General features: G+C 29.4%; 3 protein-coding genes and 3 long non-coding RNA genes across 12 annotated transcripts; 1 reads left to right on the top strand and 5 right to left on the bottom strand.

Moving 5' to 3' along the window:
- Window positions 1-3,966: 3,966 nt before the first annotated feature.
- LOC141527137 (uncharacterized) lies at window positions 3,967-6,158 on the bottom strand. The gene is made up of 2 exons (XR_012479147.1): window positions 4,391-6,158; window positions 3,967-4,235 (listed from the first exon to the last, which is right to left on the bottom strand). It is a non-coding gene; the product is annotated as an uncharacterized LOC141527137 (long non-coding RNA).
- A 1,427-nt stretch (window positions 6,159-7,585) lies between these two features.
- LOC141527143 (uncharacterized) lies at window positions 7,586-8,758 on the bottom strand. The gene is made up of 2 exons (XR_012479148.1): window positions 8,607-8,758; window positions 7,586-8,535 (listed from the first exon to the last, which is right to left on the bottom strand). It is a non-coding gene; the product is annotated as an uncharacterized LOC141527143 (long non-coding RNA).
- A 4,123-nt stretch (window positions 8,759-12,881) lies between these two features.
- LOC141527448 (uncharacterized) lies at window positions 12,882-14,418 on the bottom strand. The gene is made up of 5 exons (XR_012479201.1): window positions 13,950-14,418; window positions 13,561-13,862; window positions 13,282-13,468; window positions 13,128-13,188; window positions 12,882-12,898 (listed from the first exon to the last, which is right to left on the bottom strand). It is a non-coding gene; the product is annotated as an uncharacterized LOC141527448 (long non-coding RNA).
- A 7,055-nt stretch (window positions 14,419-21,473) lies between these two features.
- Window positions 21,474-22,082, bottom strand: LOC141527586 (uncharacterized). Its single transcript, XM_074243154.1, has one exon. The coding sequence runs from the start codon at window positions 22,080-22,082 to the stop codon at window positions 21,474-21,476; it is 609 nt and encodes a 202-aa protein (XP_074099255.1).
- Window positions 21,952-24,336, bottom strand: LOC141527777 (uncharacterized). Its single transcript, XM_074243439.1, has 3 exons — window positions 23,611-24,336; window positions 23,322-23,428; window positions 21,952-23,002 (listed from the first exon to the last, which is right to left on the bottom strand). The coding sequence occupies exons 1-3, from the start codon at window positions 23,828-23,830 to the stop codon at window positions 22,697-22,699; spliced, it is 633 nt and encodes a 210-aa protein (XP_074099540.1). The 5' UTR covers window positions 23,831-24,336; the 3' UTR covers window positions 21,952-22,696.
- Window positions 24,337-25,222: 886 nt separating this feature from the next.
- Casp (Fas associated factor casp) lies at window positions 25,223-43,671 on the top strand. Of its 7 annotated transcripts, XR_012479248.1 has the most exons (14): window positions 25,223-25,614; window positions 25,879-25,929; window positions 26,009-26,077; window positions 26,401-26,686; window positions 26,795-26,972; window positions 27,058-27,337; window positions 27,401-27,539; window positions 27,711-27,856; window positions 28,620-28,774; window positions 28,856-29,051; window positions 29,123-29,226; window positions 29,308-29,620; window positions 29,715-30,016; window positions 30,101-30,686. XR_012479248.1 is itself a non-coding variant. In XM_074243437.1 (13 exons), exons 1-13 carry the CDS (start codon window positions 25,609-25,611, stop codon window positions 29,718-29,720), a joined length of 1,929 nt encoding a protein of 642 aa, XP_074099538.1. In that variant the 5' UTR covers window positions 25,223-25,608; the 3' UTR covers window positions 29,721-30,686. The 7 variants fall into 7 exon arrangements, 6 of the variants coding, with proteins under 6 accessions (XP_074099538.1, XP_074099533.1, XP_074099534.1 ...); XM_074243437.1 differs by having other exon boundaries at window positions 29,715-30,686; XM_074243432.1 differs by lacking the exons at window positions 29,715-30,016; window positions 30,101-30,686 and adding an exon at window positions 43,532-43,671 and having other exon boundaries at window positions 25,243-25,614.
- The last annotated feature ends 7,685 nt before the right edge of the window (window positions 43,672-51,356 follow it).

Below are 51,356 nucleotides of genomic sequence, written 5' to 3'. Positions count from 1 at the left end.
AATGGTATTTTTATGATTAAAATACGAAAGTTTTTAACTATAAGAATATAGTTTTCTGATAGTCAAAAACTAGCCTTATAATAAAACGTGGTATTTTAACGTTAAGAAAACCAGTTTTTTTAAATCAAGAAAACTTGAGTAAAAATTTAGTATTCTAGGAGGGGAAAAACTTTTTTCAGTGTGGATAACTATTAAAAATGGATAAGAACAATTCTCAGAACATTTTTAAAACGGAGCACTGATGACATAGTTTTAATAAATAATTCCGGACCTTCTGGGCCGAGAAATTTTCTGTAAACTTTTAGCAATCATCAACTTTCATAATATTATTAACCTTGTATCGGTTTTACATTTTTTTTATGTTATTCTACATCATCCTTGATAAGGTGTAACCCTAAAGTTATTGACAATTTCAAATTATCCCTTTACAGGTTGACCTTGGATTGCAACCTTGACTTTATTTGGGATGTCTTTGTTTGAGAGTGAGAAAACTGTATTCAATTTTGTAAAGAGGGGAGCAAAAAAATTAGTAGAAGAGAGCACATGCATACACGACGAAAACTAAACTGTTTCTCTCACAATCGTATAACGGACTACGATTGCCGCTATCCCCACTTAGCTCATATTTCTCTATACTCCAAATTGCTAAATGAAAAATACTTGGCTGAGTATATAAAAATTTGTTTTAACATTAATATTGAGTCATCCGTCCCAAAGTGGGTCCTATGAAATGTTAAAAATCCTTTAACTTTTTAATATCAATTGGCCTGGTAATGATTATATATAATTTTTATCAATTATACCGGGCCATCCGTACTGAGGTGTATTTCGTGTATTATTTTTATGACATGCCTAGTCAAGTACTGATCATATTAGTTTGTTTATAATAATACTGGCCGATAAATGCGGAAATGGGTCTTATTAAAAATTTACAGCACCTTTATATTTTTATTCTAATTGGCCGGGCACTTTATTAATGAGAAACACGTGTTAATGATAAATTATAAATTTTGGAGTATTTTTATTAAAAAATGTAAATTTTGAACACGAGAGTCCTCAAAAATAAAAGAAAAATAAAATATATAAATATAAATTATGATGAATACATTGTACAAACGTTAGTAACAATATAAAATTGTATAAATTAACAAATTAATTTGTACTCACAAATGTAATTTTCAATCGTGCATTGTTTTCTATTAATCCAGTAATATTTATAAGAGTTTTAACATTAATATTAAAAAAACGATGAATTATCACCAATAATTTATAATTATTCCCATTTGACTACCGATTATAGTACTCTACAAATAATAAATAAAAATTGTAATGAAAAAGGAATCATTTTACCGAAATAATTTTTATGATATTGATTGCATAAATATTTTTAATTGGTATCACTGAATGATTATTACAACTTAATAAACAATAAATTGTATATTGGAGTACGCATTATCTACTTGTTTACGAGCGAAAAATATATTTATGCTTTCGCATGGAGCTCACAACTATTATAAAAATTATATTAAAGTTAAAAATGCACATGTATCCGCCATCTATTGGATTTTCGTTACATTTATTTGGGAAATCTGTTTTATTCACAATTTCTGCAATGAGTCTTGTCGCAACCAGGTGGCACGATACGACAATGTTTAGTACAACCACTTGGCCAACCTTAACATACGAAATCTCATATCCAGTTCTGCAAAATGTCGCACACTCCAACGCTATATATATATATATATATATATATATATATATATATATATATATATATATATATATATATATATATATATATATATATATATATATAGAATTACATATAAACAGATGACTGCATTAAATAGTAGCGGGAAAAACCCAGTAAGATTTAAAATATATGTATTCTCAATTGTAATAATATCGGTAAGAAAAATAAAAATCTTTAAATATTGTAAACTTTTCTATTTTAAATACTATTGTTTAGTATGGGAGTTTTTCTATCATAAATTTTAGGGTATAGACAAATTTATAATCACCGAAAATTCCCAAGGAAAAAACCTACAAAACTTTATTGCGGTTCTGTAATTTAGACATACAATAAAACTACTTTGTTGAAATAAGTTTACGTTAAATGTAATGGTCACTTAGAATAAAATACCGAACGTTTTGGAATATTCTTTACAGACTGGGAAAACCCAGTAATTTCCATTTATTTTATTGTCATAATCCTTAAGCGGCTTATTTTCCAAAACGTTCGCTAAAAAGGGAATACTCGAATACCTAAGACTAGGCAATAAAAACCAGACATTCATGCTGGCTGCAATCAACCTTGGGAACGTCATGGGCCATCGTGACGTCACTTCAACGTGGACCCATTTTGCCAACTCGAGGAGGGATGCTAACTGAAGACAGGAGTTGCAGAGGCGTGCGCAACTACCCTCACTACCCTTTAGGACTCTTCCACCCCCAAGGGCATGAACTCTCAACCGGGGGAGTCGAAAACCAAGGAACTGGAGGACACTTATCAAGAAGCAAGACTGTAGTCCGTCACGCGAAATTTTACTTTTCCTGAAATTATTGTCGGTACTGGTATTTTGTAAACCATTAAATAATAAACGATAGATTTGCGCGCAATGCAAATCTAAATTAAATTAAAATAATCTGAGTGTTTTAAATTCATTTTATATTATATATATATATATATATATATATATATATATATATATATATATATATATATATATATATATATATATATATATATATATATATATATTTATATTTAATTATTCAAATTTAAATCTATTCTCCCGCCTTAATCTATTTACTGCGAGTTGAACGCCCTACCGCGTTCCAACGGGCGAATTAAAAGAATTCCATAAATTTACTATAGCCAATTTGGGGGCTATACAACATGAAATAGTCGGTTCCAGTGCGGGGAAAAGGAATTCAAATTTAAATTAATTTACATAAAACATTAATTTTAGTTTGCAGATTAACTTAATTTGCTTTGACATTTATTTATCAATCACCATCGAATATAAAAAAAAGAAATATATAAATAAAAGGAACAGAAAATATAACACGATCGAGTTAACGTCGATTTGAGTTCTCGAGGAGAAGTGAAGTTACAATTTTTGAGACCAAGCCTCTAGCTTCACGTCTCCCCTCCATACTTTACAAATACACTCTTATACTCTGTTATAACTTACTACCCTTATGTCTAATACATAAAATATCTTACTCCTACAATTTATATAGGGATTGAGAGAGAACTGTAGAGGCAGCACTACTGCTGAAAGTGGAGCGCCCTGGTGTTATAAATATAAAGCTTAGTGATGTACACAATGTAATAATCAGTATTAGTTGACATTAAGAATGCAAAAAATAATTAAATTCGGGTTCTTGCCGGTCAAAAATACCCTTATTAGGGGTCAAAATGACATCAAGGGTAAAAAATTATTTGAGTCAGGACACGTTTTAAACGTTGTGGAAACAGAAGATTTAAATAAACACTCAACCATAACCTGCTCAGTTGTCGCTCAAACCAAAGTTTCCGAGGTGTACAATATAAAAATTCATGTTAGTTACTAATTATTCTAACAATTATTTTATACAATATTAAAAATATGACAAATCTGGCTACATCGAAGCTTATTTAAAATTATTTTTAATGTTCATAAATTTACAAAATTTATAATTAAATATAAACCTAGTAAAAAGTTTATGACATTAAAGTTAGCAGTCACTTAACCATTTTTTAATTTTTTTTAATAAATAAATTTGTTCCAAAAATTATTTCTAAAAATTTGATTTTTATTTTTTAATTTTCTAAACGTCAATTTTTTTCTCATGTTCTTTGATTTAATTTATTTATTCACAAAATTCTTAAAATTATAAGATATCTGCTAAATTAATTTTCATAAAAGTTTCGAAGTATAGAAGTAAATTTTATTCCAGTTTTTAATGAAATAAAAAAACTTGACAGATTATTTATATTATTACTTATAATATTATTACTAGTATTATTAATTTTATTATTAATGATATTCATTTCACTTCGTAAATTTCGTTGTCGCAATCGTTCGAAACGTTCAAATGCTTGAGTAGATTTTTTGATATTTACTTTACCAGGAAAAATTGTTGGTATGTATGAAGGATGCCGAGGATGTTCTGACTTTTGATTATTAACAAAATGAGCACTACAAATCCGAGTATTTTGAGTTGGTTCCCAATCATTTGGATATTTCCTGAAAAAAATTATTTTAAATTTCATTTTTCCTTAGTACATTTTTATTTACTTTACAAAATAATCATTGTATAATTTAATATTCTATTTCATATTACTTGGCCTTTTAAATTTGATCGTGATTAATTTAATTTTTCATTAAAATAATTTACTTACACATAGTTTTTCACTGCATTTATCCATTGTTGACGTTTAAGGGTTATCCACGCTGAGTTCAGAGTACTTGCAGGGAAACGATAAAATTTAACACTTGTATTTTGATTTTTGTTTTTATATGGCATATTGGAACAACCACGGATACAGCAAGAAACTTTTGACGAAGACATTATCAAAATTTATTTCAATTAGATTAAAAAAAAAATTTATTTAATAAATTTGTTATTGTTTTGTATAGCACTTGCCACCACTTTGCTTTACATTTTTCCCGGCAGGTGGCGTCAAGGTCATCTTTCTCAATCCCTATATAATGTAGTTTTACATACTCTCACCTAAGTTTTAACTATTAACTATTTATTACATTTATATTTACTATTTTGATTAAATAATTTGTTGGTTGATTAGCTTATAACAGTAATAATAATAATCTTTCTATAATATTAGAACGTATATATAATAATATTATTCTAGTTTGCGTCTGCGGCTGACTTAAATTACAATGTACCGGCATTCGCCCCTGCTTTATTTAAGCATTCGCAATCTTTATTTAGGGGGCTCTCTTAAGTTGGCGGGGGGTAATTGATTTTTTATTAATTTTTTTGGCTAATTCAATTGTTCTTTAACTGTTCTTCAATGTTTGATCAAAAATTTCTTTTGTTCGTTTTTAGTTTTTTTTTTTTTAATTTTCAAAAATTGACTCTCAAGTTAGCACTAAATATTGATTTTCTCACTTTTTTTTTTTTTTTTTAATAGTTTATAATTATTTATTCATTGTTCTATTAAAAAAAACATTTGTTCGTCCTTCGTTATCCTGTAATTTAATAATAAACTTTTTTTTTATTCTAAGCCAATTTATTTTCACCGCGCATGCGCAAAGGTCATTCGAACCGTAAGTAACCCGGCAATCTTTAAATGAGAATTATTTGTAAATTATCGTTATATCCAAGGGACATAAAAAGTTTTCTGTTAATATTTTTTAGGATTTAAGTTGATAATTATTATCTTAAATATACGTATTGCACGTCTTTAGTACACGTACCAAATAATTTTTTTTATTTCATCACTATTTAATGATACTCAAAGCAGCAGACCTTAATATTTTTAACTTCATTTAAAAAACTAGTTCTACGAAAATATTTTTTAAAAATTTCACTTGTAGCTTCTATAAAAATTATTGAGTGTCTATTAGATCCAATATCTAATATCGTAGATATTTACTGATACCGAAATCAGCAAACACCTGATAATTTTTTTCAGAATTTTATAACAAATCAATTATAATAAATATCACGTAGATGTTAAATCACGTAGATGTTATTCATTGGCATGCTTGCTCTTTAAATTATTTGAAACTGGTCAACCAAAATTTCTGCGTGATCTCTTCCATGAAGTTGATGCTGACGTAAGACAATCTGGTGGATTGTTAACGAAAAATAATAATGTCACTTTTAAAATGCCAAACTTTGCTACCACTTTATTTGAGCATTCATTCATCGTAACTGCTATTCGAACTTGGCAAGAACTACCAGCTGACATCATAAACTCGCAATCCATCGAAATTTTCAAAAATAAAGCCTTTACTTATTTTGTGAATCTTGAAACAATGAATTAATAATTTCTACTTAGTATTATATAGACTTATTAATTTAGTTTAATAATTTAAACTATAATTTATATTCTAATTGTAAATTAAAATCATAAATAAATCCTATTATTATAAATTGCTAAACTATCTCTAACCAATACTACTTATGTTGATTTTGTTGATATAAACTTTATTTATCATTGCTATTCGGCTGTTTAGCTTTGGCATATATATTTAATAAATAAAAATAAATAAATAAATAATAATTATATTATCAATTATTGATAAAGTATTTTCAGAAATTCACAGCAATAAAATTTTTAATTTCTACATAAGATAATTTCTTCATAAAACTTTAGGACATGTCTACTTAAGCGTAAAAAAATCCTAATAAATTCACGCTGCGTGACTAACTCAGAGTTTTTTACGTATGAATAGTTACTTCTAATACATTAATAGCATGATCAATTATCAGCTTTATAAGTTTAGGTTCGATTGAGCAATACAGTGTCTCTCCATCGTTATAAATAAAATTAATTTTTAAGAAAGATCAGAAAGCACTGTTATTGCAAGAGACCGGCGAAGCTGAACGTTAGACTCATGTACTTATCAAACCAGCTTTTCATTACGATATTTTGTGTTAATTTTAAAAAAATATTTCTGTGTATTAGATACCCATATCTAAGAAAAAGAATAGCATAACAACAAATAATTTTTTAATAAAAGCAATTATTATATTACGAATACAAATGTGTTTAGGAAGGATTACCAAATATATATTATCAGAATATTTTTTACGCATCACTTTTTCCCGAATATAAAATCTAAGCTTGGTTTTAATTAATTCGGTTGCGACAGATGCTTAGGTGAATGTAATAGTCTTAGTAGCTGTAATTGAAAAAAATATTTTTATTTATCATCAACTTATAGCCTATTATTATTATTATAGTTGATAATCATATTAAAATTGACAAACATCTAACAAGTTTTAGAATTTTCATACTCGATCAATTAGGATAAAAAAATATTGAAAAACTACGCATTTATAATTAAAAATGATTTTTTTATTGAAATAAAAAGTGGCATACTTCTGCTCTTTTAATTATAATTAACATTTAATACAAAATTTTTAGTCTTGGATTGAAGGATTTTGTATTATTAAATATAAAATACATAACATGAAGTTGGTTCTTATTAATAATTAATATCAAATGAAAATTTTCATATAACTATATAGTACATGTTAGCATATGGATGGTTTCTATTTTGTACGTAGAATTAGCAAACAAAAAATTATAGCTAATAAATAAATAAATTCTTCAACAAAGATGAATAAATTAAATAAAATATTCTTTTAAATTACCTATTATTTTGCACCATACTCATACACTAAAATTTCAACAATTTTCTGAATAAATTATTCAAAAACATCGATAAAAATTTAAAATCTTCAAGATTAATTTAACATGCTCTAAAAATATGTATTTAAATTTTCATCATAATAATCGTGTATTACGGTTGCTATTCAGTAGACATTACGATTAAGTACTCAATTAAACAAAAAAATAATTTGAATTAATGAATTAATTCATCAGCATTTACTGAGCAGATTTTTTTTTTTTTAAGAATTCAGTTTCTATTTATTGAAACTCTATTTTAAGATAGTAATTATTATGATGTGAATTTGTCTAAAAATAACATTACATTCCAACTATATTTTTTTATCACCATTAGGGTGGCGCAAAAAAACTGACTAATTTTTTTTTTTTTGAGTCTCGAGTGAAAAAATGTTAGTTTTCGATGTTTTAAGAGCTCGCTCCAAAGGACAGCTTAAAACAATTTTTTAAGAGGTCACTCCAAATTTTTTAAATTTCAAAAATCGTGAAAAATCGAATTTTTTTTTTTATTTTTTTCTCGTGACGTCATAATTTTATAAACCAAAAAAAAAAGGTTTTCCTGAAAGTTTCAGTTTAAAATGTGAATTTTAAAAGGTCGCTCATAATTTTGTTAATTTATTAAGACTATTTAATTGGATTAGCATTTTTTGACTCTGAAATTTAAAAAAAAATTACTAGCGACCTTTTAAAATTTTAATTTTGAATTGAAACTTTCAGGCACTTATTTTTTTGTTTATAAAATTTCGACGTAACGAGAAAAAAAATTAAAAAAAAAAAATTTCGATTTTTTACGATTTTTGAAATTTAAAAAAATTTGGAGCGACCTCTTAAAAATTTTTTTTTGAGCTGTTCTTTGGAGAGGGCTCTTAAAACAGCAAAAACTAACATTTTTTTACTCGACTCAGAAAAAAAAAAATAATGGGTTTTTTTTGTGCCACCCTTATCACCATGAAAATTTGTTCTTTATAATTATAAAAAAGTAATAAAATTACTTGACTTATCACTTTTCTAATATATAAAGAACTCCATGTGGTAAAATTTTTGTATGCTTCCTAATTGGCTTTGACTCCTTCATTAAATCATTATAAAATCGCCAATCTCCGCATAATCTGCGGCAATATGCAATATAATGATGTGCATTATATCCAATAAGTCCACACAAACTGAAAATTAAAAAGAAAATTAGAATATAATTTTTAGAATTTTAGAAATAATGTAATAAAATCATACCAACCGATACCGTATATTTTTGTTTCATTTTCTTTGATATTTAAAAACGTTGGAAAGTCTCGTAACCGGTATGACATGCTGCTATCTTGGTTACGCAGCTTAATGTCCAACTCAATATAAATGTAAGAGTTTAACTTTTGTTCACAGATTCGTGTTTTATTCTTACAAAAGTACAGATTGATTGGAACGTTCCATGATAGATGAGAGCATTTTGCAAATCTTGTATACCATTCTTAAGAAGAATTTCATAATTGACAGATAGCGTAGGCCTTTTTATTTTGAAAATCAACACATTCTGGTGTTGTACATGTTATATTTTCAATTAAACTAGGATCGTTTTGGAATAATTTATTCCATAACGCACTAACATTGTCTTCGCAATATATTACACGTGATATTGTGTTTACTTTATTTGTATCTTCATCATTCCATTTCATTGGTTGTTTTAATTCTTGTTGTTGATAAATTTTGTGTAAAATATTGAACCGATCATTATATAGTTGCCCATTTTTCTTCACACCATTTCTCATTAAATTTAATGCAACTTTAAAAGTCGAATTTTCAGAACAATTTAAAAATTCATGAAAGCTCTTACTCTCTAATGCTCCATTAAAAATTAACTGGACTATACTGTCAAACGGACAAGTATTATAAGCTAAAAAAGCTACCCCATTATGAATAACTGGTCCACTTAGATTCCCATTTATCAATAAATATGATTCTGTTTGTTTGCCTTTTTTTTTTATAGTAGGAACATTTTCTTTGTTCTTTTGAGATGCAAGTAAATTATCTATTAATTTAAGTTCAGGACAGTCTTTAAAGTATTTACCTTCGTTATTAATTTTCCTTCTCTTTTTTCAATAGCAGCATCTAATACGTTTCTTTCAGAGATTTGGGTAGTTTTCGAGTACTAGTTTTTAAGCTATAATCATGCTCGCTTTCAATAGATTTATTCAAATTCTCTATAACAGAATCGTTACTTACTTCCATAGTTGAATTCTCGGCTTTCATATCTTGTGTAGGGTGATTTAAATTATTTGCATAATTAATCCATTCAAAGTTTTGATGTTTCATATCGTTACCCAAGCCGCGCCAATTTTCAAAATTAATACTATCTTCAACCTCAACATCATCTGCTCTTTCCTTAATCTTAACATCATTTGAATTTTCAACCTTAACACCATCTGTTTTTTCCTCAGACTTAGCATCATTACAATTTGAATCGTTAGATATAGTAGATTTATCAATATTGTCATCGACAAATTTTGTGAGCTTGTTTTGAAATACAACCATACCACCTAAAAGATTTTTCAAATGAGCTTTCACTAAAATGTCGACTCGTGCAGGAAGACCGATTTGCCGATTGAGCATTTCTTTTGAATCTCTAAAATCTTGCTCAATATATGATGACGTAGCACGTAATTTATTTTTTGGAGTACATACTTGTGTCCACAGTGGAAAATCTTTTACAGTTTTTAGAAAGGACTCTTTGAATAATGGTACATAAAAACAGTTTAATACTTTACCAGTAGTTTGAACATTATTTGAAATAGTAACAAGATCTTTTATCCATGAACTAATGGTAGACGAGTCACTACTTGGATCTTCTTTTTCGTCATTCAAAATAGTACTTTTTTCAGCATCGAAGTCCATACTTTTCATATTTTCTTCAATTTCATGATACAAATCTTTACTGTTTTTATTACCAATTATATTTTCTAATTCTGTTCGAGCATTTAGAGGCGTAATATATTTTTGATTATAAAAAATTGTTGAATCATCAAATTCGGTAGAACAAACAATTAAAATCAATATTAACATTTTTTCAAAGTCTTTCAAAGTATTACACTGAATCAACAGTGCAATGCAATACAAATAAAAATTTTTCACATTCTTGTGATTTACCGACTTCCAACATTGCCAAGAGCTGGCAGCATGAATGAAGTGGGCTGTGTCCAACCGAATATACGTATTCGGTTTCCATGAAGTATTATTTTTAGCTTTATTAAAACACGACTCGATATAATTAGGTAATGATTGATTATTAAACGCTAAAGCTATTGAGTTTAGTAACGCACGTGAACCATCACACACAACCTCGCCAGGAATCCTCTGAACAGTCGAAGAATCACGTACAAGCCGTAACCATCTTCTTAACCAGAATGTAATTACATCTGTGTCATGACATTCCGACAACATTTGATATGTCGAAATAGTAGTATTATAGAAATTTATGACGATTTGGTATAAGAAGATAGCACTTGTACGTTCACCACAATCAATAAATTTTCGGGCTATCCCACCAGTTGCGTCGATGCTAATTGATGATAAGTCTTTGTGTAATCGCTGATACTCACGATAACAATGAATTTGGGAAGGTGTTCCATAGAAAACCCAGAAAGGTGAAGCACTTACAACTTTGATCGAATTACGGTAAATGGGGGTCTCATCTACACACATAAGAGCTTTTATCAAATCTCGCCTGTCTTCTGGCTTCACATCATACTCATTTTCTGTTGATTCTTTTTTTAATTGGTATAGAACATTCGCTTTACTTATCACTGGACATTGAGTGTCTCCAGGTTGAAGAAGCTTTCGGGATGCTTCTCTAATACTTGCTTTTACTCCTTTATCTTTAACTTCTTTTCTCATTTCTTCTCTTTTTTTTCCTCTAAGTGGACGGCTAAGATCGTCATGCTTCTCAAATCGTGTGTCTCGACAGTTCATTTTTATGATAACATCACCATCAATACCCGGATCGTTTTCGATATAACAAAATAAATTGTTTCTACATTTCTTACTTTTGCATCGTCCTATCATTGTTGCATAATAATGTCCATATTGTTGAATAGTACCTTTTTTAAACACGAATGCACATTTTAATCGATACTGCTTCCAAAATTCTAATATCAGAGTATCAGTCCATACTTTAGGTTGAAGACCGGGATAGTTGCTATCGTTCTTTACAATAGGAGTAACTTTTTGAATCGAGTTCCATAGATGTCTGGAAAGTACTACATCAAAACACTCAAAATCCTTCTGCTCATTAATATACACATTACTATAATAATCTGGATCTTTTTAACGTCGTCCCGGTCGCAATCGTCGGAGATGTCATCATCGAGGTCATTATCATCATTATTTATGTCATTATTTTTATAGGTACATAATAACCACATCGTTCCTTTGCTTTCATTAGAATATCGCGTCGATTTTCTTTGATGTTTGTTCTTATACAAGGAACATTCCACTTATCTTTAAATTCAGGTTCATTTGACATCTTATCCCATACGTCAGAAGACCATTCAGGTAATTGATCCGATGCAAAATAACTAATATATTTTATCAATACATTAATTGCATCGTCTATCGATACTCTACTCTAAGGTGGCATTCTTACTTGAAAAATTAGTAATACCTAAAAAAATCAATAACAACAGTTAGTCAATTAAGTAATTACAAAAAAATTTAATGAAAGCACCTTACTTAAATTTTTAATGTTTAATTCACACCTTGTCTGATTCACAAGAATATCTATTTACTAAATATTATTTTTATATTTACGCAATAATTCTGATTTATTTTAATTTTCAATTATAAAATAAATGTTTTATAACTTTTTTTTATTTGTTAAAGGTTCTTTCGATATAATATTCATCACACAAGTAGTCATTTGTTTGAACATAACAATGTTAATAATAATCATAATGATGATAATAATAATACAAATAGCTAAGTCAAAAATGTTTATAAGTTATATACACAAGTACATAAACTACAATTACGATATTTTATTTTTACAGAAAAATAAATTGTAAAAAAATTAAAAATCAGACGAAAAAATTTTTTTCTAACATAAATATTTTAATTAAAAATATAAAACTATCAGATTTTAATTAGCCATTGTTGCATATAAAAATAAAATTGAAAGATTATCTACTTTATCGGCGGCTAGTAAACTTTCTTGTCAATCATCAGATTATTACAAATTAATTTTATTGCAAATCTTATTTAGTTATAAATTTATCCACTTTTAATTATATGATATAACAGTATTACTTTATAGAACAAATTATTTTTCAATTTCAATGTCTCTAATCAAAAATGAAAAATGATTAATTATACTTACATTCAAGCAAAAAATATTGACTGAATATTTATTAAATGAATTTAAAGAAATATATAGATACATCCAAATACGAAATATCTTGTGCTCCATGTTTAAAGATATCAATATTTTCATTTACTTTAGTTTTCGAAATTAATTTTATTTGGAATTATTATTATTTTATAAATCTGAAAAAATAAATAAATTAATAAAATATTTGATTTAAAAACATCAGTTATTTGAGAATCGTTATAAATATTAAAATTAGAATATTTGTTCAATAAATCGACATTATACTTGAAATATAAAACATTGTCACAAACGAAAAGTGATTAAGCAGCTTATAAATTGTATCTTTATTTCACAGAAAAAAAAAATAAATTTTTATTTAATGATAATAAAACATTTCAAACTTACATATCAGTACTCATTTTAGATTCAATTCTACTGTTTACTAATATAGTTGACCAGAAACATCCTAAAATAAAGAATCGTTAATATAGGTCATATTAAAATTTTTTTATAGAAAAATGTATTTATATACAACCTGATATCGAAAATTTTTCCATACCTGCATGAAAATAAAAAGTACTGCTTCAAAAATCTCCAATTACATAATTGAAACAAAATTATTCGAAACGACCTTTCCAAACATACCAATAATCCGTAGTTACTACTGCACTAAGTTTCAAGTAAAACCTGAAATACTATTTCAATATTCCTAGGCATTGCAATCTATTGGTGTCTGTCCATTCCAACTAAAATAAAATTCATGGTGTCAATATGATCTATTAAATTCTTTTAAATTATAATTAATAAGTCAATATTTCAACAAAATAATATTTATTACCAATATTTATGCCGCGAAGCAGTTACTCTGTTTCGATCACCATACACTTAGTTAAGAGTTGGCAATGATAACTCCATTCCCATATTTTTATTCAATCTACATCTTTTCATGTTATTGAATTATCCGATGTTTTTTCAGAATTATACATGTTACCAATAAACTGCAAAAGCCATTTATTTTGTAATAATGTAAACAATTTTGTAAACTTTCGTAATCCAAAATGGAGTAACTTTGAACACTTATATCCTCTGACCAGTTTCATGATTTTTTAATTAATATCGGATATCAAACATCAACTAGATCTGAAAAAAGTATGAAGTCATAAAAATAATTACTGAGTTTTTAAGGTTTCCAAAAAATTACATAAATATAAACATACTCTAACTTACAAATTAATTTCGACAAACTACCTTCCATACATATGTACGTAGAGCTACTTGACTTGTCAATGTAACCCACTTCACTCCGTAATGTTCTAAGATCAAAAATCACTCATAATATTATTATAATAGACAGACAAAGCTTGATCAATTAATTAATAAACCATCGAAGAAGTTAAATTTCTAAATCAAATACGGAAGAAATTAATTGAAATAAATTGGAGCATGTGTGAAAAATATGTCGAATAACTGAATAACAACACTACCACTTGCGTATACACATTATGATGTATGTATTCATGTAATCGATTAGTTGACAATCCATTAGGTGGCACTGCAGCTATCATCTTTCATAAATGTAGCAGAAATTTGAATAAATTTTCAATAATGATGTCCTTCTATCGAAAAATTTTCTTTTTTTTAATTAAAATATAAAGAAATACGTAGCGAAAAAAAAACATATAAACAAATTTATCTTTGTTAGGAAATGAAACAAATTTAAATTCTAAAAAAAAAACTTATTATTTTTATTAAAAAAAAGGTTAATTAAGGGAACTAATTAAATTTTGAAAAACATTCAAATTAAAGAAAATAAATATTTTTCTGCAATATTACACTTTTTGAATATAATTCGCTGATCCAAAGAAATAACTCGTATTTCTCTTCTCATATATATATATATATATATATATATATATATATATATATATATATATATATATATATATATATATATATATATATATATATATATATATTATTATTATTATTATTATTATTATTATTATTATTATTATTATTATTATTATTATTATTATTATTATTATTATCATTTATGAACTTAAAAATGTAAATATGAAAAGCATGAGACAATTTTTTTAATAGACATGTCTACTCATCATAAGTAAAAAGTCCTGGTAAAGCCACGCTGCGTGAATATAAGGGCCTTCAATCCACGCTGCGTGAATATAACAGCTCTTATATTAACGCTACGTGGATTTATCAGGATTTTTATATGTGAATAAGTGGACACTTTTTTTTTAGTTATCAATAAAAGAAATGTGAAATTCGATATCATATTTTAACACCGCTTTGATATTTAGGAAAGCACGCTGAAAATTAATGAAAACATCGGTGTCAGTGTAATAATTCAACATCGAGACCGTTTGGACTTATACGCCAAACGTCACAAAAATAGTTGACCTTTTGGTAAATTCTGCTTACCAAGAAGTTAAACATTAATAATTATGTCAACTTAAATTGAATAAAATATTTTTGTGCCACTTGGGGCGAAGTTTTATATTTACTGTACATAAGTAGTTTCAACCACGGAGGTTACCTATTTTGGCATTTTTAGCTGGGAGTTTTATAATTTAATTTACCAAAAAAAAAAAAAAAAAAAAATAATAATAATAATAATAATAATAACAATAACAATACTAATAAAAGAAAACAGTGAAATCAAAAACGTGGACTAGAATATGCGTGTCTGAAAGTGAGAATGAAAAGTATTTCATAAGAGTCTTGTTTTTCTAGTTGAATTATTATCGACCGAGAATATATGCAGAACTTGTATTTTTCTTGCGTTACTATTATTATAATATCATTTTATTCTCATAGTTTTCAATTGATCTTATTCATGAGTTATTTTACTATTATTACTTAAAGTTATCAGTGCTTTGTCCTCAATTCATCTCAGCTATCAGTGTGCTAAGGCCATTAGTTTCTGGCTAACATCACGTGTTGATCAACGTTTTAGGGGCTTTCACCATTATTTGTTCTCTCCAGCTGACCGAATGGCACAAAAACGATTACAAATTCTATGTGGTTTTACTAACTTATTGAGAATAACTCTGTGGAAACAATGTAAAATAAAGTAAAACTTTTTCTTTTGTAATCCAATTCGCGCACGCCAGATATATAATATTCTCGTTTTAATTTATATCTTTCTCATCTTTTTTTCTTTACTTAGTATTTTTCACATGAACTGATAAATAATTTAATTAAATAATAATAATAAAAAAAAATAGATTTGATCTTGATTTAGTTTTTTACTAGCGCTCACGTCTATAATAAACTATTTAATTGATAACTTTATTTATTTATTTAACTTTTTTGATGTTGTAGGTCGAAAATTATTGTCGATATAAATTAGATATTGTAAGCAGATAGAATTATTTTAAATTACTAATAAATTACATTTAAAGAAAAATTTATTTAATAATATTATTTTATTTATTATCATTGGGCTTTGAGAGTGTAACAAAAATATAAGCCACTATTGATATAAACATATCTAACAAACCACTGTGAATCTAACACATTTATAATTTTTTGAAGACCAGTCTATAAAAAGACTATTGATAATTTTCTTTTTAATAGAATATCAATAATACTAGCTGACAGCTAAATTTTTTTAATTTTTGTAGCAAATCAATTACAATAAAAAAATGCTTCTAAAAATGTTCACTAATTATTTTTTTAATTTTCAAATGTGGAGTTGTTTTTATTAAATTTTTTTCATAATAATTTCATTTTTATAAAATTAAAAAAAAATTTTTTCAATATCTGTCAATTTTAGTTTCATAAATATTATCAATTATTAGAAACATCGCAGTTTTTTCTGAAATGAAGTTATACGGTGTTATTGTTGCTTAGACAAGTTTATATATTTGATCTCTCCAGTAGTTAATTATCAGAACACAATAAACAAGTAATAATCAGATCCAAGTCTTAGCAATAATAAGTCAAAACAAAAAGGGTTATTAAGTAGATAGTACGCTGACATTTTTTAATGTTATCATTAGCTGCTTTATTAGCTGAATACTAAAAATCAGTTATCATAAATTGTTTTTCAGTTATTGGAATTTTTTTCTATTAAATCAGTTCTATATTTACCATGAATACATTCATAATTATTAATAACAATGGGTTCATTGTAGAAAAAAATTTTAAGTACATTACTAATTTTTATTGCTTTACCAGCATGATTTTCAACATTACTAAGACACATGGTTTATGACACTGACAACAGTGACAACATCAAGTTTTATCTGTACATTTTTGATTATTAAATATTATGAACGTTATGATTGTTCATTTGAATATGGTTATATTTATTATAAATTATTTATTAAGTTGATAGTATTGTGATAAATTATCCTACGTTAGATGATTCTATGCAGTTGTTAATACGTAAAATCACATAAGAAAAATCACCTGGCTACAAACCAACAGCTTAATGCACAATTAATTTTATTCCTGTTACTAATTAACTTATCAATTAATTATAAATATAGTTAAACACGTTTAGTTAGACAAGTCAAATACAATAGACTTCACTACATTCAATAGAAAATCGGTCGGTAGGTAACTATTATATTATTAACATAATCATAATTTTTCGATTATCGTCTTAATATAAACACAGATATAGTTGTCTGTGAATTAATAATTAATTAAAAAATTATCTTTTATTTATCTATGTATTTCTCTTTTTATTATTTTTTGATTATAAGTAACTAGTCTATTACATGTTTTTGCAATTGTATCGATCACGATATCTGTTGTCAAACTTTTTATTTTTCTCTATATTGAATTATTATTATTATGAGAAAATGCAATTTGAAATTTGAAAAACCGCACCAAACAGGTCATTCGTGTGGTTATAATCGGAAGTAGAATAGTACAATACTATTATTGATAACTAATTGAATATTTTTATTAGAATAAAATTAATCGATTGTTGATTACTCTCATAAAATTTTATATAAAATTGAAAAAAAACTTGATAGTTGTATAGCTGAAAGGATAACAAAATTTTCGGGCGAATTTGACAAAAAAAAGTTTATCAATAAATTTATTACTATCAAATAATCCAAATACACTATTAAAAACTATTAAACGACCATTAGTATTTAATATAAATAAATAGATTATACAAAAATGGCAGAACATGCAAAGTAAGAACTGCTTTTTAGGCCATTGTAGAACCTACCGACGTGTTTTGCATTAAAGACATGCAATACGTATATTTAAGATAATAATTATCAACTTAAATCCTAAAAAATATTAACAGAAAACTTTTTATGTCCCTTGGATATAACGATAATTTACAAATAATTCTCATTTAAAGATTACCGGGTTACTTACGGTTCGAATGACCTTTGCGCATGCGCGGTGAAAATAAATTGGCTTAGAATAAAAAAAAAGTTTATTATTAAATTACAGGATAACAAAGGACGAACAAATGTTTTTTTTAATAGAACAATGAATAAATAATTATAAACTATTAAAAAAAAAAAAAAAAAAGTGAGAAAATCAATATTTAGTGCTAACTTGAGAGTCAATTTTTGAAAATTAAAAAAAAAAAAAACTAAAAACGAACAAAAGAAATTTTTGATCAAACATTGAAGAACAGTTAAAGAACAATTGAATTAGCCAAAAAAATTAATAAAAAATCAATTACCCCCCGCCAACTTAAGAGAGCCTATTTAGGGAAACCGCAGAAAACCCGGTCGAGGTACAGATGATAATAGTATGACATAGTCATTTTGACGTCACTTCTAAAATAATAACTAAACAAATGAAATTAATTCCTTACAGATTACATAAGATGCTACTTACTAATTATTAAACAATTATCAATATATAATTATTATTTATTATTATTAAGAATACGGTAACTTAGTTATTTGATTTAAATAATTTGATAAAGTTATAGTTAGTTTGCGCGTGTTATTCCATTTGTAATTTAATTACAAATTAACAAACATCTAGTCAAATATCTTTAAGCTGAATTATTATTATTTATCTTAGCCAAGTATTTCTTTAAAATCTAATATTAACAATATGATACTTTTCTCTAACTTGTCTATTTAGTGTTACATGTTTATTAAAATATTTAATCACTTAAGGACAAAGGGATTTTTGAGATTTCCACGAAAGTCTTTTATGACTTTTCTCAAGAGTCTCAAAAGTCATGTGGCCAACACATGGCTCCGGGATTTCTCAAAACTCTTTTATGGTTTCCAGGACCCAACGACAATACTTCTTTGTATTTACTTTAAATTTTACTTTCCCTTTTTTTTTTTTTTTTTTTTTTGTGAGCGACAAATTATAACGAATTTTCTGCCTCACAGACGATACGGAAGCCTGGTTGGTTCACCACCGACTTGTAAGAAAGTAGTGCCCCTCAAGTTTATTTTTGACATGTGTACCACATGAAAAAATTACTAGTTTATTTTAAACCAGTGGACTGGTGAACCGGTGAATCTGAGATAGGGGAAAAATGGCGCCGCGTCGTGACCGCGTGACTGAATTGTAGATGCTAGAGTCAGAGAGTCAGGTGACAGTTCCAAGTAAAATATCATGGCTGCTACATCGTTTAAAGAAATAGATCCGTGATAATTATTTAAATTTCAAAAACAATAATAAAATTCAAAATAAACTTATGTCAGAGTTGAATTGACTGCAAATTTATTTCTGTATTAACGAGTCACGAAGAGTAATTATAAACAAGTGTTAGTTCTACTTAATTAAGTGAACAATAAATTCCAGTGTTTATAATTTTGGTGAAGTTATAGTTATTTTGAATAAATAATCATGGCTGAAAATTACATAAAACATTATTTTTTGGAAGATTATAAAATCACAGACATTCGAGAATTATTGATGAAGAATCATGAAATATCAATGTCAATCAGTACAAATAAACGAATTTTAGCTAGATTGGGATTGAAGAGAAAAAATTTGTCTGAATCAAATATGAGAGATATAATTTCTGCTGCTGTTGAAGAGGTTCATTCATCTGGATATAACTTAGGATATCGAAGTTTGTGGAAAAAATTGAAATTGGAGTATAATCTGCAGGTGAAGCGAGATACTGTATATGAGATATTGAAAATACTAGATCCAGAAGGAATAGAAAATCGTTTTGGGAATAAACTTCGGAGACGACAATATCTTAGTCCTGGACCAAATTTTATGTGGCATCTTGATGGCTACGACAAATTGAAACAATTTGAATTTGCGATTCATGGTTGCGTAGATGGATTTTCTCGACCAGTTCTGTGGTTGGAGGTAGCAACGACAAATAATGATCCAGCCGTTACTGCGTATTATTATTTAAAAACTGTGAAGCAACTCAAATTATTACCGACAATTATCAGATGCGATAAAGGTTCCGAGAACGTACTGATTGGAGACTTGCAAATATGTTTGCGTATAAGACACACAGATAAGCTTTCTGGAGAAAGAAGCTTCATCCAAGGTAAAAGTGTAAAAAATCAAAGAATTGAATCGTACTGGGGGCGAATGCGTCAACATACAGTTGATTTTTACATACAATTATTCAAATGTATGGGAGAACGAGGTTTATTTGATGGTAGTAAATTACACATTAAGTGTATGCAGCTTTGTTTTGGTCTACTACTGAAATATGATTTAGAAAATAATAAAAAGTTATGGAATGAACATCGCATAAGGCGACAAGCAGCCCAAAATCATCTTGGTGGACAACCCAACGTCTTATATCATTTACCTCATTTGCATAATTGTAGAGATTACAAAAAAACTGTCAATGTTGATACTGTTGATCGACTTTTAAATGTCTTAACTAAAAAACCGCGAGTTTATGACCCGTCAATGAAGGAATTAGCTGAGCTTTTGATACCAGATTTTTCAATTCCTACTAATGCAACAGAAGCATTAAAGTTATATAAAAAATTTTAAAAAGATGTACAGCATTTAAAAGACAACATTAGAATGTCCATCACTTTTCAAATAGTTTATTATATTATATAAAAGATGTTTTTATAATAATTGGAAGGTTTTTAACAATAAAATGAAATATTAAATTATGGGAATGAAAGTCTATGAAATTTCATTTATTTTCCATTGTAGGGGATACATTAAAGTTAAATGACAACGTCGTCATGTTTACTGTGAGTAATACTTATTAAAGTGGTTACAAACTTTTGATAAATATAAAAAGTACTAAAAATGAAGAGCTTCATATGAAAAATACACAAAATTAATATACTAGTAATAAAATATTTAATAGAACTTATTATTCCAGACAAATGCTTATAAATAATAGATTTGTTTTATGTTAATAATTTTTCACTAATGTACTGGAATAATTTTACTGTCCGTAAAAGAAGTCTTTTGCTTATTTCAAAACAGTCTTAAAAATCGTGTAATTACTTAGCATTATATTAATCTCTTCTGGATTCTTAATATTCTACTCAGTATTGCAAAAATCACAAAAAAAAAACGCTATCAACTTTTAGTTGAATTTTCAATATCAAATATTTTCTTATAAATATTAATAAACATTGTTACAGATGAACATGTATCAATAATAATGAAGTATTTATAACGTTAAATAGAATTGTAAATATCAACGTCATTATAACATTTCTATACTTTTGTCTTAGGTACAGTAGTTAAAAATAATATATTAAATACATTAAACATAAAAGCTTTGTAGCTACACCAATGAAATGTAGTCATTTAATATATTTATCAACTTTAAATAATATTTTGTAATTGAGACAATAAACGCTCAAACGTTTTAACCAATATTAATGCCGTTGGTCGCTTTGTTGGCTCATGATTGAAACAATCGCTTATAATTCCTTGTAAAACAGATGGTATATTTGTTAGATCCGGTTTCGATCCTTTCAATAATAATTCACGCAATGCGTGTGTTGTAAATTTAGGTTCGATAACCCAAACCTGTCTTTCACAAAAAAGCTCGACTAGGCAACATGCCATAGCCCATACATCAGTCAGCTTAATTGCTGGTAAATTTTGGACGATTATTTCGGGTGCCATAAACATAGGAGTGCTTCGAAAATTATGGCCAACGGTAGTGTTTAATGGAGATGAGGAATCAATGTCAGAGATCTTACTGAGGCCTAAATCACATAATTTAACCATCAGGTGCTCATTGACCAAAATGTTTTTAGGTTTAATATCTTTATGAATAATACTACAGGTTAATTCATTAAAATATGACACTGCTTGACATATTTGCAAACATATTTCATAATTTTCTTTTCTCTTCTGGGAGAATTCTACATTTTCAGGCCGATTGTTTATGAATTGTCGTAAGCTTTGACTTCTGAAGTACTCCATTACAATATACCAATATTTGTCTGCGCAACAAGCTGCCATAAGAGAAATGATATTAGGATGTCGAACAGTGTCCAACACCTTCAGTTCTCATATAAGATATTTTTTGTCTTCAGGTACTGGAATTTTCTTTACAGCTACATTTGATCCGTTTCTATTCCACTTGCATAGAATGACACATCCAAATGCTCCTCGGCCCAAAATCTTATCCGAAAACTTTATTTCCTCCTCGTCTATGACTGGAACACTTAATTCCAGGAGCTGTATATTATCGTACGATTTGGACAGGTTTTTTGTAGATTCTGATTTACCATTAGAAGATGCAGATCGCTGGTTATAGGAACTTCCGTCGAGATATTGAACATCTGTGAAGACGTTTGAAGCAACACTTCTATTTTTAGAGGCAACAGCACTATCAATGTGTACAGATGATTTATTAGATGTTTGAGGATGTAAACGAAATTGTTTTGAAGTGACCGTGAAAACTGTTTTTTTGCGACTGTGACTTACTTTTGTCTAAACTACCTCCAACGTTACACTGATTGTTAGAAGTTTTTTCCTGTAGAACTTTTCGTGGAGTTGACAATAGGCACAATCTCAATTGAGTGTTCGTCTTTTTAATTTTGAGAAAAGTCCCAAAACGAACATTTCTGACCTCGTGCATCAGTAAATTCATCAATAATTTGTTCATCATTAGTGGCTAATTGAATAATACTGTTATCCAATGTATTTTTATTTTTAGAAGATCTCATAGCTGCAATCGCCAACTTCCGAATTTCTTGAAAAGAATAGTCTTTGTTCCGATCTAGTTCCATTGTACGAATGCCTCCATATGCTCCTCGCTGCTGTTGATAATTACCAGAACATGTTTCTTCCCTCCAAATCACTTCAACAGACTTTTTTTTTACTCTTCTCGGCGCTACCTGGAAATAAATATGTTGTACCAGCAAAATTATTTATTATAAAAATATTTTCTTAACAAAGTTAAATCTGATTTTCAATAACATTTCTATCTCATAGACTTAAAAAAATAAGCTTTGAGCGCAAAATAATTTCTTTGCTAAAAGTTAATTAATTCATCATTATAAGTTATTTTATTTCAAAGACAAGATACATTCTTAATACAAAAAAATTTTCGTACAAGAAGTTTTTCTTTCTTTGCCATTAAAATTTATGAAAATGTACATATATATCTATTATTTGTAACTATCTTTAATGTAATAATTTTAATACTTTACATACTGAAATTGGGGGTGAATCCTGCAACCTAAGATTTTTACCAGCATTGCCTTCGACTTCGTCAATGAGATCCTCTATTCTTCTTTTTCGAGCTCCACTGTGATTGCTTTCTATAAATAATGAATAAATTAAATTAATGAATAAAGCAGATCTAGACTGATTTAAATGCCATGTTTTACAGCTTATTTTTGAAGATAGGTATTTCATAGACTGCTAATTATTTCGTAATTTTTTCCATCATATTATATGTTTTTTAGAAATTTAGTTTACTTTCAACTTTTATATAACTCACCTTTCAAGCAATCAGCATAGTGAATTTGATATTCAGTCACACCCGGGACCAATTCAAATTCGTTGTTGCACAGTTGTATATCACATTTTTCGTTTTTGTCTAAATAGGTTAGGCTACTTGCACCCGGAAAATAAGATCTAATTGTTTGTAAAGTTATTTTGTTTCTTTTTGTCGGTAATTTGACGCTAAATTTTGCGTCTGAAACTTGGATTGAATCCATTTTTTTTTTTTTAGCAGGGAAACTACTATACTGAAAATACACTCAAAAAAGCAAAAAAGCTTATTTAAATTGTGTATCTTCCGAAGATCATGGTTATGTGTCGTCGATTTCAAAAGTATAATTCCACTTGGATATAAGTATATTTTGAATATTATTATTCACTATTCTATATTTTCCGAAAAAATAAATGATATTTCACATACAAATACACTAAACAATTATTATTGTTTTTGAAATTTAAATAATTATCACGGATCTATTTCTTTAAACGATGTAGCAGCCATGATATTTTACTTGGAACTGTCACCTGACTCTCTGACTCTAGCATCTACAATTCAGTCACGCGGTCACGACGCGGCGCCATTTTTCCCCTATCTCAGATTCACCGATTCACCAGTCCACTGGTTTAAAATAAACTAGTAATTTTTTCATGTGGTACACATGTCAAAAATAAACTTAAGGGGCACTACTTTCTTACAAGTCGGTGGTGAACCAACCAGGCTTCCGTAAGTCATTTTCTTTATTTACGTGTTTCATAAATAGTTTAATACTATTTCAAGGAAGTTCTTTTATAATTTTTTCCATTAACATTAAAGTACATTTTTATTAATTTCGAAATTAATTTTTAGAGATTTCCATAAATTCATTTTTCCATCCCTACAAAAGCAGCACTGATCGGAAAGGATAATGTCTTGCATAGTAGTTGGTCTTTGGTTTGGAATTTCAATATACGACAGTCGGTAGAGCCACAAAACTATTATCACTGTATTTTAGATATTTTAGATGTCAAATTTCGTTTGTTATTAAATTATTACAAAATTTCATAAATAAAGAATTAGCTGACTTACTTAAGTACATACATATCTGAAATTTCAAAATGTTTATAAAATATTTGATTATGTCACTCAATATATTCTTTACATAAAAAAGATTTCTCACAAAAAAACAGTTTGACTGTAAATCTTTGCGCCAAGTACACGTCCAACTATTGTTACAAATTTTGATAATTCGATTTTTGCAAAAAACTATTAAATCGATAAAAAAACCAAACACAAATAATTTTTTAGATTAAAAAAGCGCTAAAGACAGTAAATATTACGGAAAAAATTTAATATACTTAGTGTGCATCATTCAAAGACTTTCATTATCTACAGTTTTTCAAATTGATACTAGTAGTGTGAATTATAATGCACAATTACAAAATTACAATTTCAACATTGCACAATTACAATTTTTTAAATTTCGGTTATTATTTAATACTATTCTCTATTTGCTATTTACAAATAATTGGGGTACTTAAAAAATACTGTATAATTTTATTCCATATTCATTTTTGTCTGTATATTATAATAATTTAAAATGCGCTGTAACAAAGCGAAAATTTTTCTTTCCTTTTTTAATTCAGTACCCTATTCTAATAACTTGTGGCGCTCGTTTTAAAATTCTTTCACTTGCTACTATAGCGCTACCTTAATTTGTTCCCTTTCAACGGACACTTTTTAATACTCTGATATGGTCCTCCATACTTCTACCCTCCATATTTTTTTCGAAACTTTTGCCTAAAAATGGCGATTATACATGAAATCTAGGTTTCTATTGTCATAGTGCCTCTGCTTGAGTATACTTTATGAATTTTACAAGTAGGATCATTGTGTAGTGTAAAAAAAAAGTAATTCGCTAAATAAATAATTTATATTTTAGATTGTATTTGCATGAATATTGAAAGTATTTCGATGAGTTAGGAATCTATTCGAATGTGGTTAGTTTATTGAAATCGAATGTATGTAAGTATAATGTAAATTGGTTATGAATGCTCTGGTCTTCTACATTTTAAACCGTAGTTGAAGAGTTTAGCATTTTAGACAAAATTTTATACACATACTTACGCACGACATACGCGCACACACATCTTTGTGTACATAAGTTACTGTCAAGGTATTACAGATTCATTTGAATGATGATGAATTTTCATAACCGTGAAATTACAGTGAATTTTATTTTATCTTTTTACTAAAAATAAATGACATTTTTTTCAATACGGTCCGAAGCATTGTGAAATTATGTCTGAAAATCGTGAGGTTATTTTAGCTGATTTTCAGGTAAATGTTATTTTTGTGATAAATTCAGGATGAATTTTATTAATCAAAAAATTGTTACATTGAATAACATTAATTTCAGGCTTGCAGCGGAATCGATGATGTTGGTGAAGCTATTATGCATCTCGAAAGTAACAATTGGGATTTATTGGTTAAGTATAGAATTTTCTTAAAAAAAAAAAAAATTAAATACTGAAATCGTTGATAATTTTTAAGTTCAAATAAATTACTTTGATATGTGTGATATAGTTATTGCCATGTAATTGCAAATTTTGTTTTGTTCTTTTTTTATTTTAATTATTCTGACCAAAAAATGACTTTTTTTTCTACCATACGGCTTTCAGGATACGGGAAAAAAGTTTTTTTTTTTTCAAATAGCTATTTTGAAAAACTTTCAGATGCTAATAGTATTTATACTCAAAAATAAAATTCTAATGTAATTCAGTAGTAATTGTTTTTCTTGTACATATGCAGATGGCTCTTAATGCAGTCATGAATCATGATTCACAACAATTACCTTCTGAGATCAATCCTGATGTTGAGATGGTTGAAGTTGTGGAAGGAGTTCCCACAGTAACATTTTCTCCATCTGATACCACTTCAACTCCAAAAGATAGTTCTACGTCAAAAGAAAAGTCTGAAAATCCTAAACCTGGAACAAGTCATATTGAAGTTTCAGAAGTTCCAAAAATGCTTACTTTTTATGTCCATTATTTAAATGCAGTCTATAAGATCAATCTTTCAGAGTTATGTACTTTGAGTATGTATTAAAAAATCCTGCATTGTTCGAGTTAATGAGATTATGATTTAATTATTATAACAACAGCAATGACATTATTAACCATTTTTTTTTCTTAACACCAATCAGGAGATTTAAAGTATGCGATATTCGAAAAAACCAAAGTCGGTCCATGTGAACAAGAAATTAATGGTTGGAAAAAAGCACCACTTGGAAATTCTTCACTGTTGAAATCACTTGAATTGGTTCAAGACAATACATTGTTTGTTACTTCTAAAATCAAAACTGGGGACTCTTGCTTAGAAGCGTAAGTTAATGAAACGATTAAACGTCAGATATGACTTTTTTTTTTAAATATTCAATGTATCCTATATAATTATTGTTTGTTACAGGTCTTACTTATCAGATCGATTAACTCGAACATACATTCTAAATGTACGAGATGATGTACATGGAAAAACATATAATTTAAAGTATCCAGGAACACACACGATCCTTGATGTCAAAACCGGAGTTTATACTTTAACAGATGTTCCTGTGAGAAATCAAAAATGGAAGGGCTGGCCCAATTCTGTAAAAGATGATGAAATAACACTTGCTCAAAGTGGAATTGCATTTCCAGAGCATGATTTATCAGTATCACAAACGTTTGTTAAAGAAAAGAAAGATGAAGTAATGAAATATATGTACATTTTCTTTACGAATGTAATATTATCTGTAATATTATCATTTTAGGATCTCGTAATTGTTGATAGTGATAGTTCAGCCGATGAAGCTGAAGACGCTGAAGAATTTGAAGATGTTCCCGAATCATTTATTATTGAAGATGATATTTTTATTGATAATATTCTTCCTACGAAATTCCAGAGATTGAGTACGTTACAGATTTTCTTACAAATTTGATTACATAGGTTATTTTTGGTGACAGTAAAAAAAAAATACGTTTTAACCAGATATGACTTGTGTAGTTAAAGATTTTACTATTTTGTCGTATTGTGTTAGAGAATACTAACTATTATATTATTGGTAATTGTGAATAATTTAGTTCCTGAAAACGTGGAAGATGAAACAATGGGTACGTTGCATTTCTCGGAACAATTTGAAAAGAGATATGGTTTGATTCATCCTGAATTTTTCACGGGTACATTTGATGAAGCTATACGAGAATCTTGCTTTAAGTCAGCAAAAGAGGTAATTGAAATAATAATTTGCTAATCACAATTCTAGAAATTTAGGTTTTTAAGATTTTAAATTATAGTAAAAAATTTTTTTTATTGGAAACACATAAAATTCAATATCATCGATATTCAAATTTGAATTTATCGAACTGACAATACACTTATATTTCTTTTCTTTGTGAAAAAATTTTAAGTTATGTACGATTTTACTTTCAATAACTAAAACTCCGACTCCATTTTATTTATATTTCAATACTTCAAAATTACGCTTTTCAATACTGAAAATCTCGTAATAAATTAAATTTTTTCAATACTTTTCCATTTACTTCAGCATTTTGAACACTAATAATGAAGATAGTTGGATAGTGCACTTCATATGTTACTAACATTAAAATTTTTTTTTTATCGAAAGATAAATACATCAATAGCTCACCACCAAAATTTCAGATCGATTCACCGCACCGTTTCTCACTAATTAATTTCTAAAATTGCTTCTCTTACACGTAAAGGTATGGTGAGCCGATGAAGTGAGTATGAAATCTTTTGTACCGCACGAGTGATGCAACTAAATTTCATACTAAGTTTATCGACTTTATGCCTCGATTTTTTAGAAATTAATTGATTTTCATATCCGGAAGTTGAAAAAGTAAATTTATTTATATGTTATTAATTAAATCAAAGAATAAAAATAAATGGTTTGTGCTCAAAAAATTCAAGATCGAACAGTGATTAATTTTTACTAAATATAATCTTTTTGTTGATGTAATTTTTTTTAGAGAAAATTGTTAGCCGTATATCTGCACCATGACAATAGTGTATTAACAAATGTATTCTGTACACAATTATTGGGCTGTGAAACAATTTTGCAGCTTTTATCCGCAAATTTCATTGTCTGGGGATGGGATTTTACCTATGAAAGTAATAAGCAAAAGTAAGATTTAAAAAATGCTTGTACTTTAAATAATGTTTTTTGTTTTATTTTTGGAAACTATATACTTTATTTCTGTATTAGATTCTTATCTTCTTTCACTCAGTCACTAGGGATAGTTGGTTCTGAAGCTGTAAGAAACATTGATGTTGATACCTTACCTGTTTTCATAATTCTCATGCGATCCCGATCAACAACTGAAATTTTCACTATAGTGCACGGAAATGTGGGGGTCAATGAACTACTTACTAATTTAATTCATGCAGTGGACATATTTCAAGTGAGCTAATTTGCTATAATTGAGTTTATAAAACAAAGCCAAGAAAATTAAACTTTTCAATTTAAATTTAGGAGCAAAAACGTGTAGATGTGGAGGCAGAAAAAGAAAGGCAAGCTAGAGAAAAAGTGAAGCAAGAACAAGATCAAGCATATCAAGAAAGCTTAGCTGCTGACAGGTTTGTTTTATAATTTGGTGTTAAGCTTTTTGAATATCCGCTTAAGAATATATAATTGCTTAACTTTTAATATAACTTTAGAGCAAAAGAAGAAGCTAAACAGATCCAACAGCAGTTGGAGCAAAAAAAGAAAGAACAAGCAGAAAATACAAGATTAGTTGAAGAAGCAAAAAAAGAAGCACATAGACAAGCTGTACAATTAAGCTTACCTCCGGAACCTGATGAAGAATCTGGCAATCATATTTTAAAGGTTAAAATCCGATTACCAGGCGGTAAATTCTTAGAACGTAAATTTAGGCCAGATACTCCTTTACAAATACTTCTAAACTTTCTTATCGTGGAAGGCTATCCTACTGATGAATATAAGGTGTTATCCAGCTGGCCTCGACGTGATGTAAGTAAATCTTTATGATAAAAAACTAAGAAATATCAAATCGAAAGTAGATGAATTAATTTTTTTTAAACTTTTTGTTAATTTAATTTCAAAGTATTAAAGGAAAAAAGATATTTCTGTGTGTAAACTTCCATGAGAGATTTTTGAAAAAATTGAGATAGTGAACGTTTATGATGTAATTGAAAAAAATAGTTTAACAGTTTTTGATGTTGCTCAATTGGCCCCTTAGTTAATTAAAAAACATAATGAATTACAAAATGAAATAATAAACGAAATAATCAATTAAGGCGCCACCAGGTTTATTATCACGGTTCCTGGAACCGGTCCAGAGCAGAGAGCTTATTTTCTAGGAATAGAGAGAGTGGAGGAAGGTGCTGTCGAGTAATAAATAATTAAGTAAGAAATTGATCAATATTTATTAACAACAAAATAACAAAGTAAATCACTCACTTACTCACACTATAAAACGCTTAACCACAGCCTAACGGTCGGCTGGCCAGAACAAACCACTTAACTCTATAGCCTAACTGTCAGCTACCGAGAATTGTATTAATTACTCTGCACAAAGAATGCAGTGTGACAGAGATCGTCCAGCTCAACTAACGGCTAACCAGAACAATAAATCACTTAACACTATACTAAAATTGTACTGATCAGCCCCGCACAAAAAATGCAGTGTGCGAGGGGTCGTCCTTAATACACACCTAGTAGAAGTAACAGCCTAGCGAATGCAGCATAGACCAAGGTACCTCTGCAGCTCACACGCATAATCCGTACCAATCTTCACACACATAACCCACACTTAATTAATTGAGTTTTACTTCATTAAAAATAATTTACTTCAACAAATTAATTTAACTTCAAAACTTCAACTAAATCATTCAGTCATCAGCTATTAATTGATTACACAATATTTCCAAATAATAAGCTAGCTCCGTAATAATTCCGAACTCAATATTCAACTATGATAATTAATTAATAATATTAACTAAATAATTTATCTAAATTTCTCGAACTTAATATTCCATCTGATGATTAAATTCTTAATAAATTAATCTACACAATATTGACTGACCAATTCCTGAACTTAAATTCAATCTGATGGTAAATTTCATAATAATTTATAAATAATTTTAACGAACCAAACTTATATAAAAATTCCCGAACGTAAGTTCCATTCTCTCTATTAATTTTCGTAGGATTATTTTAATCGCAATAGATAATTATATTCTTAGAATATCTCAAAATTAAGTTAATTATCATAAAAATTTCTTCAACTAACTCAGTTATTACGCGTCGTAACATCAATAATAAAATTCGCTATAATACTTTGAAATATAGAAATCATCAATGTAAAAATAATTCCTATATAAAATCAATAAATAATTGCGTTGTTAAAAATAGACGCAAGAATATTCGCTAGTCTGTTAGTTATGACCTTGGGTTCTCGGATTGTCTACGACGTAAAATATCTACGGACGCTTGACCAAGAGTTCGTGAGAAGACACTTGTCGGTTTTTTTCTCAAGTGCAAAAATTAACATTAGTTTTGTCCAAAGTAAATGATTTTATAAACTAACACAATTAATAAAACAATTCCAGATATTAAATAAATTAATTAAAATTAATCTTTGTTAATAAAAATCTCACTATGAATTTTAAAAATGATTTTATCTCAGGGTCGACTGAATGACTTTCGGGTATAAATCCCTATGAAAATCATTCAGTCCAAACTAACCAATATTATAAATTATTAATTAAATAAATAAATAAAACAGAAGAGGAGAAGTAAACCGAGTATTAGGTAGACCGCGGTCTACTTCTAGCCCACAGAGTAATTTTCGATACCTTGATGTAATCATGACGATTTAACTCACTGCTTGAGGTTGAAGTGTTGGTAGTTGTTGGCTTCCTTCGTCTCGTAACTACTCCGGGGACCGGTTCCTTGATTTTCCGTGACACACTCTCTGGTGGTTACACCTCTTCTCCTGTTGCACTGCTCAGCTCACCTCTACGAATCCAAAACTACTCCCTCCTACTTACTCTCTAGGGCCGAAGATCGAGACGCGCCAGTGTTGCGTCAAACAATTATCGATATCCGGTGATTTATTGATTCAGGGTATATTTTACCCTGTTATAATAGTCTCTGATAGCCGTGTTTACCAGAAGTTTACATCAAACTGTACTTCAACTTATCGACAATCTGTTGCCGAAACTGATCATCAAATTTTTATCATACTCTGATAGCCAAGTTGGTCACAACTTTCTCGCTATTTGCTGCCGTAACTTGTCACCAAGTTGGCAGCAAGTCTTGAAAATGCACTCGGTTGGTGTCAACTTGTTCATCAAGTTATTAGCAAAAACTGCTTTTGAAATTTTTTGACTCAAGTTGACGACAAGTTTCTCAAGAAATTGGGCGACAAATTACGGCAGTACAGTGTTCTTCTTTTTCTCAGAAATTTGTAACCAACAATTACAACTTCGGAACTTGATCGCAAGTTGTCGCTAAGTTGGTGGCAACTATCTGACACCAACTTTGTTGGTCAGAAACTCTTGCAATCAGGGTAAGCTGTAGACAGAAGTCTTGATGTAAATTTGTCGTAAAGTTGCAGATAATAATTGTAGATGCGGCAGATATAAAAAATTTTAATTTTTGTACTCTTCAATAGGTAACTTATCTGTATCTCGGGTGAAAAAGATTATTTAGAATTGTATATAATTATTTCCATAGAAATAAAAAATTTGGCGAGCGCGGGAATCGAACCTCGGGCGTGACGCTTTAAATACTGATTCATTAGCTATTTACCTACTAGACTTACTTGAAGAGTAGAGTTTGTAATAACTACAATTAATGAAAATAATGAACAAAATTTTTTGTTAAATTTACAAATTATTAATACTTATATATGTAGATTTATAAAATTATCTAAGCATACATAAAACGCAAAAATGATTCTAAGAAATTTTTAAGGTATTCCGTTACTTAAAAATTTATAATTACTTTAAAATTAAGAAAATAATAGAGGTAGAATCAGAATTAAAAGCTCAAATTTTGATGGAAATGTTTGTTTAGTATTGGGAAATCAGCCGGGGGCGTGGCTTCTCCTTGCGGCAGAAGCAGTTACTACTGTAAGACGCCTTTTTAAATCAGCTGCCGTGTTTTTATATCAAATCGTGTATTTACAAATTGTATTAAAATCGAATTTTTAATAGAAATTTAATAAATAATGAAAATTTCAATTCAAGAAATTTGTGAACTTACATGATACTGAAATTAACAGACAGCCTATCAAATTTTGATTTTATTAAAGAATTAAATTAGGACAAAAAATATATTTTAGAAAAGTTTCACTTTCAGTTCTTTAAAATTTATATATGTGAATTTTTTTAATTTTTTTTTTTTTTTTTTTGTAAGAATCTGTTTGTTAAAAAAAAAAAACCTAAAAATTGTCAGATGTCTGTTACTTTCAGCATCATGAATTTGCAAGTACTAAGCCCAGTCATAAAAATTCTTAATTATTTAAAAATTATTCATGTAACTTATTCTTATCACTGTAGTTATAAAATTGCAACTATAATTACAATTCTTAATTTTACAGAAATATTTATTTAATTATTTAAGTAATATAAGCCTATCGTATTACATCGTATTTTAAAAATTCACAGCTTATAATTATTGTTTTTTTTTTTTGTGATTACAAAAATATTTATGTTAAGGTAGTTGTTGCGTGAAACGCTTTTTCAAAGGATTTTTATGAAACTTCTCTTGATATTTATTCAATTAAATACCAATAAAACGAATCTATCCCGATCAAAATTGACCGTCCCAATTTTAAGAAAATCGATTTCAAAGTTTTTTAGTTTTAACACAGGCTCTTATGGAAAGTCGACATTTTCATACGATTTTTTTCCAATAAAATCAGAACGTGTTAAAGGAATTAGATAAAAATTTTGTATGTTATAAAATCCAAAGTAATAAACCATATTAAAAAAAATTAAAATTATTGATCGTGCCGTTACTGAAATATATTTGATAAAAATCTGAAAATTTCCATAAATTAACGTGATGAGTTAAAGTTTTGTAGTGACTTGGCAACAACGCTTTTATACTGTCACAACAGAAGCGCGCGAAAATTCAAATAAACAAGTGGTATAAAAATGTAATTACATAAGAAAATTAATACATTTTTTTATTATTGTTAGATAAAATTTTATTCATAACAATTTCATTGATATTTATAATAATTTTATTTTCACAATAAAATTTTATAATATAATTTTAATTTTTAACTTAACCTGAAAATAAAAAGTATGAAAATGCAATTTTTTTATTTTTTACGAATTATCACAAATGATCACGTTCTTCTTTTCCTCGTTTCATATTAATCACATTCTTTATATTATTATCTAACACTTTTTTTTTTGCAAATTTACCTTTATGACGTAAACAATCTGACATTTCGATTTATTTATGTAATAATTAATAATGTGTTGTTTACTCTGAAATTTTTGTTTGGTTATGTCTTACGACTATAATAATAATAATAATAATAAATACTAAACGCGAGAAAAATGCGCAGTAACAATCAACGTTGTTGCCACGATCATTTCTCGAGTGTTATAGATGTATGTGTATATACACGTATAAATATTATTCAGATGCGTGTCTGAACAGTACGACTGTACTTTGACAAAAGTTTTTTTAATACGTCATTGTCGGCTAACGCTTCAGCTGCATTATGCTTATAAGTCGCTGATCTATACTTTTGAACGTCGATATCTCGCATCAACTACTTTAATTGGTATAAAGTCATTTTCTATGAAATGTATTGAACACACTCTCTTAGGCTGTTGAACTTCATTACAGATTTTTAATGCATTTTCCAAGCTAATCGACGGTTTATAATTTCATCTTCACCCAATTTATTTTTTATCACCACAGAATTAGAATTTGCCGGAGGAAAAGTATAAAATAAAACTGTATTGTTCTTACTAGACTTGCTAATGACATTTACATTAGCCGACGTTCAACAATTTTAGATTTTTTTCATCAATTAAACTATAAAAAAAAAATATCTTTACAAAATTGCACGTATAGTAGCTTATAAAACTTTCTACATGTGAAATTTTTTCAATTAATTTTTTTTTTTTCAATTTTTTCAATAAAAGAAATTCTAAGACTTTTAGATGACGGCTAACTTTATTGTCATGACTTGCTATTACACCCATACACGCAGCAGAAAGTTTTATTTTTATTTTCTCGTGGAGGAAACTCCATGGGTAAAAATTTTTAAACAAGTGTTAAAATTGATGTTATTTTTAATAATAATTAAGCTTATAGACAATAATTAATTACTTATTATTTTAAAAAAGAATTTTAACAATTTTTAACTACAGCTTCGGCATATTATATGACATTAGCTGTTTATACTAGTGCAGCCAGATTGTGGGTAAGAAGTTCCTCTTCCGTAGACGAAATAACACGGTGCGTAATGCTGGGTGGGCGTACTTTTTACCCATGATCTGGTTACACTGTTTCATAGTCGGCCTGCATTGAGTAGTTCATATTTAATCCGCCAGGTAGCGTATTTGAGTGTATGATTTCCCAATATGGAACTATATATTGCTGGAGGGCCTGGGTAACAATTTTTAAATTGACGAAACTATTAATTTTTGTGAAATTTAATTTTACTATAATTAAATGCATATCCTATTATTTCATCTGCAAAATACTATGGATTAAAAGATTATTAATCATTGGAGTAACAGACTATTAGATAAAAAAAAAGAATGTTTTATAGTAGTCACATAATACCCACTGGAGTAAAAAAATTATATACAATTACATATAATTTATATGATTTATATATGATTTCCGTATAGTGTTACACTGATAGAAGGTTTCGTTTATATCCGAACAAAAACAGTTTCACTGTAAAATAATCGCGCCAAGTCCACGTTCACAAGGCTATTAAAAAAAATAATTTCTTTTTTTTTTTTTACAAAAGGATATAAAATAAAACATTAAAAAATCCAAATAACCGATATGAGTGTATATGATTTTTGGAAATTGAAAAAAATTTTTTTGAAAATTCAAAAATTAAAAGAAACAATTTTGGAACGTATTTAGTGTGCGTGGTTGCGAAATATTTCACTATTTATGAAATTCGTTTTTACTATGCCGTATTAATATTTATTCTATCGTTTTTACTTGTATACCTATTTTGGTTTTTACAAGACTGTAACCCATATTCTCCACATTTTTGCTATTACTACACTAATACCACTCAATTAACAAGTGCACTTTTTGTTATTACTAGCATGCACCGCGCACTTCGCGCGCGTAATATATTTGTAACCACATATAATGCGCGTAGTGTTCGCATTATGGTAATATTCTTCAATAAAGATTTGTCTTCTACGACATATTTGATTTTCAATCTTTCTTTTTTTTTGGTTAATTACTTTTTCATCTTTACTATCACAATACCGATTTCTCTTCATTTTAAAATTGAAAATTTACTATTATCAAGGAAAAAAACACGAAAAGAACACAAATAATTTACACACGAATAATTTATACACTCACACTGTACATAATTATTAAATACAAACTAATAACACAAAATATGTAAAAAACAAAAAAAAGTAAACATAAACATATCAGTGAAGTTAATAGCAAATGAAATCAATACAATTAAATTAATGAAAATAAGCGCTCTTGAGCGCTTACTACCCTTATAATGTTTATTAATACCCCCAAAAAAACCCTATAGAAAACTCTCTCCTCTCTCTTCTTCTTTCCCACAGGAACCCCTCCCCTTCTTCCCATAGCAACCCCACCCTCTCCCCATAGCGACTCCCCTTTTCACTCACTAGCCACGCCCCCTAGCAGTCGTTGCCTAGCAACAAGGCTTCACACCTTACCAAACCAACTTTTTATTTAGAGATATAACACTTATTAATGTTATACGTGACTTTCTCTTTTTTAACTAACACTTGTTTCTTTTGCGTTCAACATATTATTTCCACTTATAATCCACTGTGCTGCGACTGTGGCCGACTTACGCGTTATAATCAGTACCTGCATTTGCATCACTGCCTTAAATAATATGGAGGTAATTTCTCTAATCTTAAAGGTAAAAGGACATTTTTACCTTTATAACTATATGGGAAAACAACAGAAAACCCGGCTGGTACAGAGGCTGGCAATGTAACGCACATATTTTTGTTTTACTTGTAATCACTGAAAAATATTGGTGCGAGCTGAAATCGATCTCTGGTCCCACTCTTTCGAAATGCAGGTACCGAGCCGACTAAGTTATTGCCAAGCTGATGATTTTTTAATGTTTTATTTCATATATTTTTGTAAAAAAAAAAATTAGGAAAACGGTTGACCCTGACGGCCATCCCTGCAACTTCCCGCTACTTTCGTAATTAAGCGCTCGATATTGCACTTATTATGTTTTTGAGCTCTTCGTGAATTATTAATATATTCATCATTAGATAAAACAAATTTTATAAGTTTCTTGAAGTATGCTTTTCGTGGAGATACTACCTTAATAGTCTTGTGAACGTGGACTTGGCGCGATTTTTTTTAGAATGAAATTGTTTTTGTTCGAATTTCAGTATTTTTTGTAATTATAATAAAAATTGACAACTTTAATTCAAAACATTTTCGCCGGTAAACTGTCCCCTTTAAGCTATACTTTATGTGAAAATAATTCTTGCTCCACCTGGCGTGTGTAAATGCAGGCTGTCAAATATCTTTTTTTCAGTTTAGTTTCCCATTTATCATAAGATTATCATGCATTCTTATATTATTTAGTCTCTGGCCATTCGCTTTTTACATCAAAAAAAGTTAAAATCTAAAAATCTGGGTCGCTATGGCTTGTGCTGATTATTTTTATTAATTTTAAATAAAAATCATCAAGATAATTAATAATAATCAATTGATACGTGGAATAAAGATCATAAATTACTATTATAAAATATCATATTAAAAAAAAAAATCTAAATAAATTTGAAAAAATATTTGCAACTTCAAAATACTGTTCTGTCAATGGTATATATAAAACACTTGGTAGTCTGGTTTGAGAACGGAACTTGGCGCCAGACTCTACCGAGTTTGTTGATTTAATAAGCTTTATTAACTGTCAATAAATGATTTATCGTCCTAGGCGAACGTATAGGGGTTTTTTACGTGCAGACAACACTCAATTTGTAAATAATACGCGTACGCACCAGTATCTACTGGACTGCATTAGTTATTTATTAGGGCTGTACAATTTAGCCGGTTAAGCCGGCTAAAAAAGTTAGCCAAGCTAATTAGCTAGCTGGCTGTTCAGCTTAACTGGTTAACTTAAGTTAGCTGAACTAATTAGCTAAAGGCTAAGCCAGCTAAATGGCTAATTGAATATTTTATCAAGTATCTATATAGTATCTACATTTAAATATTGTAATGGTAAAATTTGATTGGAAATTTGTTTATCATACACTTCTTACACGTAAAGAAAACTGTATGAAAAATTACGGTGAAAACATTGTAATTTTTAGTATAGAATATTGTAGTGTCGGACCTAAACTCGAACATCGTAATTTTTACGATGCAGCATCGTAAATTTCTATCACTCAAATTAAAAAGAAGCTTAGGGAACCGAAAAAAATAATTCTGCATCACCGAGGAATCGAACCCGGAGTCCTCTCCGCCGCAAGTCCGAGGTTTATCCCCTTACGCTATCGGAGAGAATATCTAAACCTACTGTTCAGTCAAATAATGACCCTCCATACAGTAGTTGGTCATCTTTTGGTGGTGGCGCCGCAAACTACTGGACTCTGTCTTTCTTTTATTAAAACATATAGTATGCGTCTTTATTGCTCTTACAGAAAAAAAATTTACTAAACAACCTCGTAATTTTCAATAATTCAAATTGTATTCTGTAGACGGCAGCATCGTAAAAATCAAGATACTAAAAGTCTAGTCCTGAATTATGATATTACTATTGTAATTTTTCATATAGTTTTTTTTTTCCGTGTACAAAAATTAAGAAAGCAAGAAAAAAATTCAAATTTTTGGGGGATTTTCAAGAGACTGTAACTTGTAGAAAAATTGTCGTACAGCAAATGAAAAAAAGCAAATTGTAGCTCTTAGTATCTAGTTTTTGGATCTGAGTTTCAAAAATTGAAAAAAATAATTTTTTTTTCGAGTAATCTCAAGAAAACCACTAAGAAAAAAATTTTCAAAATTTGTTTGATTCTTTTTCAGCCTACGGACTTGGAAAAATTTTTTTTTTACTTAACCTTTATATGGACCAGATAACTTGTTTATTAAGCTTTATTTTTTTTTTTTAAGACCTCGATACAAGTGATTCTCGGTAAGATATCGGTGTTTGAATAGAAAGAGATCATTTTGTCTTTGATTATCAATACCTCAGCAACTAAGGATCGTACAGAAAATTCAAGGTGGAGCATGATTTTTGATTTTACTTTAATTTTTTTGACTTTAGTTTTTCGAATCACGAATTTTTTTATAGTACCTAGGCGGCTTTTATTCGTGCCACAAGTCGCTTAGTTAGTGACTCTGATGGTAGAAGGGAACACTACTTCTCGACAAGTTGGGGACCGTCTGGGAAAGTACGGAAAAGAAAAATCGGCGAGAGATTAAGTCGCTACATTTATTTAATTTTTTAGCCACCCGTGTAAAAAAATTTGTCCCAAAAATGTCCCAAGCGCGGAACATCCAAACGTGATACAATAAGAGATATTTTTAGGACAATTTTTGAACATCTCAGAAATAATAAAAAATTTAAAAATAGAGCATGTTAGTAATTTTTCACGGATTCTAAGTATTTTTTTGAAAATTTTCGGAATACTTCTAAGATTATTTTAGAATCAATGCGTTTTATTTGAAATAATTTGGTTAGAATTTTCTTCTTATTATTTTATGCGGAATATTTTTTGAATAATCTTAAAAAACTTTCTTAATCATTTGAGAACAAATTTTTAATGTTTTTAGGACATTTTTTAAACATTTTCAGGATAATTTTAAAATGTTTTTACACCACATTTGAAAACTTTTTAAAAAAATTTGATGACAATTTTACTACAATTTTTAACGTTTTTCAGATGATTTTAAAAAATTAAATTATTTTTGCACAGCTGTAGATTTGTCCTAAAATTAATGGATCAAAACTTTTAGGACATTTTTGGGACAACTTTAGGATATCGTTGTGACAATTTCAGTCGACCAATCAACAACGGAATAAAATAGTCACAGAAGTGATGTAAAACGATACAACATCCGGCCATCAACTTTTTAGAAGAGGATTTCATGACAATTTTGAACGATTTTCAAATCATTTCAAGAAAAATAATCTATTTTTGTACGATTGTGGATTTGTCCTAAAATTAATGGATGAGAACTTTTAGGAAAATTTTAAGACATTTTTGTAACATTTTTACAACAAACTTTGAACATTTTTGGAATAATTTTACGATAATTTCGAACGATTTTAAATGAGTTCAAGAAAGATAATTTATTTTAGCACGGTTGTAGATTTGTCCTAAGATTAATGGATGAAAAATTTTAGGGCAATTTTGTAATGATTTTGCAACAATTTTTGAATATTTTTAGAACTAATTCACGACAATTTTGAACGATTTCCTAATGATTTTAAGAAAAGTTATTTATTTTTGCATGGCTGTAGATTTATTCCACAATCAATGGATCAACCATTTTTTGGACAATTTTTGACAATTTCAGAAAAATTTTGGAACTTTTATGACAAGAGATAGGGGCGCGAAGAGCTCTTAACCTCGTCATAGAACATGTTTCAGCGTTTTGAACTTGGGTGTAATGGAAATTCTCAACAGTGACTTTCAGGTTCAATTGTTTCGCATATTTTTTGCATGTTTCGTAACACTGAGCTTCATTCTTAACCACTGCTGCCACATCGTTTTTTAGAGCACTGTGCTTGGGAAGGGTAAAAAAATTCCACAATCTGGTTGCATTGCTTTTAACTAATCAAAATTGAACAATTATATAACCTTTGAACGCTTTTATTATACTCACAATGCACTTGTATGATAATATGAGTATATGTATGTTAAGAAAAATATTATTATTAACACGCTTAATTTATTTTGTTACATTTATTTTACATCTAAGTTGAGAAAATATTTTATTATTAATTTTTTTTTTCAATTAAAATCATTAACAATCTAACTATTTGATTAAAAAGCTTATACTGATAAAAAAAAAGTTAACTCAATTCAAGAGATTGATTTGTAGTGGTAGTAGCGAACATATACATTCTATGAATCTTATTCATTTATTGTAGTTGATTTTCATTCCTGCACGGTCAATCAGTTCGAAAATACGCGACTTTGCGTATGCTAGACAACGCTGGAATGTTGAATTTTGAAATCAGAAGCTACAAAATAAAATTATCTTTCTTAAAATCATTTGAAAATCGTTTAAAATTGACGTTAAATTGTTCTACAAATGTTCAAAGCTTGTTGTAAAAACGTCACAAAATCATCCCAAAAATGTCCTAAAATTATCTAAAAAAATGTTCTATAATTGTTCTAAAATTGTCTTGAAAATGTCCTAAAAATGTCCTAAAGTTGTGCAAAAATTGTTCTAAAATTTTTCATCCATTAATTTTAGGACAAATCGAAAACCGTGCAAAAAAATTATTTTTCTTGAAATCATTTGAAAATTGTTTAAAATTGTCATGAATTTGTTCTAAAAGTTTTGATTCATTAATTTTAGGACAAATCTACAGCTGTACAAAAACAAATTATCTTTTTTAAAATCATTTAAAAAACATTTAAAATTGTCATAAAATAGTTTTGAAAAATTTTCAAATTTGTTGTAATAACATTTAAAAATTTGTTCTCTAATAGTTAAGAAGATTTTTTAAGATTATTCAAAATATTTCGCTTAAGATTATAAGGAGAAAATTCTAACTAAATTGTTTCAAATTAAATGCGTTGATTCTAAAATATTCTTAGAAATATTCCGAAAATCTTGAAAAAAATACTTGAAATCCACGAAAACTTACTAAAATGCACCATTTTAAAATTTCTGATTATTTCTGAGATGTCCCAAAATTGTCCTTAATACGTCCCTTATTGTGTTACGCTTGGATGTCCCGCGTTTGGGACATTAATAGGACGATTTTTTTTACACGGGTGCAATTAACGGCAATTAAAAAGAAATTGTCTTAACACAAGAAAAAAATTTTTTTTTTTTAATTTTCGAATTTTTATTCAAAATTTCTAATCTTTTTCAAAAAATTTCAAATCCGATTTTTTCTTTTTTTTTTTTTTTTTTATTAATTTACCAAGTCACTGTTGCAAAATTGAAAGAAAAATTAATTTTCATTTTAGTGAAAATTATGCCCTTTTCGGAGCAAAAATTTTGCTCCTTTAATGTTTTCAAAAATTCAATCGAGTGGGATAAAAAACCAGTTGGCTGAATCAAATTGAAACTTAGTAGGATTTTTGTGGCGATATTGAATTGTAAAAGCATACTCAACATTAGTGGTTTTCACAATATTTTTGATTAGGCGCTTGATTTTCTAAAAAACTACGAACAGCACTTTTATTGTTACACTCGCTCCAAAAGTTCAACTTTTGAGCGCTAGGTGGCGTGCGTAAAAGGACTTTTTTCTAGAGACTCTACCATACCTTCTTTTTTTTTACGGCCTAGGCCGTGGAGTTTTACCCCCTCCATTTTTTTACGAACTTTTGTGTACTGATCAATGATTGTGAGTAAATTTTAAACAGTTACTATTGAGTGGCGCTAAGTATTTCTCTACTGGCAGTTTATTATGAAGCGGACCTTATGTTAATAAAATCATAACCATGCCATAAATAAATATTAATAAAAAGATAATTAATATAGAATTAAGTTTTGTTGCCCTTATGTAAGTTATTGTAGAGATTTCTTTCACTCTAAAAACGGCACCAGCTTTTTGTTACTTACTGTACAACTTTACAGAATGTTATTGACAATACCCGAAACAGCAAGATTTGTTGTAAACTTTTCGTTAATTTCGCTATAATCACGGATATTCCAAGTCTTTAACAGAAAGCGTGGCTATCAGGGTTGTAGATAGACCCTGGACTATCAAGTCACCCTCTATTAGCTATCTACTTCTGTATAAAATTTGCACAAATTCATCTGTTTTTCAGAATATAATACCTTCAGTTTGAGAATTAATAGGCCCTTCTTTTGCCGGTGAAATAAATTAACAGTGATTTTGTTGTTATTATTTAGTAGTTTACAAGCCTTTAATGGTGACTAATGTAATTGAAATTTATTATTTCATTTACATTCATGAGTGGAATTGTAACTTAACATATTTCCCGTCACTAAGTACTTGCCACCACGGTTCAGGAAAAGTATATGTGTCGATAAATAACAAAATTAATTCTACAAATAATTATTTATTTTGAAAATAATGCTTTAATAATTATTTGTTTGATGAATGTCTTTTATTTTAATTTACCTCAAATGAATTCAACAAGTTGTATTAACTTTGTTTATTTGCGGGTATGGAACGATGGATAGGATGTAATAATGACTTGATATTCCGAAGACGTAACACCGATTATCATATGAAAAAAAAAAAAAAAAGAAAATTAATTGACTATTTTCCTTAAATTAAAAACAAAATTACGACAACATTACTGTTATATCAGAATTTGATTCAAGTTTTTTATATCAGTATTTGATTCAAATTTCAAATATGTCAAAAACAAGTATATTTTAATCACTGTCAGAAAATAGCTAAAACTAGAAAAAAATAATTTTTTGATGATTTCTCTTGGAAATATATCTACTTTTGATTGGTATGAAAATAATTTAATTAAATACCAACTTTTAATTCTTTTAATGTTTCAGTTGACATCCTTGGATACCTCACTCACTCTTTCAGAACTTAAATTTTGCTTACAAGAAACAGTAATTTTAGAAGAAAGATAAATTATAACCAAATGTATTCTTCTTGAAGTCAAAAATTTAATTATACATGTTTAACAATATTTATTTTATAATTTTATCTAATCAATATTTTTCAGTTGTTACTTATTTTTATACATAGTTTCGTTTCTCGGGCTAAATTAATTAAAAAAATTTTCAATTTTTTATTTACATTTGCTCATTCTATAAAACTGGTTTCGTTGGACAAAGGTGGAAATATCAATAGAAAACAACAGATTTCAGGTAAAAAGTGTTACAAGGGCGTTAAGATATAAGCATCATTTAGCTTGTGTTTGAGTGGTAGCTAAATAATCTATGCGTGAGTCTGGTGAGTATGTATTTATTTTAATTCATGCCCGAAGAGCATGAATTAACCCTCGCGGGGGTAGTCAGGGAAGCTTCCTGTGATTTTAATAATACAATGATCAACTCATGTGTGAGACGTAACCGTATGATGTGTAGCACTAAATGGAACAATGTATAAATTATATGAATTACAAAAGTCATTTGAATGCGCAGATGAATAAGAATTAGTTAACATATTTATATTCAAGTCACTGATAATAACAATGCTTTTATAAAACAAAAAGCTCACTAAAATCACTTTCAAAGTCATTTAATAAAGCAGCATTTGGAGGACGATAAATTACAGAGATTAAGATTTTATTACGTAACGTAGTCCACACTTCAGCAATGATATACTCTGGATGATCATCCAGCAGGTTCGAGGAACAGTGAATAATTCTTGATGGTAATGTATTGCAATGAATAGCAAAACACCTCCAGCGTGACGTGTCTTCCGATCATTACGAAGCAGGTGGAACTCAGGAAGGTTGACTTGAGCATCAACAACACTTGAGGAGAACCAGGATTCAGAAACAGCAATTATATCATATCCTCAAACTTGAAAATGATCTCGAAACTCGTCAATATGTGGAACTAGTGACTGCGCATTTAGATGACAAATTTTTATATCAACTAATGAACTACAAATAGTATTACACTGCTGAGAGACAATGACTTTACGTTATTGGATTAAGCCAGGAATCTTCATCAAATCCATCGACGGTAATATCTTCAGTGGCTCAGAGCCATCTTGAAGTCTAACACAAACCGCACTTGGCGCAGTCCAAACATTTTTTTTGTTGATCATCGGAAATTGCCTCACAATACTCTGACGTAGCTTATACAGCGCATATGGAAAATGTCTGTTGATATAAACTCGTAATTTACGTACGCCTTGAACTAACACATCAGCTGTAATATCTCAACGCACTTTCTTCGCTTCAAAAAATTTATTAACAATAAGCTAGGATTGACACTTAATAACAATATCTCGTGAACGCGAAGAATCAACTCCGGCAACAGCTATTTTCCTTTTACCAAGACGCTCCACTGATAAAACACAATTATTGTCAATATCTTGAAGTCTCAAAGTTACCTTGAATTATCCAGATTTAACACAATATCTCTCAAGTTCTCTGTAGGCATCGCAGGAACTCGCGAAACAACAAGTTGGTCAGACAATTGTTGCATTTCCAGAAACAGTTGTCGAACTTCAATGTTTTGAATTAATTTCACATTGTTTAAATTATAATCAGCCTCCGATGAAACAGCAGTAGCATTCTCAACCACAGCAACACGCTTTTCTAAGTTGATATAATCATCACGTAAATTTTTTGCATATTTCATTTAAGCCATCTAATCTGTCAACAATACCATTAATTTGCATTTTAATATCTTTAATTAACCCAAGCTTTTCATTTATATCTTGTAGCATTTTTGTAGTAGACTCCGGCTGTGGATGTGGAGTAGGACAAATAGGACATTTGCCAGCAATAAAATCCGTAACATCAGATATTGAATCCAGAGCAAATCTTATTTTCACACATGACAGGTGGAAGCAATATTTACAAACATCACTTGTAATCGCATATTCGTCGGTAATCGATCGAATACAGATCCCACATTTAGCTTTTTCCGTCATAGTATAGATGAAAAGAAACACTTCATAACAAAATGAATAAATCAGCACACTGTAACTAATACTGAAAACACGTGCTATGCAAATTTGAAACACGGATTATTGAGCAAAATAACTTCTATCACCTCAGTAAAATAGTACAAAGTAAAAACAAAAAAGTTGCTTAATTAACTTAAAAAACGATAAAAATATACGGAGCGAAATAAAGCGTGACTGCTCAGATTGAGCCCTCTAGCGAGATATAATAAATGGAAGTGTGAAAATTGCAATTAGGAGGTTAGTACCATTCAATCTGTGGATGAGGAAGATAGCGAAGTTGTTGACTCATCAGCTATGAAGGCAATGATAGATCAGATGGAGCTATTATTCTTGAAGCACTTCGAACCTATTAAACAAGAACTATGGGGAATAAAAAGTAATATGAAATCAGTGGAAAATGATATCAAGTTATTGAAGGAGTCTCACGAGGACACCAAGAAAGTTAGCAATAAGAATAGTAAAGAGATATCAGGGATCGAAAAACGGGTTTCAAAGCTTGAGAGTAGCCTGGACACGAACGTAAATGACATATTCCGGGAAACTGAAGAGAGGAAACGTAGGGAGACCAGCATTATGGGGTATAATATCCCAAAGTATAATAAAGGTACTGGTGCTGAAAGGCAACTCGATGAAAAGTTAAAGTTTATGCAGATGTTGCTTGAAGCTTGTGGGATTAAAACTGAGGAGGTCAAGATTCCTAGAAGTGGCAAAGTAGTAGATGGGAAAACTCGGCCAGTAAAAATTGAACTTTCCTCGAAGGAATCAGTTATAATGGTATTGAGAGCTAAACTAAAAGAGGAATCGGTCAAGCTTAAAGACGACTTAACGATTTCGCATAGGGACAAGCTAAAGAGACTACATAATGAATTAAAAAAGAAAGGAGAGGATGGGGAAAGGAACTTAATAATTAGATATAAATTTTGGGAGTCTTTTATCGATAGTAATCAAAATTTTTGACGGGTCCAACAAGACTCAAAGGAGAATTAGACAACATAACTATTGTGTATCAAAACGTCCGGGTTCGACGTACTAAATTGAAGCAGTTCTATACATCATTGGTATCGAGTGGGGCTGACATTATTTGTGTTACGAAGTTCTGACTTAATAGTAGTATTGCGGACGGTGAAGTTGTGGATAATATATATCGTATTGTAACGGGTACGTTTTCTCATTTTTAACCAACTAAATTACTAATTTAAAACAACTAGTTACTTTAAATCCCCGACTCGAAATTTGCTCGCCGGAGTCCAGGGTCATAAACGGGGATTTGTATAAAAAAATAACCAAATATAAAAACAAAACACTTCATTTTAATTAATAATCAAAGAAAGAAAATTTATTTATTGACCTGATCAAGTTGAACAACAATGTAAACAATATAAGCAAATTAAACAATATAAATGATACATAAGAACACTCTTTACACACATATTCGCGGTTCAAAATCAACAACGCGGTTCAAAAGCAATAAACAATATAAACAATCTGTTTTGTCGGAAAGTACTCAATGAGAGTAATTCCCGTATTTCTTGAATTTTATTTTTAATGATGTCAATAGGTTAGGTAAATTTTTATTCAATAATTACACTCGATGTTTTGCGGATAAATTATGTAAAGACTTTATTTTCCCCAAAGAGAAGAAAACCTCCAGCAAGTGCTGAAGGAAAAACTCCTCGAAAATGTACAGAATTAGTTAATGTGTATGTGTGTGTAAATGTGTATGTGTATTATGAAAATTGCGTCTCAAGGAGAGACACAGTAGGGGTGAGCTTAGCCGCCTGATTAATTAGCTGGTGTAGGAACCAGTTAAATAGTTAATAAATTAATACAGAGATTAATTGCTTAGTTAAATTATAATAGTACAAGACTAGTTGTCGTTGTAATAATTACTAGTAGTGACTAGTTAGGTTGTAATGAAATGCTAGTACAGTGACTAGTTGTTGTAATAAAATGTTAGTACAGAGACTAGTTGAAATAAAGAACACTAATACAGAGTTTAGTTATATTTGATAAATACTAGTACAGGGACTGGTAGTAATAATTAATGAATGGAAAAATTATCAGTATTGAATTATTTTAAGTTAAGTTACTTATTGCGCGTTAATTCTAGTAAGTGAAGAACAATAAGTGAAGAACAACAAAACATTAAACAAAAATACGACGTAATAGATTGCCGCGATGGCGTCGTTACAAAAAATACCCAAGATTCTAATTGACACTATTTATTGAATGTTTTTTTTTTTAATTTATTGCATTAAGAGTAAAAAAAAATACATCTTTTAGCAAGAGGTGCTAAGGGCAATACATTTTATGTAATTAAATCGGTATTTGACATAAATAAATGAAAAGAAAATATAATTAACAATGGATCCAAACATAAACAGAGAAACAGAACCAGTAAAAAATTAGATTTAGTATGCAAAATCAATAGTTAATAAAGATTGAAGGAAGACGATGAGGGAAACACAGCATAGGGGTTTTGGTGGCTGGTGCTAGTGTTGAAGGGCCCAATTACGAAGCAGAATACATTTCCTTGTGAAGTTATAGACAGCTAGAATTCCTTGTTTATTGTTGGAGTTGAGAATATTAATTATATGTGAATCATCTACTGATAATTGACTGAAGTAATAGTTTCTATGCGGAGTAAATAGTGGACATCTCATTAGAAAGTGCTCAATATTATCAATTTCCTGGAGGTTGCAGAGAGGACACAAGTTGGCTGGATCTAGTTTGCATGACGTGTTTGCAAGAGTTAGGTAGCAGATGTATTTGTTAGTATCTTGCTTGTAGATAGGCTGGTTCAAGGTCTTGTAGAGATCTAGTTAATGTTAGCTGGGCAGAGGAAGATTTTTTGTATGCTTCAAGATCGTTGTTCTTTAGAACAGCTCGGTATCTGTTGAGCACTTCCTCAGTTTTGGATTCCCAAAAGTCTGGATCTAGGTTGGTAAATAGATCCTCATGTCCACATTCAGTGAGGAACTCCCTGAGTTGGGTTGCCCAATTGAATTTTGAAACAGAGCGCATATCCATTGCCAAGTTAAAAGTCCTGAGTAAGCAGATTTTGACGAGATTAGATTCTTCAGATCTTAATTTCTTAATAAGCCATGTCCATAGTAGCTTCATGGCCCTCCAGACGACAGGTGTTAAATTTAGTTCGAGTCTAATCGCCCAGTCAGCAGTATTTCGTGGAATATGCAGTAGTTTCTTGTAAAAGAAGCATTGGGCGGCTTCTAGCGAGTTCTGGTACCTTAAGCCCCACGCAGGGAAGGCATATAGTAGAACCGACGCGATTAGACTTTCAAATAATCTATTATATGCATCCCAGGAGTCACATTTAGCCTTGGATAGAATCGAGATAGCAAGGCCTGACGCACTTTTTGCTTTAAGTAAAACTGTGTTAAGGGCAGCAAGACCTAATGTGGAGGTAGCTATTTTGACTCCTAAGAAATCAGTCTTGTTAACTATGTTCAGGGGTATCCCGTTATAGTATCTAAAGTGCTCAGGAATTTTTCTAGGTCTTCCAGCTGCTTTGTATATCATGGTGCTAGTTTTGCTGCTATTAACTTCAAGGCCATTAATTACACAGTAGTCGGCTAGCGCTTTCAACTTTCTGGAGAGATCAACATGCGATTGTGCGAGGATGGACGTATCATCAGCATATAGCAGAAGAATAAGATAATTTTTTCCATCAATATTCAGGCCAATTAAACCTCGGTTCCGGAAGAACTCTTCAATGTCCCATAGAAAAAAGATGAAAAGATCTGCGCTTAGGAATTCACCTTGGAGCACGCCTCTGGATACATCAAATTTGTCAGAAAGCTCACCATTAGAAATTACTTGGAAAGATGCTGATCCATACAAAGAAATAAGAATGTTGATAAATTTACTACTCACATTTTTATCTTGTAACTTTTGCCATAGACGGTGGTGAGGTACAGAATCGAAAGCTCTTTTAAAGTCAACTGAGATACCAAAGATTTCACGACCATCATTATGTCTTAGTTGTAGTTGAATTACGCTGTGGAGGATGAAAACGGCATCTGTACAGCTTTTTCCTTTTCTAAACCCCAGTTGAGATTCTGGAAGGATTTTTTCGGTGTCCATCCACTTCACAAATCTATTCTTGAGGATAAGAGTAAAGATTTTTGTCACAGAGTTAACCAGGGCTATTCCACGATAATTGGCTGGATCAGTTTTTTCGCCTTTCTTGAAGATCATACTCATTAGTGCATTGGACCAGTTATCAGGAGTAATTTCTTCAGAGAGAATTCTATTAAAGATGGCTCTTAATAAGTCTTTCCAGGGTTCAGTGAGGTTCTGGAATAGCTCATTTGTTAGCATGTCCGGACCAGCTGCTTTTGCGCTTTTTAACGATGAGAGAACCTCATCTAGTTCTTTATAAGAGATTTCAGCGTCTAATAGCTCATTATAGAGTCCCGAGAGACCGAGGTAAACACTGCATCTAGGTAGGTAGATGGAGGCGAAGAATTTGTTCCAGGTATTAATTGGAATAGCCAATCCTGTGTTTCTTTTGTATGTATACTTCCTTACCGCTGCCCAGGATTTTGTTGGGTTCGATAAGTTAGCGAAGGCATCTTTAATGTCTTGGTAATATGTTTTTTTCCTGTGAGTACAGTAAGCTTTTTTGCACATAGCTACGTTATTTTTGCTCTCAGCTGAGAATTTGCTGGCTTTATATGTGCGTAGAGCTTTGCATAGAATTCTTTTGGCTGCCTTGCAATTTGAGTCAAACCAAGGGTTTGGTAGGCAGGAAGTAGATGCAGAAGGTGTATTTGTAACAAGAAGGCCAGTCTGGTTGGCTGCTTTAATCATAACATTGCGAAGCAATTCATAAATCTGTTGTGTTTGTAGATTACGTATTTCTGGTATTTCAGTTGAGTGTAGCTGTAGTTGGTAATCATTCTTGTGAATATTGGACCATTTAACTCTAGTGACAGTTTTAGCTTGTTGAGATGACATGTGATAGTTATTTGTAGATATGTTGAGGGAGAGACAGACAGGTCTGTGATTAGAGAGCATTGGCTTCAGGAGAACTTCAAGGTCTTGGATGTAGTGTAGACAAGTGGCATCCACCCATATAAGATCAATGATTGAAGTGCCTCTTTCGTCAAACGTTGGCTGTGCTGGTGAATCACTTAAAGATCTCCCGTTAACAAGTACAAGATTATTATCAGCCATAAAATTAGTAAGAATTCTGCCTCTATCACATACCGTGTTATCTGTTGTACTCATGTAGCTGTTTAATGAAAGACCTACAAAAGTTTCCTCTGGCCAGACATCCACTAGTCCAACCTTGGCGTTCATATCCCCTCCAAGGACAAGAATGTCGAAGTGTTGTTGTGCTTTAAGCTGGTCCAGTGTGTCCTGTAACATTTCAAATAAATATTGTAGGTCTAGACATTTTCTGAAATATACAGATCCAATTAGCATATTTATGTCTCCAGCCTTAACTTTATAAAATAGCCACCACGGGGAAGTGTCCAGTAGTTCAGAGGTACAGTTGTTATTAATGGCAGTAAGAAGACCTCCGCTTGGCCTGCCAACGCTGTGTTCCCTGATGGCGAGCGCACATGAGGTTTGGTGATTTGGTAAGTATCCTGGAGTTATTTGTTGCATGCACCAAGTTTCACATACTGCTATTATTTCATGGGATTGAATGTTCGTGCAGAGAGCTAAATTTGACAGCCCATGGATATTCCAAAA

The sequence above is a fragment of the Cotesia typhae genome, unplaced genomic scaffold (genome assembly GCF_013202065.1).
Source record: "Cotesia typhae breed Kobodo isofemale line unplaced genomic scaffold, CoteBio_Ctyphae contig_4, whole genome shotgun sequence".
Taxonomy (NCBI): Eukaryota; Metazoa; Arthropoda; class Insecta; order Hymenoptera; family Braconidae; genus Cotesia; species Cotesia typhae.
This window is presented reverse-complemented; position numbering and strand designations above follow the sequence as displayed.

What these genes read in the sequence shown, in the direction of transcription:
- LOC141527586 (XM_074243154.1), bottom strand. Translation starts at nt 22,082, where the DNA reads ATGGAGTACTTCAGAAGTCAAAGCTTACGACAATTCATAAACAATCGG.
- Casp (XM_074243432.1), top strand. An exon ending in GGGGACTCTTGCTTAGAAGC is followed by an intron (nt 26,973 to 27,057) that starts GTAAGTTAATGA and finishes TGTTTGTTACAG; the next exon opens with GTCTTACTTATCAGATCGAT. An exon ending in TACGAAATTCCAGAGATTGA is followed by an intron (nt 27,540 to 27,710) that starts GTACGTTACAGA and finishes TGAATAATTTAG; the next exon opens with TTCCTGAAAACGTGGAAGAT.
- LOC141527777 (XM_074243439.1), bottom strand. Translation starts at nt 23,830, where the DNA reads ATGGATTCAATCCAAGTTTCAGACGCAAAATTTAGCGTCAAATTACCG. An exon ending in CTATGCTGATTGCTTGAAAG is followed by an intron (nt 23,429 to 23,610) that starts GTGAGTTATATA and finishes CATTATTTATAG; the next exon opens with AAAGCAATCACAGTGGAGCT. An exon ending in AGGATTCACCCCCAATTTCA is followed by an intron (nt 23,003 to 23,321) that starts GTATGTAAAGTA and finishes ATTTATTTCCAG; the next exon opens with GTAGCGCCGAGAAGAGTAAA.